This window comes from Mastigoproctus giganteus, chromosome 5 (genome assembly GCF_048544385.1).
Source record: "Mastigoproctus giganteus isolate SK-2022 chromosome 5, ASM4854438v1, whole genome shotgun sequence".
Classification (NCBI taxonomy): Eukaryota; Metazoa; Arthropoda; class Arachnida; order Uropygi; family Thelyphonidae; genus Mastigoproctus; species Mastigoproctus giganteus.
Window position 1 is genome coordinate 161,671,467 of NC_143579.1, and position 72,089 is coordinate 161,743,555.

Genomic DNA, 72,089 nt, shown 5'->3' on the forward strand with positions numbered 1-72,089 from the left:
ATTCGTAGGAATCGGGTAAATTAATTTTCAATATTATTACATTCAAAACAACATTTCTATAATAATGCTGATACCGCCAATTTTTGTCTAAGTTTGGTACATTCTCACAACCTATGTTAATGCAATAACAAGTTAGTTAAACGTACCCAGTGCGTGAGAGTAAAAAATTTATGCTCTTTTTTTTCTGTCTGTACAGTGCCAATATCCATTTATTGTGATATAAATCTGTAAGAGAATCATTGTGTGTCTCAGAAATGCTTTTCGTAAACCTTAATGGAAATCTTTCACTCTATCCATACGGGTGGATGTCATTGACTTTATTTCTCAGTTGGCAGCTGAAAGAGGAAATAGCTATTTTGGTAACAGGAGTGAGATGGCAATAAACTGAGGACATGAAAGAAATCAAAATCCCTTGACAGCTGGGGGTTATTGTCTTACACGATTAAATCAGTTATTAATTGTAACAAACCACAGTAAGCTATATGTGTTATCTCAAGTAGTAATTGCTGTCACGTGATTAAATAATAATACATGTACAGGCTGTAGATCTTTTCGACGTTTTTCTTAGGAATTAAATGGTCGTTCAACCAAAGGTCAAAATACTGTGATTCGCTATTCAAATTAATTCCACTCAAACAGTTTTCTTCGTGAAAACGGCAAGATTAACGGGCTGAAGTACTCGTCCAGTCTGCTTATTTAGAAACCCACGAAAAAAAACTTCCTAATTCCGATATAAATTCAATGCTTGAATTTTAGACTACGTGTGTTAAGTTAAAAACGGTTTAATATTTACCACAGTAAGATAAATTAAAGTGAGATAAAAAAGCTAATAGCTGCGCAAGAGCGACTTTCGAAATCGTCTTCAGTTAGCTATATTTAAATTTAATAGCCAATTTGTTCGATTCTGATGTAAATACAAGTACACTCGATCTTCTGCAGAAATCTAGACGACGGCTTGAACGGTTTTATTACACGGATTTTCTTGCTCATAAATACAAAATAAATATAACTATAGCTAACTGAAGACTATTTCGAAAGTCGTTCGTGCGCGGCTATTAGCTTTTTTTTTATCTCACTTTAATAAAAGTTGTACGTGGTGAAACTTTCAACCAACTAAACGGATTACTATGAGGTTGAGTGCTGAAAATTAAGCTAAACTATATCTACGATCTAGTCATTACATCACAGCACATAAGGACCCCTTAAAATATCATCAGTGGAGAATATCAATAAAATGCCAATCGCCCCTTATCAAGATATCTATTGACGGTTAAAATCACTAAAGAATGCCTGAGAATCAGCAGATACCTCACACACCTTTTGTACAAAACAAAAAAAATTCGTGGAATTCTCTCTACCTCTGGAAATCCAAACAAATATTTACTAGAACTTCGGTACATACAGTACGAATATCGATAGCGTGTGTCCAGGGAGAATGATGGTTGTTCCTACAACCGGACCATCGTGAAAATGTTGTGGAATCATTCTTTCTTTTTAAGGATGAAATGCCCACGATTGTTTAAAATAGCTAATAACATACAAATTATTAGTAAGTGTTTCATTTGTTATGAAACTCAAATTAGCTATATAAACTTGGTAACACAAACCACTATATCATTTCTGTATTTTGTTTACGAGGCGCCACAACTGAAATATATGTTGCATTATCTAAATTAATGAAATAACCAGTTATATTATAACCATTACTCCAAACGCGGTGCTGATGTTTTCGAGGCCATGTTTGTTTGTCCTATTCTTCCCTTTGCTTAAGGATAAAGCAGTTTCTTCTTAAAGACAGGAGCTGGTAATGTCAGCAGGACCCATAGGATTTGTAGTATATTAACGCAAATATCATAATTATATTTAGGACTATTCATACCGTATCATAAATACACTGATGAGTTAGATCTCAAGATATCATGTGGATGCATTGCCATTTTTCGAAATGCAGAATTAAGGTACATATTTAATGTAATATATTTCGTAACAAATGAAACGTTTTTAAAAATTCTACTCCTCAGTATTGCATAAATGCGAAAAGAAAACCATTAACTTGCATTTACGTAGTAGAAATAATCATTTTCCTAAGTTAATTGGCACACTACTCTGTTGACCAGTTTAGGTGTTCATGCAAAACTTCCTGATAAAATTGGTTCCCCGTGCGATTAAATTTAATAGCCAATTTATTCGATCCTGATGTAAATACAAGTACACTCGATCTTCTGTAGAAATCTAGACGACGGCTTGAACGATTTTATTACACGGATTTTCTTGCTCATAAATACAAAATAAATACCATTTTGGCCAAAGGCAGGCCAGTTCATGGCCACGGACGGAAGAAGAATGAGGGAAACAGTCCTCAGGACAGATGAAAAAGGTTGAAGAATGCGATGAACAATATGCAGTGTCACAAAAAAAATAAATAAAAAATAAATAAAATAAAATTGAGGCTGTTTCTGTGGACTGGCTCCATCCTTCTGCCCGTCTCAAGTATGATATAGGTTCATCTGAGGAAGCATGTAGGCAAGAGGAAATTCCAGATGGCACTGTTGAGATAAAGGCTGAGAATTGACTAGAGCTAGAATGTGGGCCACGTACTGACTGCCTTGGGATTGTGTCCTGCAAAAAGACATTAAGATAATTAAGAATTATTATGACAATATTGTAATAATTTTATGTTTTTATAAATGAACAATCCACTCTTATTTTAAACTTTGAACTTTCAAATGATTTGTTCCCAATAGAAAATATAATTTAAGTGATGCCACCGCACGTTAAATGCTACGATATAGTATTTCTGCATTAAGCAAGTAGAGCAACCTCTCAACAACCCCTACAATAACAGCAAAATTCCATACTGCTCATTTATCAGGGTATAGTTATTTTAATAATAAATAATAACTGATAACTCTGCCTTTCAAAGATAGGTCGTATCACTAGGTTATATCTGATAATCCTATCATTAACTCGGTCACAGGATTTCACAAGCTGCCATTATCAGTTTCGCACATGCTCAGTTACACAGTATAGTTACTAACAATGGATGCAGTTAACCTAATAAAGTATCAAGGCAGTAGGAACATAATATAAAATACTACAAGGAAACTAACTGTATTAAAAACATAAACAAGAGTTCACACTATGAGGATTTTCATGAAAGAAACCTCAAAGGGAACAAGAACGTAGTGCGCTGCATTTCAGGCAAATTCAGTTTTTATTTTAAGTTCCTCGAAATATTTTCTTTTCGGTGATTAATAGAAGTGAAAAGTAAATAACTAATTATCTTGTTACCAGTTAATTACCAATGAACTCTATAATAATATACGGAAGTAACTGATTTCACTTCACTGCATATACCTCACAATGTAATATTCTCAGTTTTTGGGATTTTAGTTATTTACTCTTGGCGTTTTGTTAAAAAACGAAATACAATATGTGTTTCGTGTTCTGTTATTTAATAAAATAAACAAATAGCGGCTGATAAATAAAAACGTAATATGCAGTCAATATTTCTGTAATGTTATTTATTTGTTTCGTTGGACCTTAATAAATATTAAAATACTACGTTATTTCCCGTTTCTGCTGAGATTAATATACTGCAATAAACAAATGGTAATAATTCATGATTATTACTATTATTAATATTATATGTTTAATGAATTTATAACAAAAAATCAGATCTTCAAAAAGCAACGACTTCCATATGCAATCTCCTTTAAAATGAGAATTTCTTTTCTGTGCAATCGCCATATTGCCCATTCATTCTTATAATCGGCTCAAGGCAATAAATATAGCATCCAGTACTTTAGCTACAATATACGGTATATACGTAGCCTATTGTATGAAAAAAAGGGAAATACTAATTGCAGGATTTATATTTTTATGATTTAATAAAATCAAACAAGTGGGATGACTCGACAAATCTTTCTAAAGACCCAAATAAAACAAATTCATGAAAATACTTCCACTGGAGTCGAGTTGTTGGATGCGGATTACCTGATGGACAGACAGACAGACAGACAGACAGACAAACAAACGAACGTGAACACAGTAAGTGTTTCATGCATATGCACATAAAAATTAAGAAAATAATGCAAAATAGCTTCTATAATTCAATTATGTAGTCTGCCACACACAATGGCTGGATCTTTTTGAATACTTCTTTTACACAGAAATCTGCTGGGATCATGTACGTTAGATTTGCATGTCTAGCAGCCATCCGCGAGTAAGTTACTATCTAATATTAATATTTTAAAAATAATAACTTGGTTGTGCTTTTAACTTGTATGTTTTGCATGTAAATATACACGGAGAAATGTGAAAATTTAAGCACTTAAACCAGTAGATTAAAATCTGTCTTTAAATTCTTAAATGTTGTTGTTGGTTTAGGGATTTATTAGGCCCGATGACAATTGGGGGGGGGGTTAGACAGCCGATTTTGCAGCATTGTCAACTAATTCATTTCCTGGAATTCCCATATGTCCAGAGAACCAGCAAAGGTGTATGCTTTTTCCAATTTCGGAAAGTGTATGCAAAGAGTAGTTTATATCCTTTAAGGCTGGGTGGTTAATATTAATGGTGTTTTCCTGGGCTTGAAGTGCACTTAAAGAATCTGTAAAAAAATATACCATTTTCAATACCGATATGCTTCAGTGCAATCTGAATTGCCATTAGTTCGACAGAAAATATACTGAACTCATGGCAATTCATAGGCCAATGAGATGTTCGGAAAAACTGCGGCAATTCCACATGGGCCTCATTCTTTGATCCGTCGGAATGCACAACCACGAAGTTGGAGAACTGATCCACTACTGCATAATAAAGTTGTAAGAAATTTTCTTTATGTAATGTAGATTTATTCCATTGATGGAGGGATAAATCGCATGAAGGTGAACTAATGTCCCAAGGAGCACAGGAAATTGGAAGGGTATTTGCAACATTATTTAAAGACAGATTAGTTCTTTTGAAAGGTACTTTATTCGCATACCTAATGGTCGGTTAGCAGAAGGGTGGTTTCGGTATAACATGCTGCGTTGGTGGGTGAAAAGTATCTGCCAGTTTGGGTGTTCAAGCATAGAACTAATTTTATATGCATAGCGTAATATAAGTTGTCTTCTGATAGAGATAGAGGGGGGGTTCATGCGCTTCAGCATATAGACTATGTATTGGAGACGTGTGATATGCTCCTATGGCAATGCGCATTGCAGTATGATGGATATGGTCAAGCCAGCGAAGGAGAGTAGGTCTTGCTGAGCTCCGTATTCAAGCTTTGATCTGATTAAGGCTCTGTATAATCGTATCAGCTCTCCACTTAGTTAGTGGGAGAACCCGGATTATATTTAGCTTTTGCTGACAGGATATTCTTAGTTTTTTTAATATGCTCTAAAAAGGTAAGTTTATGCTCTAATGTATATCTAAAAACCGTATGTTGGGATTAACATTAACTGCTATTGGTTGCCCATTCAGTTGTAGTTCAGGATGTGGGTGAAGTTTATCTTGGCGGCAAAAAGGGATGTGGACAGAGTAGAAATCCATTAGTTTGTGCCCATGAACTGATCTTAGTTATTGCCCCTTGTAACTGTCTTTCAACAGTATTCGTGTTTTTTGCATGACACGAAATTCTAAGGTCATCTACAAATAGTGCTGTATCAATAGAGTTTGGAATTTGTTCGGCAATGGTGTTTATTGCAATCATGAAAGAGTGTAGCGCTGAGTGCATAGCCTTGCGGGACTCACTCTTCTTGTAAGAACACTTGGGATAATGAAGTTTTAAAACTAACCTGAAAAGTGCGTTTATTTCTTAAATGAATACAAATAATTCTTATTGTGTTACTTTCACAGAACTTCCTCTACCAATTTGAAGCGGTACAAGAAGAATCAGAAATGGCCGAAAATTATCTTATTACTTTAAGAAATTAGAGGCAGAAAATTTAAATACTTCAACCTTCTACGCAGATTGAAATATTTAAATTTTTGCTTTTCTCCAAATGTTTTCTGGATCTGCTGTAATATAAAAGTGAGTCAAAATTCGCACTAACTTACATTAGAATTTTACTTTTCTGACTGTCCAAGCATTGTGGCTGTCCCGAAGATAAACAGAATCTAAATTGCTTGTATCAGATCAGCGGTAATAGTTTTCCTAAAATCTCATCCACTTTTTCATTCAGCTACCTACCAATGGTTTCTGTTTTATCAAGGTATTGCTGATGTCTCAGTTATTGTGAAAGGTCGTCATTAACTATTTGTGGCGACATGCACTTTTGCTTCTTCGATGCGACGTGATACAATTATATTTTCATCGAAATTTATAGGCAATCTAAAATTTTTCCAATTAATCTTTTAAAACTGTCATCTCATTAAGGATTGTTGTCGTTATGGGCGTTTTACTCGGCAGGAACAACGCAGGCCATGATGTGTATAACTTTTGAAAATCAGTTGAGCAGGTTTCTACTATTACATAATTTATTAGGCTTCAGATTGAATTATAACGTCATCTGTTTTAAGAAGAGAATATCCTTGACAGTTCTGGTTCATTAGCTAAAATTTAACTCCCGGGATATGCAGAATTTGTAGTAAATTTCAAGAATAAAGTTGCTTGTCGTAGTCTGTCATATAAAGAGCATTCTAAAATGATATGCCAAGGCAATAAGTTCAGTCCATACAATTTGAACATTGGGGATCAGAAGCTTTAAGTAGATGCGGCCCACCATTAGTCCTCTAGTACAACTGCTTCATATCTACTGTTTCGAAAGTGTTGGTTTCCCAATATTTCAGGCTTGGTTTTTGATGTTTTCAGAACATATATTTTTATAAGATAATTATGTTTTAAATTTTATTGAAGTAATTTTGCTATGAACGACGCTCTCTTCCCCTCCAAATAAAAGGCATTTAATTCTTTTATAATTGAGTTAAATGAATATATGCAAAACAATTTCTTGCTTTTATGCATCCTTTCAAAAGATTCTGTTCTGTTCCTTTCCATTGGGTAATAACTATATTCCAAAGTATTGACACGTGTCTCAGTCCTTGCCTATTCTTCTACAGCTTGTATCTTAAGCTTTAAACAAATCTGCTTCCTACATAGTGCAAGCGAAAACATTTTTTTAACTCTATATTTGCTTTAAGTACCATAATTTAATATTAAATACATATTTTACCTTATATTTATGTATTAAATGTCAGAATGTTTGTTTTTATAGCAAACAGATCGCCGTGTTTCTTACATTCGTAGTAAGAATTATTTTAAACGTTCTCTTCATAAATTTCAGCTTGATTCACTCACTCAATTCCAGTCTTTAAAAAAATACTAAAAGTTAGATGTATGAAAAACTGTATTCAAATTTTATATGCTAAATTATTCGAGGACATATATTTTTCTTCTTTCGTACGTGTTTACTTTTTAAGCGAGCATTCTGTATATTATATAAGTATACCAGACATATTACTTGCATTAAGTGCAAATTTTAGAATATTTCCCTTTTTTGGGATTATTTTAAATAAAGTACAACCGAAATCAAATCCCGTTGCCGACCCTTCTTAGAGAACGGTATTTACATCATTTGGGGGCGCGCAGATATTTCGTGATTGAGTTATAAAAACTCACCAATGTTTTGATAAATTATGCTCCAGCGCCTTCGTCCTCTTCGGCACCTCTTGTTAAGAGTTGAGCGAACTTTTTGATGTCAATCATGCCTTCCTTGTCAATTGGAGCCTCATTGAATGCTTCAATGGCCTATTTTTTAAAAGAAAAATTAAATATAATATATATGCTGATCGTCTTTAATGATGCAATTTTCATATTAAATTAACAATTATTTAATTTTACACTATTTTATAATAAAAAGGGACACAACTGGGATGAAACAGGATTGTTGAAAAATCATAATATTATTCGATTTTTGTTTCGCTGGCGCAAAAGCGACTAAGGCTACAGTGACCGGCCGAAAAATAATCAAACACGACAAGATCACAGTGGCAGAAAGGAGGAATCTGGTTATAGGAAAGGAAAACAAGTTCTAATTCCATTTTTGTTGATGTTGACAAGAAGCAAGAATAGCCAAAGGTTCTACCGCAAATCAATTAGCAGCGGGTGCCCTACATAATAACGAACTTACTAAGCCAGGGAACAACTAATTCTCTCATCGCAATCAACAAACTATCCAAAATCTAACGCCATGCTCTAACCATTTCGATGGAATTTGTGGTAGCAGCACAGTCTTCTGACTGTGCTGCTACACATAGTTTGCTCTTACTCGTGGTTTTTACTGGGTGTACTAAGCTTACGAAATAACTGTGCTTGTTAATAACATTAGCGTTATCCACAGGAACTACAGAATTACTGGGGTCGGTTATTACTTAATACACAGGTCAGTGTTCATTCAAATATTATTGTTTAAGTGACAGAGTGCCCTAGGTGCTAAAACTACGGTTCTCAGTCTCATAAAAAGACTGCTTTTTAGTAAATGTTTTTGCTAAGTAATCCACTATATTTTGTAAAGTGGACCTTGCAATTTGTATTTAGTTCTCGTGGAAAGAAGCTATTAATATCTCCCTTTTTTAAAATATTATAAATGATCCCACGTCGTCTAAAGGATATCTACTTAACCAGTGACATGCAATAACATTCAACGATGTTCAATATATCAAATGTTACAAAGAATAGCTGGTTAATAATATTTTAATATTTCCGCTGAAATGTGAATATTTAAAACCATTTATAATACGTATAATATAAACGATGAGGCGGCCAGGTAGGAATAAAAACATGGAGAGATGTACACACACGAGCGCTGAATTAGAATTACGCGACCTGCGTACTTCATAATTTTGAGACCTACACTGTGCTGCCACTTTATTAGGTACACCCCCCTGCTGTGCACACATATGGTTTGTCCCTCAACGTTGCAAGTCACATGACCATAGTTGTGGATATAAATGCAGCAGAACAACCTTTGTAGTATCTGTTGTTTGTTGTTATTTGGTTTTTAGGAGCATTAGCAACTAAGGCCACATTGCTCCGTGAATATGCGGTGGTCATTCCCTGACCTTTCCGCATCCTCCGTATTTGGTGGTGACGGGCTCGAACCCCGGTCTAATCAAGAAGCGTGTGCTACGCACTGCTGCTTCTTCCCACCTGGCTACGGAGGCGCCTTTGTAGTATCAGTCAAGCGTTCAAACCGTAGCAAGAATGGGGAAAAGGAGTGATCTAATCGACTTCGAACGTAGCATGGTAGTAGGTGCAAGACGTGCTGGACAAAACATCTCTGAAACGGCACTTCTCCTGAGGTTTTCACGCACCACAGTTGTTTCGAGGGTGCATCAAGAATGGTGCAACGAACAGAAAACATCCTCTCAAACAGACGGGCTACAATATCGCACATCACGTCAGAATACAACCTTAGTGCGCAGAACAAAATATCGCAACGGACCACTAGTCGCATTTTGTCGCGAATGGGCTATAACAGCCGACGGCCACAACGCGTACCTTTGTTATCAATGAAGAACAAGAGGGCACGCCTCCAGTGGGCACAGCAACACCAGCACTGGACTATTGAGGATTGGAAAACAGTTGCTTAGTCTGACGAATCGAAGTTCCTGGTGCATCATGTTGATGGAAGGCTCAGAATTTGGCGAAAACAACATGAGTCCATGGACCCGTCATGTCTGACGACTACTGTGCAAGGTGGTGGGGGCAGCGTTATAGTGTGTGGAATATTTTCTTGGCACACATTGGGTCCATTGATTCACGTCTGAATACCACATCGTAGCTAAACATCGTTGCTGACCAAGTGCATCTGTTCATGTTGACATTTTATCCTCAGTCAGATGGTTACTTCAGGCAGAATAATGCGCCGGTGCACAAAACTCGAATCACTGTTGAATGGTTCCAGGAATATGACAATGACTTTTCTTTGCTGCAGTGGCCCTCAGTCCACGGATCTCAATCCTATTGAACATCTTTGGGATTATCTGGAAATGGCTGTTCGCTGCAGGCCTACACCTCTGTCCAATTTCAAAGAAGTGCGTGACACACTCATGCCTGCACGGTACTCCATTCCTGCAGAACGTTTTCAGAATCTTGTTCAATCCATGCCTAGACAAATTCAGGCTGTTTTGAAGGCAAAAGGAGGCTCAACACGCTGCTCGGTAGGTGTACCTAATAAAGTGGCAGGACAGTGTATATTATGATAATGAAAGAAGACAGCCCTGTTTAATTGATACGGGAATTAAAATAATAAAAAATAGCCATTTTAATGCAGCATATTAAAAGCTTAAATTTCGCTAAGCAAATTATAATTTTGCTTAGATTTATTTTAGGAAGCCTTATTTGCTCAATATGATCTTACTTAACGAAGAAGCTTATCCTTACCTCATCTTCGCTGAACTTCTCTCCCCATGTCATCAGCGCATGCTTGAGGCTGGAAAAAAAAAGATTTTTTTCTTATAAGAGTACGTAATTCTGTAACGCCTAAATCAAATATTAAAATGTACTTTTGTTTATGAAATTACTTTTACAAATGCTATCAAGATTTCATTACGCGATAGCATGTTGGAATTTTTTTTTAGTTGTTCGAATATGTTTTCATTTTCCTTCAGTCGATTAGTTTTTTGTAATTCATTCTACAGTGTCGCAACAAAAAAAAAAACTATGCAGCATTTCAAAATCAATAAAATTAATTATTATTTACAATTAAGAATTAAGTGCGTACAATTTGTAATCGTTTGCTGCAGAACAAGCAAGTTTATAACAATATTTATAAAACCGATATAGAAAATGTAGTCTAAAACCAAAATGCGTTATATGTTGAAAATGAAAAATATGTTAACGTTATCCTTAACATTACAGAAAATCAATGCGTAATTACTTTTGGGACACCCTGTATATTTATTTATTTTTAAAGTTGATTTCATGGCTAACGCCATTAATTCAAAAATCATTTCCATTTTACTGACCGGTTGCAATTTAAGATTCTGTATACAAAATATAAAATACTAATCAGGCAATCATTAAATAAATATGTAAAAATATTTTTCCTAAGTTATTTGAAACCGTGTTAAGATCTTTTATTTATTAGTTTTCTGGTAAATATACTAAAAGTGATTTTCCAAAGAAAGGAAGTCATTTTAATTAGTTAGAATTTAATTATTTCTCCTCCAGAAAATAGCTTTAAAGTTATCATTACCTAAACTGAAATACTGTACTTCTCGATTCAATTATCTGACTGAATTGCCCTTCCAAAATAAATAGAATTCTGCTTTTATACTCCTATGATCAGAGATTAGAATTAGTTATGTTCAATAATTGTATTCATCAATCATGTGAGCTTCTAAATACAGTCAACTCGACTCGTGTTCTACTACAATCTGGCACTGACCACTCGGCTAGTTAAATATAGAAATGAGATACTCACGTTTCCTCCTTGCATTTCCCGTCACCCTCATCATAGAGGTTGAAGGCCTTGATGATGACTTCCTCTTCATCGGTACCTACAAATATTACGTTCATTTTAATTTTATTATCTGTAAATAATGCTTCTGAATTTCAACCTTTTTTTATTTAATGTGAATTTGGGATTTGGAATAATGTATATTAGAAATACATTATTATTTAAAACTAATTGAAAATTTAAACAATTAAGTTCTGTAATATGGTTTTTTTTATGATATTCGTTCAAGATAGCCGTATCCGGGGCTGGGATATGTTGTTAATTTTATGGGATCCCTTTCTTTTGTTTTAGCTGTGCTGTAACCCTTTTGGAAATGATCGTTGCTCTTTTGTGAAGAGGTCCGGGTGAGTCACATTGCGCACCCTTACTCCTATCTGCGCGATCCTACTTTTATTGCTCCTTGAAGTTCTTTAAAGCTAGTCGGAATAATTCTTTAGACTGAATTGTTATTAGGATTTAAAAACTGGAGTTAAAAAGCAGGGGGAGTTAACACATCAACCTAGTTGAGGCTTGGCTGCTGTGGAATAGTTAAGAGTTTATATAGTTGTAGCAGTTTTCGAAAAAAAAATAGGAATTACGAGAGTTTTGTGTTATCACTATGGTAATGATAATAGTTCTTGTATATTCGAGAAAAAACAAAAGTAGAAGTGCGAGGCATTATTGTACACGGCATACTCAACAGGTATATGCTGTACAGCAAGTTGTGAGGGGCAGTGCGTACAATTTGTAGAATCTTCCACTAGAAAAAAAAATTAAATTAAAGGATGTGTGAGCCGAATATGCCCCATTCCGGGCTCTAGCTAGGTACTTTTTAAGAACAGCTTAATCGAAAAATGAATAACATTCCCTCTTTCAAAGCGATCGTCAACTCCACAACTGAAATGGCCATTTGGTGTATTGGGTTTGCAAGTTAGTATGTTGGGCGCGCAACTCCGTATAGCGAATAGATTCTCATGTACACTGCTGTTGATGCTTGGATCTGCGACCTCACTATTTGCAAATATGGCTGGCGACAGTTCCCTTGTACCTCTGTGTTAAGAGCGGTTTTTATGACCTCTGGACTACATCGCAGTAAGGTTAAATATATTCCAAATTAACAGTAGTTTCTTATGCTTCTAAATAAAACACTATATGCTCATTAAGGCGAATCTTGAGAAAGTGAGCTCAGTAGTTTCATGTACTACCACAGTTATGACTGCAATATCGGGGTTTAATGCAAGATGGACTGCAAAGGAATTGAGAATGTTCTCTTGCGTATGTTTAATGTGACGAATGTGGAATTAAATTTAAGAGTGGACTGCAAATGACTATTAATGACGAGGACTTATTCTTAACTGATTGAGGAGAATAAACCTGCAATGCAAGACACTCACTTTGTAAGGTATTTTGCCTCACGTTTTGCATTCTGTATGATATTCTGAATTGTAAAGTAGTACCATAATAACTGTGTGAAACTGTACTGTAATTGGTAGGGCTGGTGAACGTTGGCTGAGACCACCTAATTAAATGAATAAAAACATGTAGAGATAATGTAACCACCAGTCAAGTCCTACTTCTTAAACTATCTATGTGATATCAGCTTATTATACAGTAATCATGGCTCCATAAGGCCTTATAGTCATCTGGGTTATACCGGGAAATGTTTTAAATGGCTTAGAGTATCATACATGAAATTGCAAATATGTACTAAGACAAACTGGTTACTTCAAGGCTGTCTTATAATTAGACAAATACATTTAGCTTAAGAAATACATACTCTTATATCATAAGATTATGGTTTAGGCATCTTGCCTGGACACCTAATGAATACTTAGACTTGACAACCAATTTGTGATTTTAGAATCGGACGCTGACACAGGCTGATCGCTAAACACAACCAACATAACTCATCACAGCACATTACGCTAACGTATTCGCCTACTAATTGGCTTTGCTGATACAGTATCCTTTGGGGTTGCCAAAAGTTAGCCGGAACTACCTCGTAAAATTACAACGACCATACTCACATAAGAATAGCACAGAAACAGAATTACAGATTGCATGGGAACGTGTGGGCTACTGTAAAAGCTAGAAATCTGGAAAAACACAGGAATTAACAATTTGCTTTGGGAAAAATCACCGAAATTTATAATTTTATCAAGGCAATTCGGTAAAATTTCGAAAAATCAAAAAACATCTTTCTTTCGCACTATTACCACTGACACATTAAATCCTATTATTTGACAGTTCGCTTGGGTGAAAGCCCATTTGTGAATTTCATTATAAGTGTTTCCATTATAAATTATTATATCGGGAGCTTCGAATATAGTGAATGTATATTCCAGACAACCTTGCGGGGAAAATATATCCCCTCCTCCGTGCCCTTGTTTAATAACCGAAAAAATAACTCAAGCAAAAAATTATCATTGCTTCTCTTTACCGATTTTGAAACATTTCCGCAGGGTGGGATATTCACTACATTCGGAATACAGTGAATTATGTACAGACAACCTTGCGTGGATAAAAGATATATTTCCCCTTTGTCATTATTTTAAATATTTCCCCATATTAAATACTAGGTAATACAAAGTGCCACGGATTTGGAAACATAACACAAATAACGTATTTGTTGTTATTATATAACATTAAATCATAGCTGTTTATGGTGTGAAGATAACTTTTCTAAAAATAAATAAATAGCTTTACTTATTTTGAGTTGCTAGTTATTAGAAAACATTTTCATTCTTTTACCAAAACGAAGCTGGATTATTAGATCGGTAAAAGTCAGAAATAAAGGGAAAAACTGTTCATATTTGGTCGGACTTTTTCCAAAACAAAAAAAGTCTTCAGACTTTGTGTGTCCCTCTTTTAAAAATCTCTGCTGCTTAAAAAGTAAATTTTAGCATGTGCGAAAGTGAGAACTACCACTTCTATCATTAGAGATATCTGTATACTACTTCTGAGAGGCCAGTGTATGTTTATACAATTTTCCATTTCAGGAGTTCCACAAGGAATTTGCGACCCTAATCTTCACCGAGGGGTAAAGTTACAAATAGTGCTGGTCAGGCTTGGTATTTTGTTGCGTATAATGGGCACCAAAACTTAAATTTTCAGAGTCCAAGATCTGATAACTGTTTATCTCTCTCAGAGCAAAATTAAGCACTGCCCACGTATAAACGTGAATACAATTTCTATAGCACTAACATAAAATTCTAACTTGCTCATATATTAGAATTAGTAGAGCTAAAACAGAAATAAAAATTAACCTCACCAAACATCAGCAGAATTTTGCACACATTAAAATGATAATATTCCATCCTTATGCTTCAAAATGACATAATTATTCGTTTATAATGCATTTAAAACTAATCGCTATTCGGAATATTATTAGAGAGTATTATTTCTGATAACTCTTAATTTGTTCTTGGGCTTATTAAATTAGTACAGCACAAAGACGAGTCAACACCAAGACAGCACCAAGCCTAGCAAAATAAACTACACGCGATAGAGAGAATGTCGTGACATTTGTACAATTACTTTAAATGTTTTCTTATGTGAACAGTAAGCTTTCCATATATTTGAACACATTAATATGTATTGAAATGACATCAATTGAAAAGTAACTTTCCAACGCATTAAAAATCTGAAAGCCTGATAACGAATCCATTTGTGATAAGGAATTTAAACAGTTCGAAATTAATTTCAAAGAGATAGAAATATTTCATCAGTGATAACGTGCTATCTAATAATGGTATCCGCTTCATCAGTATTGACTTCTTCAAAGGCAGGATAAACATTAAATGCGCATTACCAACTGATACGTGAAAATTCGATAAATGATGAGAATATGAAGTGCAGCGACAACTAAAAATAATGTTATAAATGGCAACACATTTCTGTGATAACGCTAAGAATGTGTGGTTCTACTAACCTGAGATTCTGTCACCAAAGATGGTTAGGAACATAGTGAAGTTGATGGGGCCAGGGGCTTCAGAAACCATGGAATCCAAATCTGCATCGCTTACCAATCGGCCTATAAAGATAATAATACAGAAAATTATGAGTGATTAGCTATGCATTAGAACGTCAACAAGTAGTTTAAATATTACAAAGCTTACACTTGTTAATCAAAACTTACACATATAATAATTCATGTTTAATAAAAAAAAAAAAAAAAAAACCTTACAAACTACGGAAATATCGACTAATATCAACATTATTATATCCGTAGCTATACAACTAATAAACTTCATAACCTACTTAATAGATAATTTGAAAATTTTAAGATCCTCTTTTGAACTTTGGCTAACATCTTCATTCATTAACAAGAAATACATGTAACTTTGGTTACGTTCTCTTTTAAATTCAATCGCCATGCATTTAATTATGAAATGCGCATGATTGTCCTATTTTTAGTTCTGTATTCTACATTAATTCCTGAGAGTTTTAAAGTACTTTATATTTTTTTGCAAAGAACCAAAAAAAATAAAGGTTGTTGAATGGAAAAGCCAAAAAAAAAAAAAAAACTCCACTGACTGACACGTATGTGAAAACCGATACATACGTGGCGTAGTAATACATGTTCTACTTTTCTAAGCTCCAGTTATAACATAAGAGCTTTCAGACACAGCGGCGTCCCATAGGGAAAATACTCGCCGAATATTCACCTATTCGAGGGGGAGGGGGTAAAATGCACTTCTGCATGTTTAAATCGCATCCGCCCACATCGACTTAAAAACATTTTGTGAGTACCGTACGATGTTAGCTTCTCTTTATTGTGAACAACAGCTGACAGTTTCTGATCACATACACGAGCCTGCTATTTCAATATCCAGCTTTTTTTTTTTGTTATTGTTTGTTCGTCTCAAAATCTTTATCAAAAATCGAAGCCTTTCCCTTTTAAGGCTAAAAATACAGTAAAACCTCATAAGACCGCCATCCTCTGGAATACAGCACGTTCCATTTTGAAAATTCCCACTTCTATAAGGTTATATAAAGTATTCAGGGGTCATTTGTTATTTTTTTATTAGATAATACAGTAACTCTGATCTCTATAATCGCCACAAAACGCCATTAAGCAAAATTTCAACCCGGATTGATCTAGTGAGTAATGTACTTGCCTATAAAAAAAGTGTTAGATTATTTTTTAATGTGGGGTATAAATAGTGCGATATGATTTCAGCAATTGAATCATCTTAAAAACGAAATACATACCACTGTACTATTAAGTACGATACTGTGATAATGTCCCGCAAAACAGAAAGAAAAAATTTTAATAATCAGTTTAATTAATAATCATTTTAAATGGTCTTTTCATAAAGTTAAGGATTTTTCGGGTTTACTGTAAACTTTCCAATTAACCAAAATTTTACTATTCCCGAATAAACGAGGCATCTGTTTTTTTTTTTTTTTTTTTTTTCAATTAAAATTATCTAGGGAAGTAAAGTTTTGTTGCTTTAAGGCTGAAGTAACTAATGTCACAAGAAGTAATTTGAAGGCACGAGCTGGTAAATCTAAACTTCTTTCAAGGACATTTAATTCATTGGAGGCTGAAAACACTGGAATGAAAATTCTGCAATAATTTAAAAGGTTAACCCTACCTTAAAGAGAAACTTTGGACGTTTTGTATTAGGAAAGTGAAAGAATTTAATGATAGCAATATCTCTTAGTTGGTATCAAAATAAGAGATCATCATATAGGTATATGAACAAGAAAGAAACGATCATTATTTTCTTAGAAGAATGCATGGATTTCTAAAATGAGCGAGGTCACTTTCGTTTCGCTATTAATTAAATTCACACGCATTTTCATCAGTGTTGTGTCCACAATGACATGTTCAAATAAAAAGGGAAAAATTATTAAGGAGATATGAATTTTAACGAAGTAGAATAGTTGTGCAAAAGAAAAGAGAGGTAGCCAAGCATATAAATAATTAAAATCTTCAGTGCCTAACAGAGGATAAGGTTATGTTTTATTTAATCAAAAGCGGTTCGCTTCAAGCAATTTGTCTTATCGTTTAGTATCCCTTTAGACACTTACCTAGGGAATCAAATGTTGCCCGGATGTCATTCTTGGAAATGAAGCCATCTTTGTCAGAATCGATCAACTGAAACGCCTGGAAATTGTAAAATCATCACACTATTAAAATCAAGAAAGAACATATTAAAAAGACAAATTTTTAGAAATTGCTTTTTTGGATAGAGAAATGTAATTGAATCGTAGTACAGATATTCCATGTATATCTCCATTTTCATTGAGAATGAACTAGTGAATAAAATTCTAAAAACAATAAAATTTGTGACTGTACCAGTAGTGCAATAAACATCTGAAATGAGAAACTTAATTTCTATAGGATATTTAACATTAAAACGAAAAAAGCATTAAAACGAAAAATTATAAGCGCAATTTCGAGTCATTTCCCTCCGATGAACACTATCGAAAGAGTTTTAAAATTGCATATTTTAGGGCCATTGAAGGTTTTATGATAAAGTAGTTAAGTCATCGAAGGAATAGTTTTACAAAGGCGGATCAATAAGTAATACACAATTACTCACACACGCGTTTGGGATGTGCAGTTCTTACTACCAATTACCCATTAACATAATATTATTTTGCTGGTGTTTTAAGATCTGAAAATATGGATGGACAAAGTGACAGCCTTTTCCGGCAGTGGTGTGTGATGGAGTTCCTGTACAAAGCGTGTAATCAATGGTTACATCTATCCATAGAAAACTCCTGGCAGTCTACGGGGACCAGAGAATTGATCGAAGTAATACCAGAGATGGCTCCAACATTGGAAGGCGATTTCGACATAGCAAGAGCTGGAAGGCCAACGTCTATCACAAATAGTGAAAACGAACTCATTGAGCTGCTCATTCGAAATAACAGTTGTATAACCACGAGCCAAGTGATATACGCTGCGAAAATGTGAAAGGGAACAATGTTGACCATCATCGACAGACCTGTTAGAGAAAAATCTGTTCTCGGTGGTTGCTTAAGCTGCTTACACGAGCAATTGCTACGAAGAAAGAGATTTGTGAATATCTTCTGGAGAGGTTTGGTGCTGGCGGTCCTGAGTGTTTTAAATTGATCGTCACACGTGATAGAGCATGGCTCACAAACCATGAAATGGTCACAGCCGACATCACCTGTAAAAGACAAGCCAAAACTTATGGCGACCATATGGAATCAAAATGGCATAATTTTTATCGATTTCTGGTAAAGTGCAACAATACCAAATCTTAATCGAGCTCTGAAAACCAAAAGACCTGACCTGAATCTGAAGGACATCACGATTCATCAAGATAACGCAAAGCAAAAGGTCGCCCAGCTGGGTTCCTTAAGGTGTTTTAGAGCAATGTGGAACTCATTTCAGACATTAAACATTGAGTGTAAACCTCAGCCTCATGATTTTTACCAAGTCCATGCACTGACTGGAAAGAAAGCTGGAGAAAATGCAGCGAGTGTGGTGATCCTTACACTGAGTGATATTTTTATTGAAAGATTGTATTTTATGTCAATTATTGTTACAATATCTCAGATAATAAAGATGCTGCACCTTATAGTGCGTTACTCATTGAGCCTACCTTGCATATACAAATATATCTATATATATACACACGCACAAACGCCTTTGAGAGACTTATAGCGTGAAAGATGCATAAACGAACTTTTCAGACTGCTCTATTAGTGGAGGTTTATTTGGTGTTTTATTGCATTATTTATTTCTATTATAATGCACCAGTTCTTAGGATTTATCGTGTATTAATAAACGACAGTACATCTTCAAGGATCGGCTTGCATGCTTTCCACGCTAATAAATTTAGAAGAACTAACAGGAAAACTATTCCTTCCATTTGTGATTGGTTAACCATTTCCTCCATAGAACAATCCATTAAAATTTGATCGTCTCCGGTAGAGTATGAACCTGGACTTTTCCAAACGTGTGACACATGGAGAGCGAACTATACTTTCATGGAATGTAATGTGAAAAATTCTTTTAAGGTTGTGGGGGTATTTTTGCAAGTAGTTTTGTCAATTTCCTACCTATAAGATCCGCCATTTGTAATTAGACGCGGTTTGACAGCTGTTTGGATACGTTTATACTGGATACTATTACACGTGTGTGTGTGTGTGTGTGTGTGTGTGTGTGTGTGTGTGTGTGTGTGTGTGTGTGTGTGTGTGAGAGAGAGAGAGAGAGAGAGAGAGAGAGAGAGAGAGAGAGAGAGAGAGAGAGAGAGAGAGAGAGAGAGAGAGAGAGAGAGAAATCCTTTACACTCCAGCAAACAATATCTTAAACTGCTAATATTTCTTTCTATATGACCTATGGCACAAACTCCTGATGCCGAAAGACAGACCAACATGGGTAAAGAATGCAGGTAAAGTGTAATCATAAACCGTAACTAGCACATTCTACTCATCATTACTCTGCAACCTCTCTTTAGAGTGTAAAGGACACTTATCCACAAAAACTAGTCAACTGTGGACCTTCTCATCTTGACACTCCAAACTTTATAATCTTCCCTTCTCGAAGGTTATCTGTTGAAACCTCCTTGACATAGCTTTATGTCAAAAATAAAGAGAGTATGCACTGCATTATCGTTGCGTTGCAATATATGCTGTCAAATTGGCCGTGCGTTTAATATTGCCGCCTCTTCAGATTTATCGTGATTAAGAATGCACTCTCCCTTCGTGTAATTAACTGGTCAAGTTTTTTTTTAATTAAGTACTGTATTTAGTGCATCGTGTAACTAATTATTTTCGTATCCGATAAACCTGTTGCCTCAGGTGTAATTTTGTAGTCTTCATGCTTTTTTGTTCGATAATTCTTTTAACTGTTCACTAAGTGCCTCGAGGCTTATTTTTTGGTGTTTCTATTTAATATTCTACTTAAACTTCTGTTATATATCCTATGTAACGCCATAGACTTAAAGGCTGTGATGGTAATGAAGAAATGCAAATTCAAGCAATGTATCGTGATGTCTTCCGAGAAAATTAAACGGCTTACCTCTTTAAACTCCTGCACTTGATGTTGGGTAAACATGGCGAACACATTTGATCCTGACCTCTGGACCCTTCTCTTCTGAGACGGGGCTTTGGGAGCATCTTCACCTTCTGCTTCCTTCTTCTTACTCTTCTTCTTCTTTTCCTTCTTTTCTTCGTCTCCCTGTCAGCAATAAATATGAAAATGCTCTTCATTAAAAGTTTATAGATGTAAAGGATAACAAGAATAAAGGTATGTGCGTAACTTAATTAGCAGATTACACCAAACCATATTTAAGGTATTTTTATTTAATAGCATATTCAACCGAAAAGGGTGGTAGAATGAATCCTTCCCCCCCCCCTTCCTTTTCCAGTGAATATAGTTCACCTCTTGCACTCGGTTTTGTCTTTGGGTGCCGAATTCACGTTTTAAAGGAAGTTATCCATGTTTTTATGTTATCCATGGTTTTATGTCTTTTAATATATATTTTGTATATTCCTTAGTTTATATGCTCTTTATACTAACTGGATAAATATTTAATTTTTTTTACACGGTTTCGGTCGGTCGTGGAAATTATAGCCTGAGCTATTACAAACAATAGAAATAAAAATAATGGAAATCAGCAGTAACAAACAACCCACCAAAAAAGTTGGGACATTTATATTCAGAAAGCAAATTCAACTTCTTAAGTTAAATTATGCCATATTGCAGAAAATATTTCCTGGAACAGATTCAGGAAAGAATGTGTCTAGTCTTCAATGAATCTTGTGTCCAATATTTATAACTATAAAGTATCTAAATAGAAGGCAGAAAATCTCCATAAATAATATCAAAAAAATGATAATAATATTACCTATGGAGCGCAGGCATTGGATAAAAAAAAATTAGTTCTAAATACTTCAGAACAGAGAAGCCACTACAGATAAAAATGCAGTACTTGAGAAAAATAAACAAAACAGCACGAAGTTTAGCTCAGAAGAAATGCAAATGGACAGACAATGACATTAAGAAAATATTCATGCTAACCATCAAGAAACAATTTCTCAATTGTTTTCTTGACGGTTAGGCGTTAATATTTTGTAAATCGGTAACAAGAATATCAATTTTCTAAAGAAAATTGTTAACCTCAGAGAACCTTGAGACCGTACAATATAAAAATGGTTACCCATAAAGCAAAATGGTTGGTATGAGGGCCTGGCGGAACTACTAAGGCAAAGATGCGTTATCAAAGTTGACTTTGCATGCTATCATGAGACGGTCTTATGTTTTAGATATCTGAAGACATCATCTGGGTTTCTGTCATTCCTTTTTAAATCGATAATTTTAATTATCCCTCGACAGAGATTGTACAGTAGTTGTCTGGTTAACGAACATACTTAACAACGATGAGCTTAGCTATACTGTTTGTGATACAGTATAGACATTGGGAGGGGGAGGAGACGTAATTTCCGGGTAAAGACGGGTCAAATATGTATGACCGAAATGTGCCCTGGATTCAACTACTACTTATCGATTTTGTTTGAATCTGGAGTGTCAAAATTATGGCTTCTTCTTAATCGAGAAATTTATTGGTTAGTGTTAACCAAATTTGTAACCATTTAAAATGGCCGGTCTTTTGTAATGCTATTTATAATTTTTTTCTATTATTATTTTATAATTTGCATATATTGTCAAAAATTCTGGGTTAGCTTGGTCTACAAGGTCATTCCGTGAAATGCCAATATGGCCTTGGTTACAACAGGATTTCACTTTTATTATTATTATTATTACTACTATTATTATTGTCCTAATCGGAATTAAAAGTAGATACTGCATATACGGGGTAGATAATTTATCAACTTGTTTCAGTGATAGCTCGACACAATGCAATTCTGCAGCATAGAACATGTGGGAAATACCGCTATCCCTGTAGCATGTCTGTTTTCGATCGTAAATATGTATTTGCGCTCTCAGAAATGTCAACAGAAAATGCTATTGTGATGCCTGGATTCCACGAGCATCTAGTGAGTTCCCTCAAATGTTTAAATCAGTCATCATAGTGATGATTTACAAGTCAAAGTGGATCCATTCGATTCATTTCTTGATGTATACTGTGAAGGTGTATGCAGTTGGTTTTCAGCAGATCTTGCTGTAGGATTTTTGTTGGTTTTTTTTTTTTTTTTTTTTTCCACTGATTTTACTGTGGTTGGACTGCATTAGCTGCACATCACAAAATTTGGAATACGATAAAGGAAACTTAAGTTCTGTCATGTAATTCATTATCAGTAAAGGTGAAGTAGAGGTTCGTCACCTCCTATTACAGACTTTGAACAGTAGATTGTACACAGCTCCAAAGGCAATAACGCAAGGCACTGTGTTATTTAAAAGTCGGTGTATTATGAAAGTTTTTTCTGGAGGAGTCAAACCTGGGGAAAACATCCAATTAATGAATTCCAGCAGCATCTAATTAATGCAGAGCATAAAAATGTACAATGAAATGGTCAGAATCAGATGTCATTAAAGAGATAATCCCGAAGGTGCCTAATTTTTTCTAAGAACAGAAAGTTTTAAAGTGCATAAAGTACAGGGCTATTACAAGCTTCCCAATGCCACTGCATGTAGGAAAATGAATATATACAGGACATCATTCGAAGTTCTACCACACGTCTTCATAAAAGCTTGGAAATCTGATAACACTGTATACAGGGTGTCTCAAAAAATACACGGCATAACTTCAGGAATGAGTTCCTCATATGTAGGCAATAAAAATATTTTATATCAACATAGTTCCGGAAGTGCTTAGTTTCCGAGTTCTGAAGGTCTGTTTAAGACACTTAACTGTTCACATCACCTTATAGTAATTGTTCAAAATGTCCACCTCACATCGACGTCTCATGGACTCGCGAAGACGATGCCAAATTCCCGGCATGTTTTGTATTGTCTCACAACCTGCCACAATTCGATTGCGGAGAGTTTCCACATCAGTTGGTGTTCTCGCAACACTCTCTAAATAGTAGAACGTTGAACAGCCAGTTGCATTGCTATTCTGCGTGTTTTGATTCCAGGAGTGGCATGCACAACATCCAAAATCTCCTCCTCTACTTCAGGAGTCGTAGATCTTGGTCGTCCTCTGTCGGCAGCACGAGGTCCCATGTTCACAAAGGCGGCGATGGATACCTTCAAACGTTTTCCTGTCTGGATATCTTCGTTCTGGGAACCTTTTGTGGTACAAACGACGAGCCTCCAGAGCATTGCCGTCCGCCAAACCGCACATAAAGTGCATATCCGCTTGCTTCTGATTTGAGTACATGGTTGGGATGGAAAACCACCAGATTCTGTCAATACCTTGTGATGAAGGAAATCACCTGCGGGAGATAAGACATTCGGGTTAATAACTCGGGAACCAAGCATTTCCGGAACTATGTTGATATAAAATATTTTTATTGTCTACATATGAGGAACTCATTCCTCAAGTTATGCTGTGTATTTTTGAGACACCCTGTATAAGGGAGTATTCATGGACTAAAAGGATTCCTTCGGGAAAAATGCTTTTAACAAAGCATGAGAGTAGTTATTTCTTCTGTCACGAGCCTGGGTGGATAAGCATTAAGAAAAATCTTTCCATTCATAGTGAAAGCCACTCAAGTGTAGTGGAAAATTATGCAAGAAAGTAAGTTTATATAGAATCAGCCAACACACACACATCAACCATCCTTACCTTCCAAGAATCGGTCTAGTTCTTCCTTGAATTTATTCCAATCATCCACTTCCACAACAGATGGAATCCTGTTCCAAGTCAACAACTAGCTGGCTGAAAGCAAACTTCTACACATCTAATCCTGAAAAAATCCTACCTCAATTTGAATTTATGCCCCCCTCATGTGTGTAGTCTCAGAAAGAGAAAGAATGCCATTCACATTCAACTTACTCAAACCATTCAATGCCTTAAACATCTCAATCAGATCACCCCACAGGTGCCAGGTCTTCAGACGCTGCAATTTGCAGAACTAAGCCTTCATAGTTAAGAGCATCTTTTCGGATCTGGTTGCCCTTCTCTGCACTCGGTGTAGCAGTTCTAAATCCTTCCTAAAGTGAAGCTTCCAGACCTGTATACACTTTCTTAACCAGAGACAATGTCAGGTCTTTTATAATACGAGTGTCCTACTGCAACATTGTAAAAAAATAACGATGGAGCTAAAATAGCGAAGTTGAGTGGGTGCAATATAACATATTTCACTTCATTTAAATTTTATTTCTTTCCTTACAATTGCTAAATAGTTAACAAAAATGTAAGCACCTAAATAAAAGCCACTGTTTGCAATTTTAAAGTTCCAGTTGGAACAATATTTTTATTGTTAGTTGATATTCAATTTATTTAAGAGCAAATTGTTTGAAATTTAGCTAACCGCTTTTCCCTTTAATAATATAATGTAATACGCAGCTAATATAAACTGCATTATGTTGTGACTGACACCTTACAAAACATTATTTATCAATACTACTTCTCATTCACTAATGGTGTAATTTCTAGATGTGAGGAAAAGTAGATTAACAGAAAAACTGTCCTACAACTTTTAGTCAAATAAAAGAATCTACCAGCAATCACAGCTTAGACTTTTCCTGCGCGTGTCAGGGGGAACTCCTCGAACAACAAAGATGGAAGAACAAAATAGCTTCCAATTTTCGAACTCTTCAGCTTTCTAACTTTCAGACAAAAGGCGAAGCACAAAGCCATGTGACATCAAGACAAATTCTTCCGAAGTGTGAGGAAGTGTACTTAATGTCCATGACCTGAATGTTTCAATGAAAGAAAAACTCCCAATTTTTTTGTGTAGTTATTTATACTTTAAAATGTATCGCTTACAGAATACATTTTTACAGCGTAGAAACGCAAAAATAGAAAATGTGGATTACAAAGTGCATAATACTGCAGTATTTGGAGCATAAAATATTATCTGTGGACTTTTGTTAGGATTCATACTGGCAGGTTCTTAGCTTCATGTAGGATATAATCCCGTTTGCATTAAAGAAAGATCCATGTAATGGAAGAAGGATTTAGAACTGGTAAAAAAAAAAGAAGGATTTAGAACTGGTAAATAATAGAACAATACTACTAGACCCACAGGAAAAGTTAACTTAAACGCACCATAAATAAACTATAGACATGGTAGCTGCTATTAAGATTAATATGTATAATTCCTATTCGATTATATTGAGTTTAAAATGACTGAACTACCACATTTTATTTCATTCAGATAGTGTATATTTATTTATGCGAATATTCAAGTAACTTTTTGAGGGATACGGAAATAAAATTGAAGCGGTTGGGTTAATTGCCTCTTTTATAAGTATCCATGAGCAGAATTAAATTTTCTTATCAATATCATGTTGTGGACGCTGCTCACCAAGAAGTGCCTTTATTGTACTACGCATTTTAAATAAAAATGCACTGCTCCAAATGGAAAAGAGTATAGTATATTTAGTTAAAACGTTTACCATTCACAGAAAACAGTTTGCTTAATTTCGTACAAGCATCAGCATATTCTACCTCACCTTTTTTTCAGACTTATCCCTCTGATTGTGATATGTGCAATGAGTTGCTCTGATACTACTACTTCTTGGATTTATCCTTTTTATCAACAGTTATCCTCGACTTAACTTTTTTTTTATAATTTAATTTTGTTTCTCCACTCTTTTCTGTCCTCCCAGTCTCTATTCTTCAATTTCCTCTTTTCCATAGCTACCCTCACTCCCTCCATCCATGTGCTTCTAGGGTCTTCCTCTCCTTTTCCTTCTAGGGGGTTTCCAGTCCATTGCTTTTGAAGGTAATCTCTTTCCCACCATTCTCATAACGTGTCCATACCATTATAATCTTTTTTTGTTCCATTTCGTCGATGATTTATTTGGGCGTCCATTGCTTTTCTTATGTCTTCATTCCTAACTCTTCCTAGTTTGGATCTTCGGGCTGATCTTTTCTAAAAAATCCGTCTCGACAGCTAGCAATTTCTTTCTTTGCCTTTCCATTATAGTCCAAACCTCATATCCATATAGTAAGATACTCTGAAAAATTGCATTATATAGTAATCGTTTGGGTTTTGGGAGAATATTATTACTCCATAACATTGGATTCAACATTCCCAAGACTTTTCCTCCCTCCTTGTAATCTCATCTTCAGATGAACCATCCATCTGCACAATAGCTCCTAGATATTTAAACTGCTCTGATACTACATTACATATAAACGGTCCCAGAGGGGAGACGAGAAGTGTAGCTGTTGTAATATGTTGCCCCGAACCAGTCAGATGGTTACGTTCGATTGTTATTACTAACTCATGTTTCGAAATCGAGTTTCTGTATTGGCCAGATATATCAAGTTGTGCTACTAGTGTCGCCCTGATTATAAGTATGCTTGCAACTGATTATCATCATCTGCGATCCAGTGACGATTTAACTCGCAAGATGAGAGAATACAAAATGTGTGAAAGAAAATCAAATCTATAATTATCGTAATGTAATGGGCATGCTCATTCACTTCTAAACTTGTAACAGATTGGAAAAGTTTGGAATTCTGTTTTATCAAAATGATATTCCATCAAATATCTCGAATCGCTGATGGAATCTAGCCCAATCTGAATTCTGTACATTAACGAGGCCAGAGAATATTTCAATCGGATAATTTGGACGAAATCTTAAAGCAACGATATTCGAATGTTAAAATAAAGATCCTTCGTATAGTTCAGGTTTGACATTAATGGGAGAAAAAAAAGGAGAAAGCGCGTGATATGTGATGATCTAAATAATTATTTGCATGTAATTTATTAGCATCATCGATATTAACGCATATATTGATTAAGGTAGACTGAAGCGTTTTCTACCTAAACCATTCACTTCTGACCGAATCTTACTTTCTAAGGAAACAATGAAAACATTTGTTTCCTTACTTGGAACTTCGATAAGTCAACTCAAGCGACGAGGCACCACCATCATGCCCTCTATCTCTAAATTGTGAAAGTTTTCATTCAGACCTGCATGAGAAATTCCCGCGGAGCCCTTAATTGACTGGAATTAAGAGTAATAATATATATTCTAAGTAGGTTTGCAAATATCGAGTGAAAAAATTACATCTTCCTTCCGCAAATAGCGAATCGAAAAAGTCTACACATAATTCTTCAAGTTCATAGTAAGAAGTTCGCTTCAGATGTCTTGAAATGGATCTCAGAATGCCACCGACATCATTTTGAAAGACAATTTTCATTGGAAATACACGGTGTATATGAAAATAATCGAAAGCTGCTAACTTTAAGATTGCAGAATACTTTTTCAAACTTGAATTAGAAAGATGTAACCACGCCCCGGTATTTTATGCTATTAGAGGAAGCAATTCCTCACTGTCAAATGGAAAATCCAAGGATTCTCTTCAGGTGATTTGCGAATAGAAAAATTTTTTTTTATGATTGGTAAAAAAAGTTCAAGGAAACAGGATATGCCACCGGCGACTGCCAAATGAAGACGTGGATGTGTAAGAAATAATGATAACAGGAAAAGCATTCTTACTGCTCTCTTAGAAAGCCCTGCCAAGAGGCGAACCTTCTTGGATTCTGACACAATTACAATGTTTGAAGATTTATCGTCTCCCACTGCTACATGCTCTGAATGAGGATTACTCGAAGCGTTTTCTTCCAGAACACGAGCGCAGTGAATTTTCTGATAAATGTTTCACCATGACGAAATTCGAGTTTTTTTGATCGATTACAATTCTTAGAAAGAGAGCATATTTCACTTCAATAAGAACATCAATAGTCATAACTGTGTCCACTAAGAGCCTTCTCTACACAAAAACTCGCCACGAGAATGCGCTTCCCTTTGGGGATGAGAATTCTCTCATGATTTCAGTGCATTGAATGCACAGAAACTGTCTTTGACCTTGGGTACTTCTTCCTTTACGATTACTTAAAAATGAAGTACATTCAAACAAAGAAACCCTCGGAATAGGTTGTGCTCTCTAATAATTTATCATTACTGCCTAATAAGAGAAATATAACCCATATAATTGAATATTCCAATAACAGATATTGACTGTCATATTCCAAAGTGTGGCTAAATAGTCTATCATTTTGTGAAAGGGATTTCAGAAATAATCGGCAAATCGACTGGTGAATCTCACTCGGACATAATATTAACAATATCATGTGAATTGGAGCAGTTTACTAAAAGGAACGATATACAGCCAAGGAACAATACAGTCACTGGCCTAAAAATCCAGTTTGTCTATGTTTCATATTTTATATGACATTAATAATGCAGTTAGTTTGTATTTTAATATAAACAGGCTGATTATTTACGAAAAATTTCCGAAATGGCTACGCCACAGAACACCTACTTAGATTTCGGAGAACTGATGGTAGTTTGCAAGTTCTGAAGTTTTGTATAGCAGTAGCAATTTCAAAGTTGGTTTAAATTATGTGCTATAAGTGCAAGCTGCAAAATGGAATGTTTGGAAACTTTGTTATGAGCTATTCCATAAATTCCAGAGGTTTACGTACAGGCGTGTTTAAAGAAAGCTGAAATTTAAGTAGTGAAAGTGCATTAAAGAAGGTCGAAAATCTGTGGCTGAATATTCTTGGCTTAGACAGCCAAAAACCTCCACCATTCCAGAAAAACTGCAAAAGCGCAGATTTTGGAAGACCAAAGAAGAATCACACTCCATCAGCTAAACAGCAGAATATCCATACCATACAACAGCGAACATGTGATTGTTGGATTCCACGCTATTTGACATCTGATGAAAAACAAATCCGCGAGAATGGAAGTATGCAGAAAATGCTAACACGAAATTCTTCACCGCGTCTTGAAAAGAAACGGTTAAGAATTTATTGATTGTGTAATTGTTTGTGATGAGCCAGGAATCAGTCATTATGACACAGAAACAAACCAACCTTCAAGATAATGAAAGCATGAATTAACATCTGCTTAACCCGGGACAGAAGGGGATGAGGTTTTTTATCTCATTGCTGATAAAGCGTGTAATGTCCTTAAAAGGAAATTACCAAAACAATGAAACGCACATTACCATATACCTTTGGTGTTTTGATGTGTTTGTGTTTTTTTTTAATGTGGTCCAAGGCTAATTGTCTTTAGATGACCGACATGTTGCATGACTGGGCAAAAATATTGAAGTCATCAACAAAGAGGGCACTGTTCAAAGATGGAAAAAGTTATTTATTTAATAGAATTAATTTTGCTAGCAAAATGCGCAACACTTAGAAGAGATCTTTGGGGAACTATGTCCCCTTGATGGAGAGAGAGAGAGAGAGAGAGAGAGAGAGAGAGGAGAGAGAGGAGAGAGAGAGACGAACGCCCCACACGAACTCAGAATATATGCATTGACAAAGAATATTAATAAAAATTACTAGGTGGCCCGACCAAGTTTATGAATGTATTCTAAAATGTCAAATCTCCAAGTCGTGTCCCATGCTTTTTCCATATAAAAATAAAAGGACCAAAACCAGATGATCGCATTTAAGGAAACCATCTCGGGAAGATGATCCCTGTATTTTTAAATGATCTAGTGTTGAACTGTTCCTTCGGAGGCCACACTGTCCTGGAAAGGAGGCCACTTGATTTTAAATCCTACATAATGCGGCCATTGACTATCATTTCCAAGATTTTTGCACAAGTCGCATACCAAAGCAACAGAACGGTAATTATTTGGGATGTTTGTATCTTTTCCCAGTTTCTGGAAGGCAAGCACGATTGCCTTATGTCCTACTCCCGCTCCCTATGAATGCCTTTTATTCCAAAGTTAACCATTGCGCTGAAGAGCCAGCATTTCCTCAGACAAGGAAGTCCAAATAACTACAACGACCACTCTCAAAGATTTACCAAGAAATGATCTCAGTACTGCTTCTACGAGTTGGGTTTGTCAATGGCACAAGTGTACACATTTCGAATGGGATTTCGAGAAGAGGAAAGCGCTGGAAGACTGCAACAACTAAGATTAAAATTAAGGCAGGACTATTCCGTGGATTAAATAATCAGTCTCTTATTCTTAAAGCCAAATTACTGCCCAATGTGCAGACAGATGGAAATTGGAATAGACAGGATTTCTTAAAGAGAGAATAACTGAAAAATAGTTATAAAACGAAACCAATTTTTACACAGTGAAGTGCGTGTTTAGCTATATGCGTATTTTCAACTTTGACATAATCAAGAATTGTGTTCAAAGGCGATTCTTCCAAATTGATATTATTTAATTCCGATGTATTGTTTTATTTGTGGGTCAGTTTGTAAGATTCTTTTCGCTACTACACTTAAAGAAAGGAACAACTGAAAATTTGATAGTGCGAATGAAAATTAGAGTCAGGGCACCTGAATAAAAATGTGCAAATGTCTGCAATGAGGAAATCAAAAAGGCCTTCACAGCATACAGATAAGTTACCATCGGTTTGTTTTCTACTCCTTTACTGTCATGGGTCGCAGAATGCACATTCCACCTTTCTAAAATTATCGAATCTAGGAAGTTGGCTTCGTTTTAGTTGGCTATCTCCCTATCCCTCGTTCTAGTTGTCCCTGTCTAAATGCAGTGTCTTTCGTCAGCCTGTATTTTTATTGTGACGTGTCTGAAATTCTTCTCTTCTCATTACTCACTGGCGAAGGCATTTCTTAAATAAACACAAGGCAATTCACTTACAGTGCAGAGAGAGAGAGAGAGAGAGAGAGAGAGAGAGGAGTTATATACACAGATGGAATAATTAAAAGAGAACAATTTAAAATAATTATATGTTTCCAAAGGTTTAGTATAGAACATTGAAAAGTGAACTCGAATTAAATTCCTGTATTTTAATAAGTATTTAGCAAGATATAATCAAACAAAATAGCAAAAAAATTGATCAATAAGCATAAGTGTAAAAATATATAACGACGAAAGGACAGTTGGAGCATGATGGTAATACAGAATATGAGTACCCCTCACGGCATTCTCACGATAAACAAAGTCAGAAGAGGTTGGTATATTTTCTGTAAACTGCGTGTATTCTATGAACGGTTTCCTGTTTCTGGAATGAGAAGTGTGCAACCCACTCCAGACACTAACTTGGCCACAGTGTATAAAGAGTGGACTAAAGTTCCTCCTTCGATGGCCTCTCACAGCTACTGAGAAAATAAAAGTATCAATTAGTGATGAAGATAAGTAAAGCACCATTTCGTATACGATCCCTCCTAAGTTCCCATATGGAGTAGATGAACAGCCAGCACGACTACAGTTCTACTTCTAGTATTAATCCAGGCGTATGCTAGGGAATTAAGCTTAAAAGACACAGTGCGGACCAGTCCATAAAAATATATCCGTATTTTTTACTTCGTGGGTACTGATCAACTGTAGGGATGCTTTATGTGAGTGGCATTAAAATGAGGTCGAATTATCACATCAGAGATGTAGCCCATAAGGTTTGTCGATCTCATTTCGAGACAATCTTTCTACCCCGAAGATGCTGAGCTTGCGATCATCGATTTTCGACCACACAATCACCTGAAGCCATGCTATGTACTATATTCAGTTCTATATTAGATCTGTCCCTTAGCAACATGTTACAAGGGTTTTAATGACCCCTGCATTCTCTCCAGCTGAAGGTAACTTTTTAGGCCGCACTTTATACATTTTATAATGAACAACTGACTCCATTTTATCATCCCGGATCAAGCAATTCAGTTCGAGTGGGTCTCAACTCTCTTCTGCGAGTGGGAAGGAACACGTACTAATCTGAGCCAACGGGTAGTTGGGTAGTTTTCGCGAATTACCATTTTTGTAGTATATTTATAATCCTGAGATAAATTATCTCTTGGAAATCCATGAATAGGTCTTTGTTATGTATTTTTCTTTTGTCCCCTTAGGCAATTACTAAGTAGTGCAGTGACCATTAATGGCTTATCACCAAATATGCCTTGCTCTCATTCTTCATGTTATCCTCATAGAATCTTTTAAATGGTGTTGCCGTAACAAATGCAAATATATATACACGCGTCACATTGATAATTGAAATTCTGAAGATGAAATAAGCAGATTAATTTTAAATCGTTTTATATAATCGCTTGACTGAAATGCTAGAGAAAACTTATATTAATTGGTTCAGCCATAATATTCAACGCACATTTTTCTACGACATGTACTGCGATTTCTATTTTATTTACGAACGATTTCATTATGGGGTTATTGTCTTTTATCAATAACTCCACAATGGGTTTGTTGATAAATGATAACAATATTTGACTGAAACTATTATTCTTCCTAAGTACAGAAATTAAATAAGCAACAATTTCCTAATTAAGATTTTAATCAATAATTCTTAAAAGTATTTCTGTAATTTTAACTGCTAATGACTTTAGGCCGGGAATGTGATGATATATAGGTATTATTTTTGTTTGTCATACTGAAAGCAGTTCTCAGCATGCTATCTGAAATTGAACTTCTTTCAGCCATAGCAGAATATACAATTACTGCCAGCGTTACACAAAACAGCGTAACTGCTTCAGGAAATGGATAGGTTCTAAATTTGGCAGCAGACCAAAAAAGGCTCTAGGGACTGTGGTCTCCCTCTCTTCAACACCAAACAGAAAGAAGATACTGGTTGAGCTATTTTCGGCACGCCTATGCTTCTTCTCGGCGTTTCCTTTCTCAGCTCCCCCCTTTGTTTTCCTATTATTCAGATAGAGGGTGCATTTTCGCATCACTAGCTGGTCCGTGTCTGCCCTCCAACTCGTGTTAAAAATACCTTGGTCGACAAATCAGCAACCAAGCACTCGGAGCAGGTTGAATTGCCAAGAATAACATACTTCAGAAAATAGTTGATTCATTCATTTCGACTACTTGAATATCTGATATTTAAAACACTTAATATCGCATCTGCTATTTTATGCCTCCGAAAATAAATTCCCTGTACAAGTGATATCTTTATATGGACAAAAATGAAATTAATATTATGACTTGTGAAAACAGCAGAATAGACTGAATAAATAACCATTACTCTATAAACAGTTAACACGCTTTAGTGACTGTTATCGAAAAATCCATGATGGTCGGTTGCTTATTTTTTTGCGAATCAAATTAATTTTGATCTGGCGTCAGGTCATGTCAGGTATATGTTCATGGGTCGAGTTGGAAGCCATGTGGGTTGAAATACCCAGTAGAGAAATTCTAGTCTCTTCATCGACTAACTAAAACCCATGTCTGACTAAAAATCCCTTAAGAATTACTCCTCTCCTAAGAAATTTGACCTGGATTCCTCCAAACGAGTGACGAGTCCACTGTTCTGTCAGAGATGACAAAATCTAATGAATTTGAAAGTGATGAGTTTGGATAAATGTAGAATTACTCGAAGATAACTGCTTAGGTAATAAATTACAGAAATTCCGAGTGCTGCACGCTTTCTCGAGTGTTCTGTAAAAGTGGAGGACAGTTTTTACATTGCTGTATTTCACAGCGATTTGAAAGAATTGTTTAATCTAAGAGAGAAGTCTTATGCTTTAATAAAAATAAAATACCTAGATCACTGCCTCGGAATGTCAGTGTGATATTAGTCTCAAATATTGAAATATTTTATACACTAAATATTTTAAACCTTATTGAAATATTTTATACACTATTATACAAGTTGTTTATCGGATTAAGGCGAGAGAGTTACATAATTGAACTAATCATAGGCGACGAAGCTGACATTAAACAAAAGTTTTAACATTTTAAAATTTACTATAATTGACTGTAAATGGATAACGAAGATATATCAGCCTTATGCGATAAGACTTAATTATTCTCTTCTTAATCTTCCTTTTGCGATACGTGCTACAATGGAGAATTCCTTAGCTTATACTTTACACGGTATGAAAAGGAATTACTTTCCGATTAAGTGATTTTTATTAAAATATTCAACAAAATAGTTTATGCTCTTTAGTAGGCTCTAAAATGACTATTTTATTTTAAATAAAAATTTATATTAAAAATTCATAAAAGTAAATTCTATTGTGAATGGTTTGGTTTTGATTTTAATGGCGCAGATCTGATGAATAGAATTTCTGATGCAAAGAATAGGTGTATCTGCTACATTTTGTTTATTAAAATGAAAGAAAAATATTATAATTTAAGTAAAGCGGAAAAAAATAGGCCAAGTCAAACAGACACTGTACCAGTTATCCAGTAGGACATGTTGCTGTGGGGAACCCAGGGTTCCACATTAGCCACGCCAGTAGGACAGAAAGGAAAGAAATATGGTTCTTTAACTTATATGTGGAAGTGTTTATTGGGCAAAATTTGTATGAGATTATAACGATAAGTACATAGCGCAGACTAAACACTAACCAAGAGCAGAAAAGTTGATCAAATGGTATCGTCCAAACCGTGAACATGAAGAGGGTTGGGTGTTAGAGTTCTTTGGCAAATCTACTTCACTGATACCATTAATTTCGTCAGATCAGAAATGTAGAGAGGGCCAGTGTTTTCCTTGAGGCATAATGGCCGACCAACCCAAATTTTCCTTCTATAAGTAGTAGTCCACCGTACTGATTTTAACTATTGGCTGAGAGCGTAGACCCTATATTTTTGGCTGTAAGTAGTTTAGTGTAGACCTCCATTTTACCAAAAAAAACCTGTGCTAGTGATTAGTATTAGCCATGCTGTGTAAGAGAGCTAGGCGTTGAACCAAAAAGAAAGGTAAAGTAAAGACATATCATATTTCTTTCTTTCTTTCTTTCCGTTGGTGACGATACAATTGGCCTTTAAATTTATCCAAGTCGCCAGCCTGAACTACATTGGGGATAAGTTATTCCAGTGAGTAACAACTCGGTGGTTATATGGGAAACTTCCTATCTACAATCCAGGCTATAACTTTTCTCAGTTTTGTCTCCTGTTTTTATATTCATTCATTTTACTGTCCCCGCTCAGATTCTCTCTAAAGTATCTGGTTATCAAAGTAAACAGGAAATGGACAATTACAGCCCTTTGTTTTATATCGCGTACCACTCGTTTGGAGAGCTGAGTGCGATTCCCACCGACAATCAGAGAGATTTCTAAAACCCTTAATTGAGGATGTAGTTATCCAATGGCGGAGGGAGCAAGATCTTCACTGCGAGTTATTTCATTTTTAAGCCGGTTCACAACATGCAGGTTCGTTCGTGAACACACATTTGCACCGGAAAAAAATACAAAGGCAAATACATGGATATGACTATAAGTTCTGGTGCAAATATTGCTTTGCATGTTTAACTAACCTGATGATAGTTTCAGATTAGTTAATGAAGATTTTCCTTTACGAAACTCTGCTGTGTTCCCTTAAGGAGGGGAACACAACACCAAAACCATTAATTACCAGAAACAACATGACAAAAACCTGGCATATTACAAACATCTGCTTATAAAAATAGTTGTTAGAAGAACTGCCCTCAACTTCATTCGTTTCGGTTAGCCCTTCCAATATAAGGAGGAAGTGCTGGACGTGATGTTTCATGTCGTCACCGCTAGCTGTTTAGTCCGAAATAAATGCAAAAATTACTGATACTACCCGAACACGAATGATTAAGTTATTACATATTATTATCGACAACAGATATCTTACTCAAATAGGGTGAGGCGCATTGCTATCAGGGTTACATCTCCCTCTATTTGCAGAAAACATTGCTCTCCAAATGAGTATGTCCACCTGATATGTCGGGTCACAACTACAAACTGAGTGATCACCCCTAACTACACACAAACTGAATAGATATTTCCAGTACTCTTTGGCCATGGAAGAAAACGTTGAGGTCTATTACGGAAGCTCAAGAGAATCAGTAAGACCAACACGACATTAAGAGTGTTAATCAATACTCGGTTTTTCCACATCTTATTCTCAAAGTAACTTTCGGGGGGGGGGACCCAATCCATTTGATTAAGAGCTGATAACTACAGCCTAAAGTGAAGAGGAGTTCAGAAATTCTTCTAGTCTCTGACAGGAATCGGACCTAGACCTCTCCAAACGACGATGTGCGGTGCTGACTAAGTTGATGTGGACGACGATAAATCCGATGACTGCATGTGTAGGGAGGTGCAGCAACATGTGTTATACTGGAGCAGAACATAAACACAGTTTATTTTCTGCTACAAAACACGAACACAGTACTGCGCAAAATATCATGAACACTTATGTCATTTATGTTTGCTGTTAATTAAAACCTGTTGTTAATATCAGCAGGTTTTAATTAACGTTTTGTGGTTCCTAAACGAAAAAAGTAATTCCTAACTCTTGTTAAAAAATAAAGTTCACGACAGTTCAAAAGTAATTATTCCTCTGAAAAGTTTTCCTTTACAACAAAACATATTTTATGAGAGAAGAACGGTGCATGCGCAAAAAATTTATTTTTAGGGTATGCTTTTTTCCGCTAATGAAAATATGGAACGAATTTTCTTTTACTCCGTTAATTTCAGACTTTCTACTACTGGAATATTAAAACATTAAGCCATGGCTCAGCTCATTATGTTTAGTTGCTCTCACATTTTTTCTCACTTCCAATTAGCCAATAATAAAGCACGTGTCCATGGTGGCAAATCCTCTTTTTATTAGCTGGTTTTAATAATTATGCGCATAAATTTGTAGTCGCTTTGAAAGTGGAATAAGTTTAGGAGTTTTAAATTTGGTCTGCCAGTTCATACAGTTTTTATTAAGTTTGTGTTACTAATATTGCGGTGTAATGCAAATGCAACTTAATCTTAAAATATGAGAAAAATGTACATACAATTAATAATAATGCCACAAAACAGCGCAATATTAAAAATGGGCGAAGTGCAACGCGTGTGTGTATGAGTTAACAATCTCTCGTTATTTTAATACTATTTGCCTTCACAACTTTTTGTTCCTGTAATTCTTCCTCGGTCACGTTTACCAAGTCCCATTTGTAAAGAAAAAAAAAATTTAAGTATTTTGATTTGCAGGAGGACTGCTTTTTTACAAGAATACCTTTTTCGTTTGAAAGTCTGAATAAAGAGTAAGCGACTCTGTTTTCGTCTCCATAAGATCTCCAGAATGGAGTCTTTTCACTATTTCAGGAGTGAAAACGTTTGCAATCTGTATAGGAAATGAAAAGAGAGAGAGAGAGAGAGAGAGAGAGAGAGAGAGAGAGAGAGAGAGAGAGAGAGAGAGAGAGAGAAAGAGAGAGAGAGAGATTGAGTAGTTTTTGAATGTAAGATGAGAAAACGTGGCCAAATCCTTTTGGAATCCTGCAGTTCTGTAAATGTGCACGTGATTTGTAATAGTCCTATTTGTAATAGTCTGGGCAGCAGCATGGAGTCAGAAGCGGTACCACCGAAGACCCAAGCAGCGATAGAGCAAGTTGCCAGAAAGTTAATAAAAATACTAAGAAGAGAAAGGCGGATTTCCCTTCTGGGCTTGAAAAGAGCACTATCCAAATCACATCGGAAAATCGCTTAAATACTTTGAAGTTAAATCTAATAGAATGCCTTCTTTAAATGCATTTGTTTATTTATTATTCAACGCATTACAGGCCAATGAATATCTGTTGTTGTAATAGGGTTTTAGGAGCATCGGCGACTAAAGACATATTGCAACATGTATACTGTCTGTAAATTACGTGTGTAATTCTGTTTGATGGACGAAAGACACGAGTTTCCGGAAAGAATGACCAACTCAATCACGATGGGAAAAAGGCCCATAAAAATTCCTCACATATTCGACGGGAGTCGAACTCTGGTGTTTTCCACCCCGTGTGGGGAGGACGCAATTCTACCAACTGTTAACCACGAAGGCGAATACCAATTAAAAAGTAATATTATTAATTTAATTCGTATTACGATAAATTAGGCAGATTGTTTAAAATATGAAAACACAACTGTTTCAAATATGAAAGCAATATAAATATAAAGGAAATAAAGAAATGAAAAAGGACTACCTAGTAATTTAATTTTTACCATTTAGAACACTCTCATTGAAAGAAACTGCGTTATAGTTAAATTTATAGTTACATATAGCAGACTGTTCTCTGCAAATAAGTACGTTAGTCTGCGTTAAAGCTTTGTTCCATCTGTCTTTTCTTGGAAACATAAAAAGCTATGTGCTATAAAAGCTCACTGTTCATAACAAAATTTTCTTTTCATACCAGAGAACGATAAGAAACTTTCATGGCTACTCATTTTAAAACGAATATTATCATTTACAATGTTCAGCAGTCGCGTAGGCACAAATCACGGTAAACTAAAACACGCATCTAAGAAAGATGAATAAAAATAAGAGACGGCCATTGACAAGAGAATGACAATTGCAAAGATCCAAAGAATCATTATAATTAATGAGCACACCGGAAGCAAATATGTTCTTGAAAATATTTTGGTAAATTTGTGGCGGATGAGGTGAGAAACAACCTGCTGTACTATTTGAATTCATTCAGTTTATAGTTAGACCTAAGATGATCGAAGGGAAATGCATTTAAGTTGAACAAAAATGTTTCTGAATTTAAAATTTTCATAATGAAATTATTTTATTTGAAGCTCTGAGTTAACGTCAAGGATAGGCTGATTAAAGGAAAATATTTGGATGAATCATTGCAAATTTTGGGTTTTGTCTCAAGTTTTAAGATTTATTGGTTTTACTTCCTAAATCCTTTTAAGTTTCCGGGAATATTATAATCAACACATTCCATAAGTACGAATCTTTTAACTTATACGTAATGGGTTGGAAAATATGTGCTCGCAATGTAGTAAAAGCCCATAAAAGAGTAAAATAACATTTTACGCTTTTCATGGAATTTTATCTATCAGTTGTTTCAGAGAAAATCGAAAGCAATCAAAAGGAGAGTGGATCAAATTATCTTAACAAAAGAATAGCAGTATCATTTAATCATTATTCATTTTCGGTAAAGCTTACATATTTGCTTAACTACGCATATCTTAATTGTGAACACTTCAAGAACATTAAAAAAAATAATAACAACAAATAAAATAAAATAAATAAAAAATCGTGAAAAGCGGCTACTTGGCATACTCGCATTGCTCTGCAGAGAAGCTATATTTAAAGTGATCGTATAATAAGCCTTGAACCTTCTAAACTAAACACGGTAGCGTGGAATGCTCACTAATTGTAGATGAGCCATTAAATTACACATATAATGCTAATACATTACTCTGCACGTATTTCTCTATGCAATAAATAAGAAACCAAATAAAATGAACTCCAGAGTAATCATTCAGCTATGTATTTTTGGTTCAATCATCGCTATTAAAATACTATTGGTTTGATATTCTATTGTTTCTTTCTTCCTTTTAATGTCTTTGGCTTAACTACGTTAAACTAAAATGCATTAAACGTTAAGCTATGCATAAACGTTTGAAAACGTTTATGCATTTACAGCATTGAATATAATGGAATTGGAATATGATAATATGAAAATATCACATTTAAAATGTGTATTTATGATTGTTCATGCAATTATATGCTTTTAATAGTATATACTATAATAATATATTAAAATGTAAATAATTTTCTTATTTTAAATACGAAAAATCTTATTTTTTTTTATATTAAAAACAAACTCAACCTGATAAGCCTCTTCTTTTTTAAAGAACTGACCAAAATGTTTTCAACATTAACGTCCAATTCCGAAAAATAACATTTTCCAATTCAGTGTTCTAAAACAATTTTATTTAACACTAAAACGTTTTAGTGTTAACTAAGACATTTAAAACTATAAAATATACATAACGGAATCTACAAATAAGTTTAAAATCGGAAAGTTTATGTAATTATTGTGAAAAACGTTTCTTTGAACTTCCTCTATCAAAATTAGATCATTACTCTAGCCTTAAGTTTCAATGCGAAATCTCAGAAGTCAGTTTCTTTTCCAAAACCATTTTTTCACTACTAGAATATTAAACACTTATTCGCGCATCATTATGGAACAGATAGGGGGAACTTATAGGAGAAAGACTATTAAAGCTTTCTAGTATACTAAAAGGTAATTTTATCTATTAACGAAATCGCGCGTGGCGTTACTGAAAATGTTCCAGTAGGAATATTTATACTTGAGTGTTTATAGCGACTAGACGGTTCTTAAAATTTTTGAATCGGATACGAAATTTGGATTAAACATTATCGTTTTTATTTAACTATTTTGAACATATTAATAACTTTCCTACTGAAAAAGTTGATGAAAAATCGAAACGGTAATATTCTACCAATTTAAAAATGTATTCAAAATATTTTGCACAAGCATCACCAAAAAGATATTGACGAACCTCTCCTAAATCGAAATATAAGCAAGGGCGATTCGGGGGCACCTTTTTACTTTAATGATAAGAAAAGTATAAGGGATTGCGGTATATTTTTTTATTTTTTTGGCAGAAGCAGAAAGAGTCCGCTTTTTTGCTAGATTTATTCGCTCCAACACTAATATTAATTATTTAACTCTGTACATCGAATATTTCAAATTGTAACATCAGATTGTAACTTATTCATATTAAAGAAAATATAGTTTGCGATTATGTAATAGCCTGAAATTTAAATAATTAATAAATATTTGAAACAATATTAAATCTAAATATGCTTTTACACTTTATTTTCTAAAAAAATAGAAAATAACTTTCTATTAATCGAATTGGCCACAGTTTAAAGAAATAATCGACATTTGTTAAAAATCTGAATACTGTATTTAATTATTCTAATCTGATTATGGGGGATAAGTGAATGTTTTAGTTTAACGGCATTTTTCTGTACAGCAGCGTACCAGTTCCAGTTGGACTTCATCCAACTGCAAACAACTGTTTTGGTAGTCAGGAAATATTTCAGTAAATTCGTCTCAAAAGACAGAAACAGAAAGCAACAGTATCCAATGACTTGCTTTCAGTATTTACACCCTATATGAGAAATGTGTTGTCGGGTGTTTATTTAGGTGAGGCATTTTACGACTTTCTCACTTAACTCAACTAACTTGGTCATTTCCTCTACATTAGACAGGGAATGCCACTTGAATAAATTTATTACCTTCAGTATTAGGATATTCTTGACGGATTTTCACCTGATTAAAACAAAAGAATTATCAGAACGGTAGCGGTGTAAGATGTGGTCGCTGTCAAAGGAGTACATATTTATATATTTCCTTATCATTAAGCACATAAAGCAATTTTTTGTACAGTTGCATTTCGTTAAAAAATATTTAAGTGAGAAACGGAAAGAGGCACCTATTAAAAGAAAAAAAAATCCAGAGTGCTCAGAATCGTTTTTCTTCTGCACTACTTTAAACGTCAAGCTTATTTGAACAAGGGCCATCTGTAGTGCAATCAAAATAAACGGACTTAAACGCACTTCAAAACTACGGGGAAAAACTTTGCCGCCACATGAAAGTACAACTAAGTTGTTAAAAGAAGGTTTTACTGGTGAATATCAGTCAAGATTGTCATAGAAGTGATATTTGAGTGAAGTACATTACTGAAGCCCGTTAAGGGGCACTGAACACAGGAAGGAAAGAAAGGATGAGGCGGATAACTACTCACCATGGTGATGCTTTACCCTGCCGTGCGTCCCAAGCAAGAGAATGAACAAATGCGAAGGATGGCCCGGGAGTAAGAGCAGTTTTAGGCCCCTGAAGTAGCCTTCAGGATATGCCGCATACCTCGTTGACGTCACTGTCTTGTGCCAATAATACCCTATCGTAACAGTAGGGCTACTTTTATGGAGGTGCGCCAAACCAATAAAATAGCGTCATTATCTTCGCCCAGCATTCTTCACTCGCTTCGAGACGATGCGATGAAGCGCATATTTTCATTCAGAGGAATTAGAGCACACCTAAAAATGGCGCTCCCACAACGGAATACTAACTGCCTTTGACAGGACGATGGAGGTTCACTGCCGGAGAGAGAAAGAGAACAATTGCCCCACTGCAGCACTGTGTCAAAAACTGTGTACCGTCTTCAGTAGATTGAACTCATCTGAGTTGTTTGCACGAATGGATAATGAACTTATTGACAACTTTGGATTATACTGAAACCAATAGCAGATATGTGAACCGTGTCAGCTTAGTTTGTTTCAAATTCATTTCTCTATAAGACGTCCAAAGTGTGCACCGGAAATTTTAGTGCAGCATCCTAGAGAAAAATATATATTTGGAAATAGGTTTAAACCTAGGATTACGTTTCTTTAGCATATACTGTATATCCTTTCAAAATTTGGACTTCAGATTTGCAGCGTTGATGAGTGAAACTGTTCAAGACAATTTTTATATAATACTATAAAAATCATCATTCATGCTTAATGAATAGATAACTAGAAACATAATACGAACATATTTAATAATGGTACATAGTACATCTGACTAATTTATTTTGGATGCCTTTGATGTTTACACCACCATAAGCTAACCAAAAAGTTTTTGATGAGTAAAATAGTCGGAAAGTATAATTTCTTAAAGCGGGATGCCTTAAAATACATAATGGAAATTCCAGTTCCCAAAAGATCACACTGTCAAATCCAGTAAGTTCAGACGATAGATCTACAGATGATGATCACAATCTTAGATGAGTTATATGTGAAACAGTTCAGCAAAGTCTATTTCATATGAACAATTACAACAAGGGTAATCGTACCAGGATATTCAAGATATAAAGCCTAACTATTTGTGGTATTTCTCTAGAGTCATACATACGTACATACATATATAAGGAAAATTCGGCTTTTTCATTGCAAAGCCGGGATCTTAATGTGATTTTTTTAGCTTAAAACTAGTAGGTTCTTTTTTGGCATAAAACTTGCAAGCCTGTGTGAGTGGGTGGGTACGGCGTAAGAGTTAGGTCAAGATCAAAATCAGATGTTGACACCTTATAAAAGACATTCTGTGAAACATATGCACGAAGTGGGTGTAAATAAAGTAAGAGTACACTTCTAGCATATTAAAAAATCAAAAATAATGTCCAAACACACCTAAATTGCAAAAGAGCGTGCTCCAGATGATTAATACTTGTAAAAGGTTGCTCTATATAAAACCTTTCAGAGGCCATTCCTAACTTACAAATGTTTTAGTACATAAAATTAATTACTCCTTTAACTAAGTAGATGCGGCACATTGAAATGTGTTTGATGATAGTTATTGCAAGCGGGTGTAGAATGAGAATAGTCTTGGCTGTTTTAGAAACAAAAATTAAATGAACCGTTATAGTTTAAGTATAATAGTGATACAAGCATAAAATCTATAATCCTAGGAAAATAAGGGATTCTCAAAAGAAACTAACAGTGAATTAAAATCACAGAGCGAAATTTAACTAACCAGATCGCACATTTTTGTTTCATTATATCTTTTATTTTGCATCACACAAGTAAGGCTGTGAGGTGTCTATTTATCACTTCTATAAATTGCGTGTATCGCAATGCCTATTTTGCTGGATGAAAACCAGATTTTCTGAGTGAAAAATGCTCAGCCCTTTCGAGCTGTGTGTGAAAAAAATACAAACGTTCCTCCAGCCTTTACAGAAATAAAAACCAGGCGTTTTATATGCGTTTAAAATGATGACGATCGTTGCTACTATAATAACTTCTAACGTCTGAAAGCAAAAGTGAAATTTAAGTGTAGAAATTGTTATATTTTGTATATACTGCACCATAAATTTGCTGGACTATTTCATGCAGTAAGTTAGATGCCGAAACTTGTTTGCATCATAAATTGAGCGGTAAAAATAATTATTTTCACCCCAATTGACAGAACAGTTAACACTTCAGTTGAACGATATTTTCTTCCAGCGAAATTGCGCCCATTAAACGTCTCAAATATTTCGGGATGAAACTGAGGAAGGGTATCCTGAAAACCGTTAAATGCCTGAAGGTCACCTAATTTGGCACGAGTCAGATAAACAAGTTGAACATGTGTTACAGGTAACACGGTTGTCAGTAAGAGTGGGTAATCTGTACCGCATATTACTAGTGTGGGCGGTGATAAATAGGCTCGGGCGGAGAGCTTGTGAATAATGCACGTTCGTTAACGTTTACTTCCTCTCTCACTAAAAGACGAAGAGGCTACCAGAGTTGCCATGATTTCTTAACTCATCTAATTTGTGCAGCCGTTAAAGAAAAAGAAAACTCGGATAGGGAAGTTTGCTCTGCAGGGACACTTAAAGTGATCTTCTCTGAACTCTAAGATAAATCTTCCCTACGCTTCCATTTCTTCTGTGCAGATTAAAACTTAAATCAACAGGTTTTCTAGAAATGTATGGCATTTTAAGGACTTAATGAGATAGTGATTGAAGTCCAATGCTCAATGAATGGTACACAACAGTTTTCTTGAAATATACGAAGTCCAATTTAAACGGAAATTTTGTATATCCGTAAACGAGATAATAGTTGAACATTCCCGTTTTATTGAGTCGTGTGAACAATAATATATTGCATGCCTTGCCTTTGCCAAACAGTTAATGAATGAATTGGAAAGTTGGTTTGTGAGACTAAAGGAAACACAAGATTTTCTGCTGAATAAGTTTCAGTTAACGAATTCCTTTTTGTGTGTGTGAGCTTGCTAAGACTGTTTAATGGCACATAAGCGGTAGTGTGCCTATTCATGGGAATGTGCTAGAAAATAACTAATAACTGAAACCATGACTTTCATATTCACAAACATATTCAGAATGTTTGTTTCTGAAAACAAAAAAAAAATTGTTAATGTTTGCCTGACCGGCAATGCGCTGTAATATCATCGGTTCTCTAAAATTATCCAGAGAATGAAGATTGAATTTCTGTCCTGTTGAGCAGTCAATCAAAGTTTTGACTGTTAGATGTGCTGAACAGTGTGGACAATGAGGAGGATCATCGCCTTTGAGTAGATGGAGGTAAACCAGATAGATATGAACTATTCTTGGCCGTGCAAGCACCATTTTCTTCTCAACGTACTGTCTTAATGCTGCATTGCTAAATATTTCGGTTCTGTTCCAACTGATAAAGTTTACTATTGGTTCTTTCCATTTTATATGCTGATTGTGTGGTGAGATAATAGTCAAGGATTAAATCTAAAGCTGATGCATTTTTAGCAGCTTTATGGGCTAGTTCATACGCCTTAATTGATGAAGGTTCAATCCTGTTTTTGCTGGGATCCAACAAAAGATCACTAACTAATGATGTTCTTCAATTGGCAATAGCAGGTTCCAGATTTGATTTAAAACAGCGCATACTTTATAGGAAAGACTTTGCATTGAGCTGAGAAAATATGGGTATAACACTTGTATATTTTGAAGACAGGTAAAGGCTCAGGGTTTCTAAAACGCTACTTTTATTGCATGCAGTTCCGCTAAAAAGCTAATGTACTCAGGTGGAAGGAAAGCCGAAAATTGATCTGAGGGAAATACTGCCTCTGCCCCAAAGCAGTGGCAGTATTTCATCTTTTCCAGTATTAACCTAAATTAAGTTTTAAGTTCTATTAACCTAAAAGATTGATTATAGAGAGAGGAGGCTGTGGTAGTAATACTGATCTTATAATGCTCGGCACAAAAAATTATAATGTACTGAAAAAGTATTTCTCTGACTCTTGAGTTAGTTGTGCTTCTCGATGAACACCCCAGTGATGTTTTATTTATTTATTTATATATATATATAGACTTCTCACCCACAGTTAGTTATTTGGTTTTTAGGAGCATTAGGAACTAAGGCCATATTGCTCCGGGATATGCGGTGGTCATTCCCTGACCTTTCCGCAACCTCCGTATTTAGTGGTGACAGGCTCGAACCCCAGTCTAATCAAGAAGCGTGTGCTACGCACTGCTGCTTCTTCCCACCTGGCTATGGAGGCGCCCTCGCCCACAGACCCTAGATAATGGTGAGAACGCTGAGAGTTACAAAATCAATACAAAATTAGAATTAAAATATATACAAAATTTAGATTAAAAAAAAGAGTAAGAAATAAATTCTTATACATAGATGAATTAAGTGTAAATATCAATGTTGTAATTATTCAATACTGGAAGAAAACGAACAGAGGACTGCTAACTAAGTGCTAAGTACGAGGGACAGGCAGTGAAAAATTAGTTTTATAACTAGAGTTCGAGCGGGGTACAGTGAAAGGCATTTATTCAAGAAGAGATGGAGAACCGATAACAGAGTTTATGATATTGTAGACAAAAAGAGACCCATGGAGTTGTCATCTGTAGTGAACAGGAACGATTCTGAAGCGACCATTAAAAAGATCCTTAATTTTAACAGTGAAAGACAATGCGATTTCGATAGTAAAAGAATTTAACGAATTTAAATTGACCTCGCCAGCAAATGGAGAGGTCAGTTGCTGAGCTTGACCCAGAAGGTAGATGAAAATAAGTGGTAAATCAGTATTCAGTTGTGTCAGATAAAATTTATCTAGAAGCTTTTCTAATATTTTCTTCCTTTATCGTGTATTCTATCACCCAACAGAGGATTATGTGCATTAAAATCTCCAATGATGCAAAAGGGAGGAGGAAGCTGAGATACTACAGTCTCAAGATAAGTGTAAGAAATGGCTTGGTTAGGAGGAAGATATGAGAAGACAATGGTAAAAGAAAAACGAAAGGATATTAGAGCAGCTACTGCTTCTAGATTTGTTTGTAACATTAATGGTCGGGAAGGGATATTGGAGCTGACTACAAGTGCAACTCCCCTCCATGAGCCGAATTGTTTACATGAGGAACTCGATCTTTTCTGTAGATAACATGATGTTTAAGTGAGGTAGTAACAGAAGCGGTTAAGTTAGTTTCTTGGAGGCAAAAGGATTATACTGGAGAAAGAGATCCCGAATGTCATCAAGGTTGCTGCGATACCCTCTACAATTCCATTAAAGAAAACTGGGCATTATTTGGGTGAAGTGTGGTCCTCAGTGTCTGTCCGAGGGGCTGTTGGCTTAGGGTGAACAGATTTTCTTTTCGGGAAGTACGGTCTTCCTGTTTCCATCTATTCTTCTGGAAAGAGGTAGAGGACGGGTTCTTCGCGGACAGTGTTTCCTTCCAATGAACCGCAATTTGCACAAGTGACTAAACCTTTACACACGTTTTGGGAATGACCAAATTTTTGGCATTTAAAACAGCGTGTTGGATTAGGGATGTACAATTTTATCTGAAAATTCAGATAGCCTGCCTTTGATGGATGTTGTAGGTTTGGGGCAAAACTTAACCCTCTTTTACGAAGAAAGGATTAAGTTTTGCAAATTACAGTGTCTGGAGACTAGGCACCGGCGAGGTAATCTGACAGAGGTGTATAAAGCCTTTAATGGTTTGAGCATGCTCAATGTCGATGGGATTCTTCCTCTTGTTCAGAATAATCACCTGAGAGGGCATAGATTCAAATTGAGGAAAGACAGATGTAGGATAGACGTGCGGAAATTTGCCTTTAGCCAGCGGGTAGTTGGTTGGTGGAACAGACTTCCATCCCTTGTTGTGGAAGTTGATAACCTAAATAAATTTAAGGCTCAGCTGGACAGGTATTTCGAGTGAACGGAGGGGTGAAAAGGCAGTGGGGTTTTTTTTTTTTTTTGGCTGACGCTGCATAAGCTTGCTTTCTTGCATCAAATGCCTCTACTAATGCTAAATGTTAGTATTATATTCCGAGTTGGAACTAGAGCATTGTCTCTTTTGGTATAAATGCGCGTTACATGCACAATTCCCTTGTCTTATAATTAATATAGACCCACTATATAATGAGAAAAGGTAGCGTGAGGACTATCAAACATCACGGAAGGGATAAAACCCCATAATGACAGCCAGTAGACTTGATTATGACCTCAAGATAATGACCAGAAAATAGGACCCAGACCACATGCAGTCTGGAAGGATGACATTCCAGATTTAACCCCCTATTAGTGTCCCACCTAGATGAGACTCAACGGCCAGCTTTTTAGGGCCTGCAAACTGATGGAGACGACATACGGTGGCACTCTCCCGCCGGAACAGCCTATTGGCGACCCAAATCCGCACTCTCTTGAGCGGATCTTTCTTTCCAGACTCCTGGGGAGGAGAGGCTTGCCTCTCCTTGCCTCCGCAATTTTCTCACTCTGGTGGGGCACGGGCATGCCTCTCCTTGCCTCCGCAATTTTCTCACTCTGGTGGGGCACGGGCATGCCTCACTACCTGCAGGGGCTATCTACTATGTCGGCCCCTTATTTCCAACTTCTTCCTTCCCCCAAACTTTTGTCTTGCATAGCGTTTAGCCCTACATTTCAAAATCAAAAGAGAACATCAAAATTCTTGTCCGAACCTATTTGGTTTTTAAAACTCACTTTCACCGCACAGCCCCACGTCGCGTACTATTAATACTAACTTGCTAAGTATCACTAATATCAACCTCGATTTATTTATTTATTATAATTATTATTATTTATTTTTTTATTTTATTTTATTATTTTATTTTTTTTTTTTTGGTCCTAGCCACTGAAATCCCAGGAAAGTAAGTGGCAAGACCAGCCAGAGTACAAATATTGGTAACACCCGGCCGGCCTCCCTGTGGCAGGTATTGGTAACGTCGGGTCTCACTAGGGGCCCGGTGGCTAACAGGCCGATGAACAATGGGCACAACAAACTACACAGTACATATCCGACACACTTTTAAATCTCTGGCTTGTCCGATACAGAGAACATACGCGGAGATGGGAGAAATCCCAGGTGCCGTCAGACCCCGAACTTACCTAATACCCCTGGTCCACGACGAGCGCCTGAACCTGGACCCGATCGGGGCCCAGGCCTTTGCGGACGACCTTATTCTTACCATTGAGGCTGACTCAAGAGCCCAACTGGAAACCACCGCAAACCAAGCTCTACAGAAAATACAAAATTGGGCTACAAGAGACCAGTTAAAAATTTCACCGACGAAAACCACATCTATTCTACTAACGGGAACCCTGCAAATACGGCGTCCACCCCAAATTAAAATAGAAGGTGTGACCATTAAACTTGCCAACTAAATGAAATATCTAGGAGTTATCCTAGACAAAAACTTATCCTTTCAACCTCACCTACAATACATAAGGACGAAGATAAGACGTTACTCGGCACTGGTGGCGAGGGTTACGACAAAAGACTGGGGATTAAAAAAACAACCCTGCGATAACTTATGCTACTGCAGTGTGGTACAGCAAAACGACGCTTGCAGTCAATAGGAGAATTCTGGATATGATACAAAGGACCATTTTATTAACAACCACACGAGCATGCAGAACAGTAAGCACACCGGCGTTGCAGGTGCTTGCTGGAGCGTCCCCCCCCTCGATTTTGAGACTGTGAAAGCTGGCTTGCTCTTCCTGCACGACAGGGGGGGGGGGGGTTGCTGCCACCTTCCAGGATTTCATAATTGACCCAGCGAGTAGTACAAAAACAGAAAAATCCGATTACAGGCCTACCTACTTCGGGAGTGGCAACAAAGATGGACCGATACAACAAAAGGAGAAATCACAAGAAAATTCCTCCCCGACCTCAGCAAAATAAACCCCAAGCAACCGGCCTGGTACTTTCCGGGGAAGCACTTGACTTCGCTCCTTACTGGTCATGGCCCCTTTAAGGAGAAGCTGCTCGGGTTCGGCCTCGTTGAGGACACCAAACTGCACGTGTGGGGAGGTCGAGAACTGGAATCACTTGGTCTACGGCTGCCCAGAATACGAAGATCTCAAAGATGCACTATCTTCCGAAAGGACTGGAATCCCACTTCATTGACACAGAAAAGGAATACAGAGCACTTTCTCAATATGCGCAGGATCTCTTCGAGAAGAGAAAACTGCTAATTACCATAAATCGTGTCTGACGAAAGACCACAAGTTAAACTGTACAAGACCATAAAATACTATCCAATGGAGTTACTACAGAGAAAAACCTTGAGACAAGTAATTGAAAAACACAAGGACGGAGCTTACCCCATGAGCGACTGGACTGAAATCGACTCGACATTGGAGACTTAACGCAGCACAGCTGCCAAACGCCATTTGGCGACTTGAAGAGGGCGCCCTAGCCTCCATCTTTAATACCCCCTATCCCCGGTGGGGGGAGGAGACGGTCTTACTGTCCCCTCCCCTCCTCGCCCTTCCCACTTTCCCTTCTGGTGTGGCATGGGCATGCCCCACTCTGACTTGGGGTTGCCTCCTCTCTCGACTCCATACTTCTGTCTTTTTCCCCAGACTTCAGTCTCCCCACCCACTCTACCTACACATACGCAAGCGAATGCCCCACACGTCGGAATTGATTTAATCATCTCCAAATTACGTTTTTCGCCCATACACTAGGCCTTCCAAAATTTAGCGTTATTCCTCATCGAATTTACCAAAAAATATATATATATTTATATTTTTTTTCTTTCTTTTCCTTTTTTTTTTAGGTCCTAGCCGCCGAAATCTCATGAAATTAAGCGGCAGGACCTGCCAGAGTAAATCTTAGTCTACTGGTGTTTCCTGGTCTGTCTCCAAGGGGCGAAAGTGGGGCAACGTTGGGCCTCAGTAGGGGTACAGCGGCTAAACGACCAGATGAATAACGGTATAGGTATGTTGAGGGTCTGACGGCTCCGGGGATTTCTCCCATCTCCGCGTATGTTCTATGTATCGAGTGACAGTACCCTGTCTATGCCACAGGTTTAAAAATAATGTATGGTCATGTGGTATGTAGTTTGTTGTGCCCATTGTTCATCCAGCCTGTTGGCCGCCGGGCCCCCAGTGGGACCCGGCGTTACCATACCTAGCGACGGGGAGTCCGGCCGGGTGTACCAAGAGATTAATTATACTCTGGCAGGTCCTGCCACTTACTTTCCTGGGATTTCGGTGACTAGGACCTAAAATAAAGGTTGGAGTTATCGCTGTTGATTTAAGTAAAATTGCATTTAGAAAGCGCTTCGTGGGGTTTTACGCTGAAAGAACTATTTCTATAGAGCCTAAAAGGTCGGGCAAAATGTGATGTGATTTAAATTTGGACATGTGGGGTAATCGCTGTACAAGAGAAAGTAATGGGAGGGAGAGTGTAGACGGGGGGGATGAAATAGGAAGAGGGGGTCGGATAGGAAGGTGGTCCCCCATTTTCAGTGGGGCATGCCCATGCCCCACGACATGGGGAGGCGACGAGAGGAGAAAAAAATAATAATAAAAAAAAATAAAAAATGAACAACGGTACATGACGCTACACATACAATATCCATACACTTTTAAATCTCAGGCATTTCCCAGCGAACTGGTTCACCCACAATGAAAGCAACGCAGAGATGGGGGAAACCCCTGGTGCCGTTTGACCCTAAACACACTTTACCCCTGGAGGTATGATGGGGTTGAGTCAACTTTGCTCTTGCACATCTGTTTGGAAAGTTAATACCACCATCTTGTTCCCGGAAGTCGAAAACCTTTTAAGGAAAGTTTCACCGTCTCTCTAGGGGCATTTTGCAATTGGGAGTTCCACCTCCAACGTGATAGTCAGCCCAAATATTCGCCGACGGACTGTTCGGCACCAAACTGACCTACAGTTTCCACTGCACAGTAGTATTCTGAACGGACTTAAAAAGGGAAATAGCAAAATGTCCGATCATCCGAATAATCTCGTTGATGTGACTCTGTGAAATGCACAATAAGACAAACTGCACAACAGCAGTGTAACTTGTCTCAGTCCCCAGAAAACGCCGACATCACCAGAGGTCAACTCCGGCCTACAAGAAAAATTAAGAGGATGGTCATCCCCAAATCTGAACGACAAACCAGACTGAGCCTAACGACTCCCAGGAAGGTCCTGGTACACAAAGAGATGCTGATATTTCACCCAAAAAAGGCAGGGGACCCCCACCCTGGCTCCATTTCCAGAAGGGGGATATTGTAAATCAGGTATTGGTACGGCGTACCAAACTAGAATACATCATGAAGGATAATAACAATAGAATCGCCAAGTCAGTAAGAGTGGACATTGGGTCCATATGGTCTAAACTCGAAGCCATATTAATCGCCGAGCACCATGTAAGGGAAAATGCAATGGCTAAATTAGGAGCCTACTTGGAAGAGAGAGAGAGACAGAAACAAAGGTCACAGCGCTCTCTCTTTCTCTGCCGCATAGAGGACACCTACAAATACATCTCGCACAAATTACAGCACAAGCAAAGAAGAAAACACTCTTCAAATCGCCAAACCTGATCATTCTTAGACCCAAGGAAAGGGAAGCAGCAACTAGCAAGGAAATCAAGAATAAGGTCATGGACACTAAAAGAGATGACTTTAGAACGACAACAATTAAATTCATACGGAAAACGCGAAGCGCAGGAATCGCCATTGAAACTGAAACACAAGAGGAAATACAAGGAATAATGAAAAACTCGAAATTCACGACATTAGGCCTAACTACTGAGCCACCCAGGAGAAGACGGCCAACTGCTATTATCTTCGATCTGAACAAGGATACAAATCCGCAGGAGTTGACGGAGGAGATTTACCAAAAGAATCTCAGAGAAACCCTACCAAATCAAGAACCGCGAAACCTCGCGAAGAACCTAGATACGTAACGAAGTCTAGGAAAGCAAACGCCTCCAACTGGGTGGTGGAATTCGCTGAAGACTCAATCGAGAATCTACTTTCAGTGGATCTGCCATAGATTCAGGGAATACGTGGTCGTGCCTAAGTGTTTTAGGTTTGGCCACACCACCAATACCTGCGCACAACAGGCAGCGACCTGTGGCCACTGTTCTGAGAGAGGGCACATGTACAAAGACTGCCCAAATAAAAATAAAGAACCCGTCGGTGCAAACTGTAAGTCAGCAAGAATGGAAAGCAATCAGACTCAAAATTCCCCTCATACCCAAGGGCAAAAGGAATATACTAAGAAGGAACAAATTACGGCGATACGAACTAAAAAGTACAACACCACCGATATTAAAAATTTTAAACATAATGCACAGGGGGCCACAGCGGTGGCCGACCAACGCCAGGTAAACGCCGAGGAGAAGGGAGCCGATATCCTCCCCCCTACAAGAACCATACGCATATGCGAAAATTGTCAGGGGATACCGACTGGCCTACCAGCTCATACAAGCGGATGAAGATACCCCTCGGGCGGCGATACTGCTCCGAAATCTTTATCTAACGGCTACTAAAGTGACTCAACTCTGTACGCTCTGGGCGGCTTATCCTCTTAGCACCTTCTTTGTGCTTTTCCTGTACTGCAGATCAAGCCAGGAAATAACATATGCAATTAACTACTTTCAGCATGTATTGGATGCACTCCGAAACAAAAATAAAATTCTAGTTGGAGCGAACATCAACTGTCGTTCACCCATGTTATTTGTTTTTTTTTAGGAGCATTGCAACTAAGGCCATATTGCTCAGGGGATATGCGGTGGTCCTTCCCTGACCTTTCCGCATCCTCCGTATTTGGTTGTGCACGGTCTCGAACACCAGTCTAATCAAGAAGCGTGTGCTAGGCACTGCTGCTCCTTCCCACCTGGCTACGGAGGCGCCGTTTCACCCATGTGGCATAGCACAACACAGGACAAGAGGGGGACCAAAAATGGACAACTCCTGAAAGACTTCCTAGCCGGATCGAGATTCACCGTGTTAAACAAACCGCACCACCTCCCGACGTTCTGTAACACACTCTGGGAGGCAACTATCGACAATTTCCTTGCCATAACGAACATGGCTGCGCACTGCCCTGGCTGGAAGGTGGAAAATGCGTGAACGACCTCTGACTACCTGGTAATCACCTACAGGATTACAAGAACGCTAACAACAGTACCGATCATCAGACAATTGCAACATAGATTAGCGATTGCTAAAGCAAACTGGGGCCTCTTTGCGCGACAACTGGAAGCAGCTACATCTGGTGGCCCAACTACAACTGCAAGAAAAATGAAAACTCAGATGGCAATTAGGAAGAAAAATCCCGTCCCCGGCGAGGTGTGCTGGTGGAATCAGGAGATCCAGACACTCCGAAAGGAAGTTACAAAATGAAGGAAGGATTTCCAGTGAGCACATAGGACCTGGCCAGAGAATGGCGTTGAAGTCTTGAGACAAAGGTATAGAAACCAATATACAGATAAAATTCGCAAGAGAAAAAAAGAGTGCCTGGGAGCGCCTGGTGACAACAATGGGAAGTGAGAACCCCTGGGGGATGGTATACATGATAACCACCAACAAACTCCCTAGGGAGAAAAGTTCTCACAACCACCAGAACTCCACAAAAACTACTTACAACTACGTGGGAGCAGTCCATTAACAATATTTTGGATAACATCTTCAAGGAGGCGGTTACCCCCAAACAGAGAAAAGCAGCAAACCCTATGCAAGAAAAATGAAAACTACGAGACGGAAGCTGTGGAGCAACCATTCACATTACGCATCATTGAGCCATGGATGCTAACGCCTTGGACCAACTTGCACAAGACTTGACTAGCAGTGCAATAAAAGACAGGGTCCGCACATACCTTGACAAATTCCTCATCATTGATTTCTGGACAAACTTCTCTCGCCCAGATGTGACACATTTCATCAAGAAGAGGCCTAGCATCGATCCCTGGACTTGACCATCAATCTTGGACTCCCGGTTTTGACCCCCCCCCACTGTTCGTTCTGATGGACTACTGGACCAGCCTTCAGTCTGGATGCGACATAGACTCACCAAATGGAGCCCCAATGACGGCACCTGAACTAGACCTTACTGAACATGACCCATCCACCATAGCAGCACTCACACTGCTGGATTTCCAGCAAGTTGTCGGCTCCAACTGACTGGCCGTGCTAGCTGTACCTACCCTGAACTTGCGGAGTATATCTCTCTCTCCTTTTTTTTTTTTTTTTTTTTTTTTCGGCTTCTTTCTTCTTCTGTTTCCTGCCATCCGTTCTTTTATCCCCCCCCCCCTATTTTTCTCTTACAGAATGATTTTTTTTTTTTTTTTTTTTATATTTATTTATTTATTTATTTTATTTTATTTTATTTTTTTTTTTTGTGGGGTGGTGGTTTTCGTCCACCCGCCACCCCACTCCTCTCTCTGGTGAGGCACTGGGCATGCCACACTGTCATCAGGGGCCATCTTCCCTATTGGCCCCTTTCTTCTGTTTCCTACCCTCCAGTCTTCTGCCTTCCTCCCTTACTTTTCTCTTGCACAACGTTTTTTTTTTTTTTTTTTTTTTATTTAGTTTATATATATATATATATATATATATATATATATATATATATGTGTGCGTGTGTGTGTGTATATACATATATTTATATATACACATACACGCATTCCCCACAGGTCTAAATCTAAAAACATCAAAATTACTGCCCGACCTATTTGGCCCTAGAACAAGTTATCAGCGAACAACCCTACGCTCTGTTAAAATTACAACCGTTGCTCAAGAAACAGCGATCAGCTCATTCTCAAATCTGGTCCTAGCCACTGAAATCCCAGGAAAGTAGGTGGCAGGACCCGCCAGAGTACTCTAGCTACAGTGGTACACCCGGTCAGCCTCCCCGTGGCATGGTGTGGTAACGTCGGGTCCCACTAGGGGCTCGGCGGCTATTAGACCGGAGGAACAAAGGGCACAACACAATATACAGCACATGACCCCCACACACTTCAAATCTCTGGCCCCGATACAATGTACACCCGCGGAGATGGGAGAAATCCCAGGAGCCGTTAGACACTAACATACCTTATACCTTATACCTTATTAGAGGAACTACAAGAAGCAGCAGCACAAATCCGTTTCAAAAAAATGCCAGGGAAAAGATCTACTAGAGCAGGAGTTTGTTAAGCGAGTTGTCCAATTAGCTCCAAACTTACTACTAAAGCTGTAAAATCAATGCTTGTCAGAGGGATACTTCCCCAAAAAATGGAAAATGGCGACTGTAAAACTGATTCTCAAGAACCCCAGCAAGGACCCACAGCTACCGAAGTCGTAACGGCCTATCCCCCTCCTTTACCGTCATGAGCAAACTACTGGAGCGACTAGTAACACAAGCGGATTCAATCCTACTACTCTGCTGCCCTGGAATCACCCAATCAGTTTAGCTCTAGGCCTGGACTATCAACTGTGGATGCCATGAGGAACCTTTTGGTAGCTGTTGAGGAATGTCAGAAAAAACACTACCTAGCCATAGCAGTGGACGTTGCCGGGGCACTCAACTCCATTTGGTGGCCGAGCGTCCTGGGCAGACTCCGACAAGCGAAAATCCCAGGCAACTTTTACAGCAGCATTAAAACTGACCTCTTCCCCCCACGAGCTATAGAAGTAGTGATACCATACCACCGAATCATCAGAACAGTACACCGAGGATGTCCGCAGGGGTCTGTCCTAGGTCCGCTGCTCTGGAACATAGTCTTCGACGAGTTCCTGCATATTAATCTTGGGGAAGTGCACTCACAGGCCTTCGCTGATGATTTAATCCTTACAGTGACTGCAGACTCAAGAGCTCAGCTGGAGGACCAAGCAAACAACGCCCTAAAAATCCTGCAGAAGTGGGCAGAGAACAACTTACTTCGAATATCAGAGAAAACCAAATGAATCCTACTGAAAGGAACCCTCAATGTCAGAAGGCTACCCCAAATAAAAATAAATGGCACCACAATGAATTTTTCCACTGAAATTAAATACCTTAGTGTCGTTTTCGACACAAATCTATCAATCCAGTCCCACATCAAACATTCAGGAAGAAAATAAAGAAATACACTGCCATGGTTGCAAGGATCACGCACCGCGACTGGGGCCTCAAAAACGCTTCCTGACGTTGTATTAAAAGACCACTTTTATTCCAATGATGACCAACGCGGCCGCCATTTGGTACCACAAGACTACTATGGTTGTCAATAGAAGAACACTAGAATCAACTCATCGGTCAATCTTACTCACAGTGACTCGAGCCTGCAACACAGTTAGCACGGAGGCCCTCCATGTGTCGGTGCTGGTCGATGTTCTCCCACCCATTGGGCCTGGACGCAGTCCGACGCGACCTAATCGACTATTACTCCAAAGGGATCCCTATCATATTCCAAGGATATAACAATCGAACCAACAAACGGAAGGAGCATGGAAAAACTGCGACTACAAAAACACCTCCAACAAGAATAGGAACAGGTGGAAGACTTCCACCAAGAGGGGGAGAGGTCAAAAGGAAATTTTTACCATACGTTGACAAGATCTACCCAACATCACCGATTTGGCTTCAGCCAGAACGGGCAATCACACCTTTCTACTAACGTACTACGGTGAGCTTGTCAATGAAAGGCCATAAGCCTTTCATTGACAAGCTCACCAGCCTAGGGCTCCTTGATGACCCACGCTGAACCTGCGGAAATGTTGAGAGCTGGACACATCTTATGTATCAGTGCCCAAGGTACGTAGATCTGCGGAGATTATTCTACACGAGATTGACATACATCCCACAGGACCAGAAACATCATCTTTTGGACTCACACGATTAATACAAAATCCTCAGAAAATATGCCCAGGACCGCTCAGCGAGGAGAGGAACCCGATACACGGTGATAAACTAGCAAGTGACTGGAAGCAGTTGCATTCTCATGCCACTGTTCCTCTAACAGAAAATGACCATTAACCAGACATTCTTCGAAGAATGATTGCAGCTCTGAACAATGCCTACAACCCAGATTGAACCCCAAAACCTTCAAAGAAAATCAAAATTAACCCAATCAACAAGCTGGATGGGTTACTCTCCGAAAAGAAAAACGGAATCCCTAACAAGACAACTCGGAATGGACTCTGAACTCTTAAAAAGGAAAACTTTACCGAACTTGACCCAACTACTGGATTCCTACAACAGACTCAGATAGCAGCTCTGCTGCACATGCGTCATTGGAGATCCATCGTAGCGACCACTATCTGGGACTGACCTATGGAAAGGGATAAGACTGACCTTCTAGACAACACATTGTCCTACCTTTGGCCAGACCATGATACTGATGTCACTGGACTTAAAGGAAACGCATCGGATTTAACCAACTACAGCCTTGCTCCCTTTCTGGATACCTTTATTCCTCTTTCATGCCAGGGGGAGCCATACTCCTTCCCCCCCTCCCCATTGCCGCCCTCTTATTTCTGGTGGAGCATGGGCCTGCCCCACTGTCACTAACTGGGAGCATCTTCTCTATCGCATTGCACTTATTCTTCTGACTTTGTCCCCCCCCCACTCGGTCTATACACTAGAGTATGCTCTACACGTCAAACAAAATTTAATCTTGCCCATTGACTTTAGGCGTCCAACCTACTGGACTTTGTTTTTTTTAGGTCCTAGCCCCTGACATCTCAGGAAATTAGGTGGCAGGACCTGCCAGAGTATATATACGCTACTGGGTTCATGGTCCGCTTCCACGGGGCGTAAGTGGGGCAACGTTGGGCCCCAACAGAGGAACAGCGGATAAACGACCAGAAGAACAACGGTATATGACACTAAACGATCCAAGACCCACACACTTAAATTTCAGGCATTTACACCGTACTGTAACACACCACAACGTAAACAACGCGGAGATGGGGGAAACTCCTGGTGCCGCTCGACCCTAAATACACTTACCCCTGGAGGTGTTGAGAGCAGCATGAAAGGAGACAGTGATCGATAATCCCCCAGAGGTTGTTAGTTTTCAGAGCCGTTGTCATTGCCGTTCGTCTGAGACCTCAACGAGCAAGTCATCAGATCTCAGACGCTTGGTTGTTTTCGGAGATCCTATTAGATTTTCTAGGTATTTATGAATTTTAAAAGGTGAGAGATAACCTAGAGACTGTTCTTGGGTAGAACGCAATACAAGGTGTATTGGAGCCCTTCTTTTAACAGTGTTAGTTTTCCGACGTTTAGGACTACATGAGATAGTCTTCTATCTCATGAGTAGGCTCATGAGATATAAAGGGTTTAGAGGGTAACAAGCATTCAGTGTGTTATCAGACACTCAGTCTAAAACAGTGATGGATCCAATATCTTTCTATTACAGAAGATTTAGGAGTAGTCCGGTTGGCCTGCCTCCCTAAACTTCACTCATGCATACCTTATCGATGGTAAGCCCTGTTACCTCACTTAGGTGGCAATGAACATGTAGAGTGGTTCTCTTCAAGACGCCTGGTCCGCGTGAAGAGGAAAAGACCAAACCCTCCAGCACATGACAGCACGACGAAACAAACGGCCCTCAGTCCCCAGCAGCTTCCACTCCTCCTCTTATGGCAGCGAGAGGATCAAGAGTGGAAGCAGAGGGTCCTAGGAATCTCTGTGTACGACCAGGCTGCTATGCACGGAAACTGAACTTGGCCTGTTACAAGGTAAGATCGCTCATCGGTGAAGACAGGATACTAGAGCTGGAAAAGGAATTAGAAAATGTGAACTGGAATACCATCGGTTTGGCTGAAACAAGAAGAAGAAATGAATCACTTAAGTTTATCAAGTGGAAATCTGCTGTACACCAATGGAAACAGTGAAAGGAGCGAAGGTGGAGTTGGCTTTTGGTCCATAAAGATATAAAAATCAACATTTTGGAATTCAAAAGTACATCGCCAAGGGTGTCAAGACTAATACACAGGACTTCTAAGAGGTACAAGCTAAAGTTTATAATTATTTATGCACTAACATCCAGCCATGATGATGAAGAGGTTGAAGAAATGTACACCGAAATTGAGTCTTCTAGATGAGCAGAAAACCCAATACACTATCACTATGGGGGAATTCAATGCTAAGGTCGGAAAGAGACAAAACAGTGCTGAAAGGGGAATTATAGGAAATTCTGGAATTGGTGAAAGAAATAAAAGAGGTGAAAGACTTGTAGAATATCCAGAATCTCTATCAGTAATGAACACTTTTTTAAGAAAAGGGTGAACAGCAAGTGGGCATGGAAGATTCCAAATGGATTAACAACTAATGAAATCAACTTCATCCTCACTAACAGAAGATATATTGTGAATGATGTTACCGTCCTGAATAAGGTAAACGTTGGAAGTGATCACAAAATGGTAAGATGCACACTCGATATAGATGTAAGAAAAGAAAGGAAAAATAACTGACTCGAGTAAATAATACAAAGGTCTTTGAGATAACAGAAGAGGAGAAAAAGCAGTACGTACTGGAACTTCAGAACAAGTTTGAGCTTCTGCAGACTGCTTAGAACCAAGATATCGACGAGGTATATTACAACTTTCTGAAAGTGATAAAGCCCACGAAACCTATAGGGAAAAAGAAATCCAAAGAAGAAAAAATTAGTCAAGAAACACTTGTCATGATGAACCGAAGACGACAAATGAAGAGCAAGATAAACACTGACAAGAAAATTAAGTATACTGAGTTATGCAAAACCATTTGAAAGAGACTCAGAGAGGACATAAGAAGATTTAACACAAGAAAGGTAGAACAAGCATTAAGGAAAAACAAAGAACTAAGATCAGCAGCCATGAGCAGTAATACAGAGAGACAAATGATACTGAAAATGATACTAAAGAATAGCGATGGTGTACTTATAAATAGCAGAGAAGACATAATTCAACTAGCAGAAGACTACTATTGAGAATTATAAAGGGGCGAGGGAATGACGCCAGTAGTGGGGAAGATGGATCGCAAATTAGTAACACATATGACATACCCGATATTCTTCCTGATGAGGTAGAACATGCTGTTGTTGTTATTTCGTTTTTAGGAGCATTAGCAACTAAGGCCATATTGCTCCGGGATATGCGGTGGTCATTCACTGACCTTTCCGCATCCTCCGTATTTGGTGGTGACGGGCTCGAATCCCAGTCTAATCAAGAAGCGTGTGCCAAGCACTGCTGCTCCTTCCCACCTTGCTACGTCGCCGGTAGAACATGCTTTGAAGAAAATGAAGCATCGGAAAGCCCCGGGGAAGATGAAGTTACTACAGAGTTGTTAAAATTGGGAGGAAGAGAATGGAAAAAAAAAAAAAAAATGGCAAGCCTCTTCACAAAATGCATTAGAAAATTTGTGACGCCTAAGGAGCGGAATAATGCAATAGTAGTTTTGCTGCATAAGAACGGAGATAAATCAGATATTGGAAATTATAGACCAATTAGGTTGTTATTCCACATCTACAAGTTGTTCACAAGAGTCATTACTAACAGATTAGAAACAATACTTGATGAGAATCAACCAAAAGAGCAAGCTGGCTTTAGCACAGGATTCTCAACTATGGATCACCTTCACGTAATATCGCAGCTAATGGAGAAAGCAAATGAATATAAAACACCATTATGCCTCCCATTTGACTCCAAGTGTGACGCTTAAAATAGATCCTTGAGGTATTCCTTCTTCTTGTGTGTGAATTGTGGACAGCTCATTCTGGAAACATACTTGAAAGGTCCTGAGATGGAGAAAATTATGAATGAAACAAGGCATGTGACCTTTCAGTCCAAGGTTGTTTAAGTCTTGGAGGATTCCATATCTGCAGGTGGTGTCAAATGCTTTGGTAATATGGAAAGCTATCATTACTATGTGTTGTTTTTTAACAAAAGCATTTCGAGCGTGAGCTTCTACTTTAACGTGGACATCAGTTGTAGATCTGTTACGGCGGAAACCAAATTGGTGCGGTGTTATAGCGTCTTTAGCTTCAATAATCCAGACTAGTCTCCTGTGAACCATCTTTTCTATTATCTTTCCTAAACAGCTGGTCAAAGATATAGGACGATAACCGTTAGGGGAGGTAGTATCTTTCCCAGGTTTTGCTATGGATACCACTATTGAGTGATGCCATGTATCAGGGAAAACATTCTATTCAAAGATTCTGTTGTAACATTCAAATAGCGTAGATTTTGAGTTGATTGGGTGAAGCATTATGTAATAAATGTCATCTGGTCCAGTAGAACTATTTTGAGAAATCTGGAGAACTTCAATGAATTCGATTATAGTGAACGGAAGGTTAAGGATATGATTGGTTTGTATTAAAGTTAATTTTATACTTTTCCATAGACGTTTTTGTGCGTTTGAATGAGTCTTCATAAGAGTCAAGGGATGAAGTGGTAGCGAATGTTTCACAATATCAATCGGAGAAGATATATCCATTCCTTTCCAAGACAGGATTGGGGCCGAAGTTTGTTGATACTTTCTACTCAGTATACGGATCTTTCTCCATATTATTCTGGGGTCAGTTTTTCTGAAGATGGTGGAAGTGAATCGAATCCACGCATCATGTTTTTCTTTTTTTTTTTCGAATTCGGCGTGCTTCAGCTTTGACGTTTATAGTTGATTAGGTTCTTCATTGTAGCATTTCGGCGAAATATGTTCCAAGCTTTATTTTGCTTTCTTTTAGCAATAAGGCAATCTCTCGTCCATCAACCATTATATCTTCGTTTGATAACGCTTGCTTTTGGTATTGCTCTGGCAGGAGTTCCAAATATTTCTCGTACTATATGCCTAGTGGCATTATTAATAGATGTAGTGAGGATCAAGTGACTATCAAATTGGATTATTTTAGAACACATTTACCAGTTCGCTCGGTGAAAATTCCACGTAATTTGTTGGTTGGAGTCATAATTTGTATCCGTCTGTATTTTGGAATTATAGGATAATGGTCACTGTTGTGAAGATCAGTTAATAATGTCCAATCAAGGCTAGGATAAATGGATGGGGAAAACATGGATAGGTAAAGAGCAGAACTTGATCCTGTAGGTAGGTGAATATACGCGTGTATACCAGTATTCAGCAGTTTTAAGTGATGGTTGTGAAGTATGGTTTCAATTATCCGCCCTCTCTGATCCATGTTAGTGGAACCCCATAAAGGATGATGAGCATTTAGATCACCAAGTAGGCATACAGGTTGGGGCATTTGGTTTAGTAAATCATCAAGTTCTGCAGTGGAATATGAAACATTTGGTGGAATATAAATAGACAATAGTGAATGTAATGCCAAGAACAATGCGAACGGCTTCTTCCAGAGTGGTGCAAAGCTGAATAGATTTGGATGGTACGTTTCTACGAACTAGAATTGCTACTCCTCTTCTGGAGATTCAGAATAACTGTCCCGTCTGTTTAGTGTATATCTTGAGAAGCGGAGAGGATAATTTGATGACAAGTATGTTTACTGTAGACAACTATTTGCAGGATCGTGCTGGTGCATTAAATATTTTAATTCATCTAGATTGCTTCTTAGGCTTCTACAATTCCATTGAAGGGTTTTTTGCATTATTTGATTTTAGATTAGGTCCTGTTTATATTCCTGTTTATATTTATATTCCCTCGGTCCTGTTTATATTTCTCTCGTTTTGAAAATGCTGGACGAGCAATATCCATCTCATCTTCTTCATGTCGTAGGAGAACTGAATCATCATTATCCAACTTCTCGTCAATTTCCATACTTCGTTCAGTTCGTTAATTCTGGGTAGGATTTGCATTATTTTCGTTTGTTAAATTCCTGATTTTGGAGCATTGTCTTGGTGCTGCTTGGTTGGCTTTGTATTAGCAGAATTTTACGTATTCTTCGTCTTTGTTGCTGTCAATATCTCATCATTTGTGAGGAAAGATCTGGCCCATTGAGAAAGAGATACTTTAGAAATAATTGTAACACTGGTCTGTATTGAGAACTCTTTAGTATTTCTGACTGCATCAGAATAAGATTTTGGTGGCATCACGTTTAATATCTGTTTTCTTTCTTCTTGGTATGAGACATTTCTCTACAAAGTAGAGAAATGTCTCATACCAAGTATTTTTCTTTCCCATTTTCCATGATTCACAAGTTCTGGAATATGCAGAGTGAGCATCCTGACAGTTGGGACACTTTGGCGGTGCTGCTGAACATTCAGTTTGCGAGTGGTCTGTTGAGCTACAGATGGGGCAAATGACCTTACCTTGACATGCTGTTTGAGAATGACCATACTTCTGGCATTTAAAACGCCTGAGTGGATTTGGAATATAGGGACGGATCTTACAGGAAAGGTAGCCAGCTTTAACTGATGCAGGAAGATTCGGTGTGTTGAAAGTAAGGGTAACATTTCTGGTAGATGTAAGGACGCCATCCTGTTTGGCCATTATTCTTTTGGCACTGATGACGTGTCGTGCCTTAAGTTCTTCAGCAATTTCTTCATCAGGAACATTAAGGAGATTCCATTCTGAAATGATCCCTTTTGAGGTGTTTAATATTCTGTATGGGGTTACAGAAATGAGAAGACCTCCAAATGTCGTTTCCTTCAGGAATTGTCTAGAATGACTGGGATTGGAAGTTTCTATAAGAAGATCTCCTGAGCGAAGTCGTTTGACAATTTTGGGAGTACCTGCTACAGCCTCTATGCTTTTCTGCACAAGAAATGGAGATAAGCGACTAAGAGGTTTCGTTGATAACGAGTGTAAAATTAAAAAAGCAGGCAGGTCATGTGAAGAATCATCTTTTTTGATTCTTTTTGCTTCAGATCACTTAAGTTCATGCGAGCACATGGGCTCTACAGTCGGTGATATTAATCGATCCCTAATTGCTACTTTTCGCTCTGAGTATTGAATTTATACTCAGGCTACCAGCCTCGCCACGTGGAGGCAGGAGCGGTGCCACCAGTGACCAAGCGATAAGAAATTAATGGTTAGTGTGTTAGAGAAATTGGGGATATATATATGTACACACACACACACACACACAAAAGAAAGGCGTCTTTCCTTCCTTGATACGAAGCTTACTTCTTTATTTAGAAAAAGCCAAAATTAAATAACTTTACAAAGGAAGGGTTTTAACAATTTCTATAATCTGCCGCTTAGAGAAAAGACGCTTTCAAATCACTTTGGAAATATCGCTATGATCCCTCGCTTGGCACTCCGGAACTGATAATAAGCGTCTTTAAGGGTTTACACCAAATCTAGAGACATCATATCTCTTAACTGGATATGGCTCCATCAAGAAGGAGTCATATCCAGTTAAGATGACCAATGTTTCTGTGGAGAAACTGAAGACTGGTAACACTTATTCTCTTTTTGCACCATGTATCTTAACCTCCGGCAACGACTACTCACATATCTTAACCTGACTACCATGCGATCTGTTAGTGCACTAATCAATTCTAAACATGCTTTCACAGCTTTTTTTATATTTGCTACTTCGCTCTTCGAGCGAAGACGCCTTATCCTGGAATCATCTCCTCCACAAATTATTTAAAAACAAGCTCTCTTCTCCTTGCTGATCTGAATCCAGATTAGATTTAAGTGAAAACCTTGGCAAAATGCAAACTCGGGTCGTCTCTCCCGAGTAGGATCTACTGACGACGAGGTCTTCGTCATGGGATTTTTACGATGTCATGCTAACCCCTTTTGGGGTTAGGATTGATACTTGCCATGTGGACTTCATATGGCCTTCCCATCGGAACATCTGTCTCCCATGACTTTCACCCCCTGGGGCCGGTTCCCCTCCCCACTCTTCGCTGTTTCCAACATCCAGCAGGCCCTATTCTCCATTGCCTGCTTTTTCCCCTTTATTTTAATTACTTTGTACCCTACAGTCCCATTTCCTCTAATATCTTCACTATTTCCTTACTCATTTCTTCCAAACTTTTTTTTGTCTCTGTCAGGAAGCTCAGGCTACCTTGGCAGAGGCCAGCCATAGTACAATGCGTAGCCTCACTTCCCAGCGGTGGTGGCGGGCAACGTGGGGTTGCACTAGAGACCCTACAGCCAAGCATCCAGGGACACAACAATAGAACATAACACTATTTTGGCACAAACCAGACTACACTTTTCTGGATTTTACAGAGGTTCTGCAATTCTTCACTAAGTACCACCACGGCGCAGGTGTGGGGACCCAGTGGTGGCGCCACATCCACAAAACACTATGCACCAACCAAAGCGAGGAAGCGACAATGGTCCTGATAAAGATCGCAGTGAAAGAAGACATGCTCCCAATATTCTGCAGAGTCACAAATACAAAGTGAGAACTGTGTAAAGTTAAAAGGTAGCCAGTTTTGCATTAAGAAAACCATAACCAATCAGAAGGTAGGGAGTATATATAGGTTTGGATGAAGCCATTTCAATGTGGGTTTTTAGAAATTAAGGACTACTAATCCTTCCAGCGCCATTAATCTGTTCAGAGTCTTACCAAGGTTAGTAAGGAGAGAAAACGGTCTAAAAGACTTTGCAGTTGAAAACATTTAAGTGTTAAGTATCTTCTTGCGAAGTACCTTTTTTCAAGTAGCAGAAAAGACTCTTTCATTGAGACATTTATTGTAGAGATTCAAGAGCACAAAAAGAAGAAATTGATGCATGCAACCTTTTTTTATTATAAAAATTACTCTCTCTAAAACGTCCTCAATCAAATCCAACCAGGACAGTTGTAGCCTTGATCTTAAAAATAGCCAAGCCAACTCAGCTTGCGAAAAACGTAGAACATATTTTGCAGAACATATGGCCTTGTCTGATTTCGTGATGAATAGGAAACTGCTCAACAAAATTAAAGGAACAAAATGTTTTTCATTAATATTTTACTGTAAACAGTATCGTCGAAAGCAAATATTTGACATAATAGGCCTCCTGGCAACCAAATTTCGAGTATTTAAGAGAAATCAATCTACCACCTTATAGATCCGCAGATTAAAAAATTATTCGAGCCGATAATAAACGGTTTGCGGCCATATCACTGCATTCCCTCGTCGTTTTTTTTTTTTTTTTTTTTTTTTGTTTGCTCAGCGGGACAGCCACATTTCCAGTAATCAGGATGACGAGTCATCGACGTTTAGTTGAGTCTTTGAAATGAAAGGCCGTTGGACAACTTGAAGCGGACAGTCGCAGGCGGCCCATTAGCTTAATGTGTCAGGCAGTATCGTCTGTGCACTATGGAAGCAGTTTCGGGAGACAGGAACCATTAAAAGAAGAGCTGGCCAGGGTCGCCCCGGGGGCTACGTCAATCAGAACAGACCGCTATCTGGCTCTAACAGCAAGACGGAAGCGTACGATGTCCCGTAATCAACTGTCTTTTGAGGTTACTCCAACCACATGTGAAAACGTTTCCACCCGGACAGTGTTCAAAAGGCTCGATGCAAGAGGACTCTACGCAACGAAGCCATTGGTTTGTATTCAATAACCCCTAACCACAGCAAAGTTAATCGAAACTGGTGCCATGAACATGTGACTTGGAGCCCTGACAATTGGAGTGCAGTTCTATTCTCTGATGAGTCCTGTTTTAGCCTACAAACAGATTCGAGACGTTATCTCATCTGGAGACAACGAGGAATGCGCGACTGTCCTTCCAACAACAGTAAAAGGGACTCAAGGTAGAAGTAATGTTCTCATGTGGGGCGGAATAATGATCAACGGCGATACCCATCTTCATCGCAGATCTTCAAGAACAGATCTGCGAACCCTATATGCGACTTTTTAGGGGTGCGGTTGGCCTTGATTTTATTTTCATGCACGACAACGCCACTGAAAATAGATCTCAAGCGGTGGAGGAATACCTTGACCTGAAGATATTCAACGACCAGTGTCCGGCACGATCAACAGACTTAAATCGGGTCGAACATGCATGGTACGTCCTTGTGCGTCGCATGGCACGCCGATATCCAACTCTTCGATCACTTAGGGAGATAAGGTCTGCGCAGGTGGAAGAATGAGATTTGTTGCCACAGAATCTTATAGACGCCCTTATATTGAGCATGATTCACTGCTGTCAGGTCTGTTTAGCTGTTGGGGGATTATATGCAGTACTGATGTCATGTGACCATATTTTCGAGCATCTTGTATCGTTGTGTAATGTAACCTTTTTAGTAATTCTTATACAAATCCTATAGATGTCCCTCTCCCTGTGCGAAGTTTCTCGCTGTCTTCTCATCCAATGGTACACCACCATACCAAATTTTGTCCCGCTTCATCGCAAGCAGCACGAGTTACACCTCCTCTTCTACGTGTTCGATTAATTTTGTCGAGAATGTCTACGGCATGAAAAAAAAATTCCATAAAAGTTTCGCCTATTGGGACGGAATTTGAACCCAGGCCTCTTTCACACGGTGTGGAAGGGCAGCAGGTACAACCAGTGTGTTTCGTATGAAGCCATTTTTTAATGGTATATTGTTACAAATGATTGTTTTTTGTGATTGGATTGTCCGATTTTAAGAAAAAAAAAAAATTCTTCACCAGAATACAACTCACTCGGCCACGTACGAAAATCACATAACTGTTCATTCTATCAGTAAATATTTCTCGTCATAGCTGAAACCAGAAATAGATTTCGGGTCATTGGATAACAAGAACAACAGGGGCAATATGTGGAGTATAGAAACTTATTCCCTGCACTACACACTGAAGCAATTTGAAACAGTCGAAAGTGAACTTACTTCAAGATATTGTTTTGGCTAAATCACTATCTTCAATTTATGCATAACCTTTTTTTCACCCTTCAAAATTCACAAACCTTTAATATAGCCTTAAGATACAACTACTGATTTTTATGTTAGTTACTACACTGAAGATCTCTGTATATTTCCTACAATATCAAATACGTTAATGATGACCACCTTGCAAGAGTTTTTTCAGCAATCATTCTGATAGTTTCTTTGTTAGTAAGGCACGCAATTTAAATGTACATTCCGAATGTGCCCTATGGCGCTAGTGCTCTGACCAAACTTAAAGAACTTCCATGTCAGGTGAAAAAGCCAGATCTCAGTTACTTACTCGAAAAAGTCCAATTCCGAGAGCTTCCTTCTGAAACAATAACTACAGCCAAGAGATGGGAAAACAATCGTTCATTTGAATTAGCATCAGTAAGCTCAAGTTCTGAGGCTCGATGTAAAAGAGAAGATTTTAAATCGGGCAACTTTTGACCGGATTATATGAGGGTGGGCATACTGACATACGGTTCGACTAACTGAAACCACCGTGTCTTCTTTCTAAACATTTACTTCTCAAAAGTGTTTTTATATATTTTTGTATCATCTTTTAGATTTTAGAATTAAGAATTCGAACCCATTTCTCACTCTCCATTCCCAAAACATTGCTATTCCAATTGGAATATTTTTAGGGAGAAAAGCGCACAGCCTTGGGTGACCCTCCAATTAGAGTGCCGCCTGAAGTAAGCCTGTCCTGCCCAGGTTCTGTGCATTTTGCTCCCCTCTAAGAAAACATAATTTGCAAGTATCTCTTTCTCTCGCATCAGACCTCAGAGCGCTGCATAGTTGACCCCCGCCTTCCCGAACAGTTGCCGCTTAATCTGGCTTTCCTTATCCGGAATTCACGTCCTTGAATCTAGAGTTAGTCACTTTCTTTAGGATCATTCACACTCCTTTGACAAATAGCCGCCATTAGAATTGGGTAACCATGGTGTCGGGCGTGCGCCATTTGAGTTTAAAATTTCTACATGAGAGAAGATCAAACTATCTGTTTGTAAAATTTAACTTCCTTTTTATAGAATAATAGTTTTTCTTTTATTTTTAATTTCTCATTCGCGATATCAGATACTTGATTTCTGATATTGAGAATATCATGTATTTGAGTGTCTTTAAAAGAACGATGGAAGCAGCCAAAGACACAGGACTTTCAGTTAGTAGAAACGTCTGTCATATATTGCTCCAATACTCCCAGTTAGTGATCACATTACCTAAAATCTCTTCTTCATTGAGCTACAGAATTCGAGTAGTTCGATGTCAATAGCGTGTTTGTCTCGCATTTGATGTTATTCCTTAAGTGTTTCGTGGAAGACGGACAACTAAGGCTATGATGATCTACTCAGTACTACCTTGTGCTCTTTACTCTTGTTTTGTAACAGGCTTGCTGATTTCTGAACGCCTTTATATTTCATTACATGCACACGATGGAGACTAATTATCTATGTTTAATAGACATGCTAAATACAATCCTATTTTAGAATAGAAAAGGCATTAAGTAAGTCATTCATTTGGTATAATTTTTAAAGTCATTACAAAAAAGTCAACTACAATTTTTGAAATTTGATTTTTCAGTAAAAAATGTCAGTATGAATATGATCACAAATTATGTTAGCAATATAAGTAGTGAAACAATTCATTGATTTATTTATTATTTTTTGTTTAAATTACATTTTTTAGTAAAACGAAATCAGTAAAATTATATGAAACTTATTGGGCTAATATTTTTTTTTTTTTATTACAGTTGGGATGATATAATCGGAGTTATCTGGATGTAGTGTATTTCCTCTGAGAATCCGTTTCTCCGTCGGGAAAAAAAAAAAAAAAAAAAAAACAAAGATGGGAAGAAACGCAAATTTAATTAAGACAAAACTTGCATAAAAACAGACAGGTAAACTTCTTTAATCTAAATTCCCTCTCCATTCCAAAAACATTGCTATTCCAATTGGAATTACATTGGATTACATGACGTAATCCAATGGACATTACGCCCATTGGATTACGTTATTTTGAAAATGACGTAATCCAATGGGAAGGTATTAAGAAAAAATTAATTCAAAAAGTACCCAATCGAGTGCGTGAGAGCTTTAAGACAAAAACAACCACAAAAAAAAAAAAAAAAAACTCTTCTCACAGATGGAGGTCTATAGTCATAGATTAAACCATCTGGTGGATTTCCAGTACAAAGGAAAATAGTCTATCTAGATTTGCATGAGTACAGGCTTTGACCAACAAGCCCCAAGAACATTGCTCCCAGACGTTTGGCTCGGAGATAACACAGGCGAACATTTTGATTGGGAAGATTATTTTTCTCTGCTGCATAATTGTAGACAGTCCATTCGGGTGAAGCTGCTCACTACGCTTATGGCCTACTCAGCAGCTTTAGGTGAATCTGCTGAGTAGGCCATAAGCGTAGTGCGTTGTTGGTCGGTGCTGAAGAAAACGATAATACGGGACCGAACTCTCACTCCCTCTCCCAACTGCTATGTGGGCCATTAGGCAAGAGCATACCAAGTTTCGTAATCCGAATCTGATCGTGCAGTATCTTAAGAGTTGTGATACCACGTAGTTCCAGCCATCACGTACGCATCGGTAATTTGGTCATCTGCCCCGCCCTTGCATTTTAAACGTCACCTTGTATTAAATATTGGTACTTGTGTTGGTTGAACTGCCCACAAGGAAATCCTTCACGATCTCCAAGGAGGTACTTTTCTCGAATCTAAACCTCATCGTCATACGAAATATCATAACACTAAAACAGTTGCTAATACACGCTTTGAATTTCCGCTTCTCTTCCTTCTGCACACGATAATGCCATCAGAATAAAAGGTATCAATACCAAATCAACTATTCAGAGAAACGTACTTCAAAATCCAATGTGTACCTCATATATTTTTTTTTCCCCACACCACAGAAACTTTTTGCAAACCTTGAAAATGACCTAAGAAATAACGTTTTGAGAAGAGTACAAGAATTCAAATAAAATTCAATTGTAACAGGATTTTTGGTTTTTTTTTAGGAGCATTAACAACTAAGGCCATATTGCTCCAGGGATATGCGGTGGTCATTCCCTGACCTTTCCGCATCCTCCGTATTTGGTGGTCACGGGCTCGAACCCCAGCCTAATCAAGAAGCGTGTGCTACGCACTGCTGCTCCTGCCCACCTGGCTATGGAGACGCCAATTGTAACAGGAAAGGACGCATAAGAAACTGAACTAAGATGCCCATGAGAATTCCATATGTAATTGCTTTTTATTAGCAGACTTTCGTAGAAGGAAGTGATCATGTAAAAACCATGCCCACGTCTTATGATATTCGGAACGGACCACAAATAATTGAATGTCTCTCGCAAATAGTGTTTTATACTAATTGTTTATCTTAATTTGATTTAAGGATTTTTTTTTTCAAAAAATTGTTTTGAGAGATATATTCACAAACATCTTGGCTTGCGCAATAATTATGTACTGTTAAACTTAAACAAT

The 72,089-nt window shown here is 37.7% G+C and overlaps 1 protein-coding gene across 1 annotated transcript; it reads right to left on the minus strand.

Annotated features, from left to right (window-relative positions):
* Nucleotides 1-2,165: 2,165 nt before the first annotated feature.
* Nucleotides 2,166-42,052, minus strand: LOC150085800 (myosin regulatory light chain 2-like). The gene is made up of 8 exons (XM_090374256.1): nucleotides 41,906-42,052; nucleotides 20,434-20,592; nucleotides 17,466-17,541; nucleotides 15,358-15,459; nucleotides 11,412-11,487; nucleotides 10,370-10,418; nucleotides 7,604-7,732; nucleotides 2,166-2,619 (listed from the first exon to the last, which is right to left on the minus strand). The coding sequence occupies exons 1-7, from the start codon at nucleotides 41,906-41,908 to the stop codon at nucleotides 7,619-7,621; spliced, it is 579 nt and encodes a 192-aa protein (XP_090230382.1). The 5' UTR covers nucleotides 41,909-42,052; the 3' UTR covers nucleotides 2,166-2,619; nucleotides 7,604-7,618.
* Between the last annotated feature and the right edge of the window lie 30,037 nt (nucleotides 42,053-72,089).

What these genes read in the sequence shown, in the direction of transcription:
- LOC150085800 (XM_090374256.1), bottom strand. An exon ending in CTTTGGTGACAGAATCTCAG is followed by an intron (nt 11,488 to 15,357) that starts GTTAGTAGAACC and finishes TAATATTTGTAG; the next exon opens with GTACCGATGAAGAGGAAGTC. An exon ending in AGAAGTTCAGCGAAGATGAG is followed by an intron (nt 7,733 to 10,369) that starts GTAAGGATAAGC and finishes TTTAAAAAATAG; the next exon opens with GCCATTGAAGCATTCAATGA.